The sequence below is a fragment of the Rhamphochromis longiceps genome, linkage group LG14 (genome assembly GCF_057381845.1).
Source record: "Rhamphochromis longiceps isolate RC_006_pf linkage group LG14, R_longiceps_female_GT1.1, whole genome shotgun sequence".
Taxonomy (NCBI): Eukaryota; Metazoa; Chordata; class Actinopteri; order Cichliformes; family Cichlidae; genus Rhamphochromis; species Rhamphochromis longiceps.
The window spans coordinates 27,640,428-27,711,288 of record NC_140570.1 but is presented as its reverse complement, the minus strand read 5'-3'; the positions used below and the strand labels follow the sequence as shown (position 1 = coordinate 27,711,288).

Genomic DNA, 70,861 nt, shown 5'->3' with positions numbered 1-70,861 from the left:
TGTGGTAAAGTCCCAAAAATGGAGCATGTAATAATCCCCGTAACGCAAACCGTAAATTTTATCTGAGCTAAAGATTTAAATCACCCTCAATTTCAGTCTTTTATGTGGGAAATAGATTCAGAGTTTGCCGACATTCCTTATCATACAGAGGTCCGTTGGCTGAGTTGGGGAAAAGTTCTCAAAAGAGTTTTTGAGCTCAGCAAGGAAATCTGTCATGGACATGGCATCTATGATGCGGTGAAGGCATTTCAAGTGAAGCTGTCACAAATGCACCAGTGCAACTTGCCTCACGTTCCCTGTTGCCAAGTAATGTTGAACCAAGTCGGCACACTTTCCTAATAAACTGAGCACACTGCGCACTGAGTTCGCATGACACTTTGGTGATTTTGAAGCACAAAAAGAGAATCTTGAGCTACTTTCCAACCCATTTATGTGGAAACTGCACCTGTGCAGATTCAGATGGAGCTGCAGTGTAATGGGACACTCAAGGCAAAGAACGACATTGAATGGGCTGCACAGTTTATTAGTTCCATTCCTGAAGCAATGCCCCAGCTCTGTCTACATGCGGCTCGAACCTTGTAAATGCTTTCATTTATTTTTTCTGGGGTTTTTGGCAGCATGTTCATATTTCTAACTTGCATAATTTTGACAGGATATATTTTTGTTAAGAGCAAAATATTTAAAGTTAAAGTTTATTTTTTTAAAGTTTATTTATTTTGGAATAATATTCCTGTCTATATTTATTTATATTTATGTTTAAAAAACATGTTTTAGTGTTTTCAAAAAATGTTTACCTTGTTTGGCCCGCGACCTAAAGTGTGTCTTGAGTTTTGGTCCCCTGTGCACGTTAGGTAAAAGCTCTCAGTAAACAATAAAAATGCTTTAGCTTCAAACCCCACTAAATTCTCCACTGAGGCCCTTTTAAATAACTGTTGGGAGAAACCTCTAAACATCCTGTCACCTAGTGAAAAAGAAAATCCTCCACTATCTTCACAGTACCATCAATAAGAATACGCAACACAAATCAGGCAAGATTAAACAGGTCAAGCAAGAAAGAAAATAGCTTCTATGAAATGTATGAATGCGTAATAGTGAAAGCATAATGTCTTGATTGCTTTTAATCCAAAATTATTGCTCAAAAATAAAACATCTTTGTTCTGAAGGTGACCTGAAGGTGACCTTCACTGAAGGTGACCCTCAGTTTTTTGTATCGGTTATACAGTTTAAAATTCTAAAAATCTTGCATAAAATTCAAGAAAATTCAAAGTCATATAAGAGCATTATAAATCCTAGTCAATATATTTCTGAATACATATCAGAGTTAGAATGGCAAGATATGCAAGTATAAACAATATCAGTCTTGTATGAATGAAATTATTTCTATATTCATGATCTAATCATTTAAATGTATTTATTTTCATGCATGTATTTTCATTTATGTGAAAACATTTTTATGATTCAGTGCCATGACCCATTACAGCCTTTTTTGTGTTCAATTCTGGTTTCAGCAGGATTATGTAACATTTGGGTCCAAACAATGTGATCAAGAGGCCAAAGCTTGAGGCCAAGATGGCAAATACCTCCACTGCATCTGCATAATTTCCCGGTGAGCTGATATAGACAGGAACAAAGGCCACCCACACAGCACAGAAGATCAGCATGCTGAATGTGATGAGCTTGGCCTCATTAAAACTTTCAGGGAGATTCCTTACCAGGAATGCAATTAGAAAACTGAGGAAAGCCAGCATGCCAATATAACCCAACAACACTGCAAAACCAACACTAGACCCAACTACACATTCATAAACAATCTTATCATTTTGGTATTGGGTGTTTTTATGTGGAGTTGGGGAAGCAGAAACAAGCCAAGCAGTGCAAATGGCTGCTTGAATAGATGTAAGAAACAGAATTGTTCCTCTCTGCTGCATAGCACCAAACCACTTCAGACTGGTTCCCCCTCCTGGCTTGGAGGCTTTGAACACAGCCAGAACAACCATGGTTTTTACTAGAATGCATGAGACACACAGCACAAAGCTGATCCCAAATACTGCATGTCTGAGTTGGCATGTCCACAGCCTGGGTCGTCCAATGAACAGCAGTGAACACAGGAAACATAACTTGAGTGACAGCAATAGCTGGAAACTAAGTTCTGAATTGTTGGCACGTACTATGGGTGTTCTGCGATGGTAGATAAAGATCCCTAGAACAACAGCACATATACATGTGCCCAGTAATGAGGTTGCTGTCAAACAAATACCCAGAGGCTCAAGGTAAGAGAGGAACTCTGTCTTCTTAGGAACACAGTGGTCACGTTGGGGGTTTGACCAAAAATCCTCTGGACAACTGGTGCATTCCAAGGAGTCTGGCAAAAGGGAGAAAGATGATGAAAGGGGAAGATAATTAAATGCCTACTATATTTAATGAAAATGAAATTCAACATGTCATGCTGACAGATTAAAAAAATCCCTGAAAATACACTTACTGCTCATATTACTGACTTTTCCGTCAGAACAAGGGATGCAGTCAAAACAGCATTTGGGTTCCCCCTTCTTTCTTATCATGTGGGTACCGAGTGGACAGCTTTCACTACATATTGATTGAACTGGCTGTTGGACAAAAAATAAATAAATATTGCCTGCTGCAATTCTATATAATGTAAATGTCATAAAAGGTAACGATCAAATAAAAGCATATTTAACCTTGTTTGATATAGAGTTCCAGAAGATTTTGTTTTCATCAAGTATGAGTTCTTCACCTTTGAAAGCTGACCCCTTAACCTCACCCACACTCTGAACTTTAATGCTTCCATCAGGGAGCAACAACCAGTTCATCACATCATAAATTGGCACAACGTCACCATTTTCATCAAATGACAGTTGATCACTAAATGGAGTGGAGAAGTTTACCCTTTCCAAGTAATAAACAAGCTGTTAAAGGTATAAGTATGCAAGAAATAAATTTCACAGTGCAGACAGTGACATTCTATATCCAATAACCAAATTAAATCTAACAATTATTATACTTTTATATTTAAATGCATTAAAATCTAATTCTAAATTAAGCATGGATATCACTAATTGTGCAATAAATATGCATACTAGTTAATGTGCTCTAATATAAATATACTAAACACTACTTTCGCTCAATATGAAAAACCCATTTAGCTCTCTTCAGCTCATTTCATGGTATTGAATTGTTTTTTTTTATCCGACAGGGTGCATTTTGTTGTACTGAAAGTAATTATAGAACCAATGATTTACTCATAGATGAAGTATAAATTAATATCACACCTGCCAAGGCTCCAGTGATTGCAAAGTGCCACAGCTGTGCCCACTGAAAGGCCCTCTTCCTGGCTTGCATTGCAGAATGTCATCAAGGGAATATGCCAGGGCATAAACAGCTTTGTACACATTGTACTCAGGCCGGAGGTTGGAAATGTCCAAGAACTCAGTATTCACATTTTCTAGATCTTCCTGTCCAGTGCATAATGCTCCTCCAACTTCCAGCCAGCCTGGTGGAGCTGGAGCAAATCTACACTGAAATGTGAATTCCCAAAACTGATTCACCTGAAATATATGATTGAAATATATTATTAATAGCTGTGTTTGTGTGCACCTGCTGTTTGTTTTTTGTTTTTAAAAAGGACAAAATTAAATTTTTGCAGCTAATACAGTAAAGTTTTGAACTCTCACCATTGTCTTTCCATAGCTATTACTGTCAAGCAGATCAGGGCGTATTTGTAACAGGAATTCCCTGAGCCCTGGTATTTCTCCTCGACGAATAGCGATGCCCAGTGTACCACCCAGATATGGCATGAGCTGAGGTGTTTGAAGCACAGCAGCTGTTGCTGTCCAGCCTTCACTGGCCAACCACTGTAGGCCTGTTACATTCTGCCTTTCTATCTGTGCATTGTAAAAAGCAGTATTGTAAATAGCAACGACTGACATCATCATGATATTGAAGTGCTTGCTTGACTTCTACGAATTCTATACCATTATTTTTCTGTACTCATTCAAATAAAAGACATAATACATGTATTAACCAGTTTAGAGAAACAAATTCTTTTAAAACTGCACCTCTTCCATAAGGTTTATCATGTGAGTCTCAAACACAAAGGCAATGACAACATGAGCTGTGGATTTCTTCATCACATCCACAATCCTTCTGAGTTCATCTGTGTCTTTGTCAGTGGGTAAAACCTCAACATAGGCAAGGCAACCTTCTCCAGACACACTCAGCTCAGATTGTAAGGATCTGGCTGCATGAAGTCCATAATCATCATCAGTGATGAGCAGACCTGCCCAAGTCCAGCCAAAATATTTTAGAATCTGAATCATTGCACGTACCTAAGTGAGAACAGATTAAAACATGAGTGCTGCTCATCAGCTGCTGTTGACTTTTTGTATTTGTCCAGATTGATTTTTAACCTGGAAAGCATCACTTGGGATCGTCCTAAAGAAGGATGGATACTTTTGACGGTCACTCAAACAGGAACATGTGGCAAAATAACTCACCTGTGAAAGATACAGACTGTATATTGTACATTGTTTTAAACATTTAATGTACAATTAAGTTAATATAAACAAAAATAATATTAAACTGAAAACTTACCAGAGGTACTCTGTACAAACCTAAGATGCTGGAGATAGCAATAGAAGGAGTAGAGGAAGAATCACCCACAATCCCTACAACTGGAGGATTTCCAACACATGTATTGTGTAATATAATCTGTTCCTCTTGACCACTGATTAATGACAATGCTCCACGGAATCCAATTCCAAGTTCAACGCAATTATCATAAAGGGTGTATCCCAGAGTCACATTAGGTAGCAAGTTGGAGTTGTTGTTGATCTCATCAATTGCAAAAGCCATGGTTTGTGCTTGTCTAAATCCTTGTACATAGAAACTAACAAAAAACATTTTGATTTGAAAAATACATCAGGATACTTAGAAAACAGCTGAGCTTTATTAATCAACACAATATAATTAGATATTACAATTATGTTTATATTAGCATTAGGTTTGTCCTGTTTCTCTATTTTTTTCTGTTGTTTCCTTTTCATATTCACCTATGGCAAGTAGGTTGCTGTGGCTGTGAGGTAAAAGACAGGTCAGGAATGCTTGAGAAAAAGTGGACTGGAAACAGTCCTCCCAGGATGACCTCTCCACTCTTCTGCATTCTGTTTAGATTAAATTGCTCCTGTAGTTGGCACGAGGAGGGAAACAGAGAAGAGGGTATAGTATGAGAAAAATAAGAATACAGCAAAACGAACAAGAACAAATTACTTTGTAAAAATGAGCTCATGACAGCTTTCAGATTTTCTGACCCTAGTCATTTCATTTTATTGCTTTGCCATTCCCTTTTATTGACATGCCGTGTTGATGAATTTTGGATTCCACCCATCTGGGAAAAAGAAGGTGAAAGGGCGGGGCCTGAAATACATTTTGATTAGAGATTGGTTCCTCACAAGAAGTGCACAATGTGTAGATCTGTGACTTGAGATCTACACATTGAGCAGTAAGACAAAGTTAGACTCGGGTGGTCCCATTTGAATGTGATTGACAGGTAAACCTTAAGTTAGACTCTTTTTCTCCAATTGATCTTTCTGAATTAACTTCAATAATTACTTCCTCCAAACCATCTGTCACGGTTCTGGTTCCGGTGGACCCAGTATTTTGAGTTTATTATGTTTTGGTGTAATTTTGCATCAGGGATTGTTTTCTTGTTCTCTTGTTGTGTTAATGATGATGATGATGATGTTTATTATTAGAGTTTCATGTTTGTGTTTAGGATTTGTTCTTCGGTTGGGTCTGCTTAGTATATGTCTAGTTCCATGTGTCATTTTCTGTCTGTCTCTCAAATGTCAAGTCTGTGTCTTAGTGTGATGGTTTCTTGTTCCTGTTTTATTGTGAAGGTCTGCGTCTTATGTTAGTGTGGGCAGCTTGGTTCCCCCCGTCTCGTTAACCCTGATCTCTCCCAGCTGTGTCTCCCTCCTGTTGCCCATTCGCTGATTACCACCCTGTGTATATTAGCCCTGTGTTTTCCTGTGCTCAGTGTCGCGTCGTACCCTCAGATTTATGCCTGTGTGTTCAGTTCTCAGTGTCATTGTTCAGTTCTCAGAGTCATTGTTCAGTTCACGTTGTCGTTTATCACCAGCAATAAAGCTAAGGTTCTCAGTTTCAATTCAGTCTCAGAGTCTCGCATTTGGATCCTCCTCTCCATCCGCCTGCACACAGATCCCTGACACCATCAACGTGTCTTTTAAACCCCATTCCTACAACACTGCTCAAAGAAGTCCTGCCATTAATTAATTCTTCGATCTTAAATATGATCAACCTATCTCTAATAATCGGCTATGTACCACAGGCTTTCAAGGTGGCAGTAGTTAAACCTTTACTCATGAAGCCATTTCTAGACCCAGCAGTCTTAGCTAATTATAGGCCAATCTCCAACCTTCCTTTCATATCAAAAATCCTTGAAAGAGTAGTTGTCAAACAGCTAACAGATCATCTACAGAGGAATGGCTTATATGAAGAGTTTCAGTCAGGTTTCAGAGCTCATCACAGCACAGAAAAAGCTTTAGTGAAGGTTACAAATGATCTTCTTATGGCCTCTGACAGTGGACTCATCTCTGTGCTTGTCCTGCTAGACCTTAGTGCAGTATTTGATACTGTTGACCATAATATCCTATTAGAACATGCTGTAGGTATTACAGGTACTGCAGTGGTTTGTATCATATATATCTAGTAGACTCCAATTTGTACATATAAATGGAGAGTCCTCTTCACCCACTAAGGTCAGTTATGGTGTTCCACAGGGTTCAGTGCTAGGACCAATTCTGTTTACATTATACATGCTTCCCCTAGGCAGTATCATTAGAAGACATAGCATAAATTTTCACTGCTATGCAGATGACACGCAGCTCTATCTATCCATGAAGCCAGATAACACACACCAATTAGTTAAATTGCAGGAATGTCTTAAAGACATAAAGACCTGGATGGCCGCTAACTTTCTGCTTCTTACCGTATTTTCACGACCATAAGGCGCACTTAAAAGTCTTAGATTTTCTTCAAAAAGTACGGCGCGCCCTATAGCGCAGTGCACCCTGTGTGTTGTAATGAGGACGTAGTAGAGAACACAATGAGAACGCTAAAGGGTGAAGTGTGGCCGAGTTGGAGGAAAGACTCGAGCGGTGGATCATCGAGCAAAGAACGAGCGGGAGAAGCGTTTCGACGGTCACCATTCGCTAAAAGCAGTTTCACTTTCACTTTTTATGAAACGGTGCCATTTTTCCATCAGGACCAGGACTACGGTAGCGCAGCAACTTCCAGCGGATTATAAGGAAAAGCTGGCCATCTTCCGCTCCTACTGCAGCAAACACATCGGCGACAAAAACATCCAGCCCAGCCACATCACTAACATGGACGAGGTCCCGCTCACTTTTGACATCCCGGTGAGTCACACTGTGGAGAAGAAGGGGACCAGCACGGTAGCGATACGCACAACGGGGTATGAAAAGTCTTCTTTCACTGTTGTGCTTGGCTGCCATGCTAATGGACAGAAACTGCCGCCTATGGTGATTTTTAAGCGAAAGACTTTGCCTAAAGAGAAGTTTCCAGCAGGAATCATCATTAAGGCAAATGAAAAGGGCTGGATGGATGAGGAAATGATGAAAGAATGGCTGAGGGAGGTGTATGTAAGGAGACCAGGTGGTTTTTTTCCACGCATCACCATCGCTCTTAATCTGTGACTCTATGCGTGCCCATCTCACAGCCGATGTGAAAAAACTAGTGAAACAAATTAACTGTGAGCTTGCTGTCATTCCGGGAGGCCTGACAAAGGAGCTCCAACCGCTGGGCATCGGTGTGAACCGCCCGTTCAAAGTAAGGCTGCGAGCGGCCTGGGAGCGATGGATGACCGATGGAGACCACAGTTTCACCAAGAGTGGAAGGCAGCGCCGGGCGAGTTACGCCACAATTTGCCAATGGATTGTAGATGCTTGGGCTAACATGTCTGCTGGCACTGTTGTTCGAGCTTTCGCAAAAGCCGGCATCATTTCCGAGGAGCCGCACGGCACGGAAAGTGACTCTGACAGTGAAGAAAGTGAACTTGGCATGTTTGATGGAGATTTAGCGCAGCTGTTCAGACACAGAGGATGAGGACTTCGATGGGTTTGATTGATGAGAAAAATGTGAGTACCAAACTCAGTTTTGCTCCTGCTTTATTTTTAAATACGCACACTTGTATGCTTGTGTGTTGTTGATGATGACGATTACCGGTAATAGAAATGTGAGTAAGGTACCGAACTCAGGTTTGCTCCCGCTTTATTTTTAAATACGCATACGGTACTTGTATGCGCCCTATGATCCAGTGCGCCTTATGTGTGTGTTAAATACAGTAATGGCACACATAACTGAGACTGCGCCTTTTAGTACAGTGCGTCTTATGGTCGTGAAAATACGGTAATTCAGATAAGACTGAGGTTATTGTACTTAGCCCTGAAAATCTTAGAAATATGGTATCTAACCAGATTCTTACTCTGGATGGCATTACCTTGGCCTCCAGTAACGCTGTGAGGAACCCTGTAGTGATTTTTGACCAGGATATGTCCTTCAAAGCACATATTAAACAAATATGTAAGACTGCTTTCTTCTATTTGCGCAACATCTCTAAAATTAGAAATACCCTGTCTCAGAGTGGCTGAAAAACTAATATCCTGCTCTCCTTGTGTGTGTACGCTACACAATTCAGCAGTAGCCTAACTCCACTTGAAATATTGCGCGAAGTCAGGATGTAGCGTCCAACTCCTTTTAATTAGTGAGTATTTCCTCATGGAGTAAAACTGAAATACAAATAACAGCTAAAATTAACCTAGCATCATTAGCACAACAAAATTAGATTCCAATACACATCCATTAGCGTTAGCACACAGCTACTAAAGTATTCATCTACAGCAAATATTTCCACAAAATATACATAAAATACAATCCTACAATTCAATACAAATGAAACTTACAGACGGTGGTGTCGATGGCACAAACAAAAGGCAGATGTCGCTGGATCAAATTTCCCCACATGTGATCCGCTAGGAACTAAACAAACATGGCTGACATCCTGTCACTTCCTGAAACTGGTTTTCAAAATAAAACGAATTTCAAAATAAAATTAGCTCATTGCAAAGAGCGCCTATATTGCAATAAATTAAGAGCGGAACAACTAGTTCATGCATTTATTACTTCCAGACTGGACTACTGTAATTCATTATTATCTGGATGTCCTAAAACTCGCTGAAAAGCCTTCAGCTAATCCAAAATGCTGCAGCAAGAGTCCTGACAGGGACTAGAAAGAGAGAGCATATTTCTCCTGTTTAGGCTTCCCTTCATTGGCTTCCTGTTAAGTCCAGAATTGAATTCAAAATCCTGCTCCTCACATACAAGGTCTTAAATAATCAGGCCCCTTCTTATCTTAATGACCTTGTAGTACCATATCACCCTATTAGAGCACTTCGCTCTCGCACTGCAGGCCCACTTGTTGTTCCTAGAGTATTTAAAAGTAGAATGGGAGGGAGAGCCCTCAGTTTTCAGGCCCCTCTTCTGTGGAACCAGCTTCCAGCTTTGATTCAGGAGACAGACACTATCTCTACTTTCAAGATTAGGCTTAAAACTTCCCTTTTTGCTAAAGCATATAGCTAGGGCTGGACCAGGTGACCCTGAATCCTCCCTTAGTTATGCTGCAATAGAGGTAGTGATGGCCAAATGAAGCTTTCTGAAGCATTGAAGCTTGTATTGAAAAACGGTTCATTACTCGAAGCTTTTCATCGCAGTCTTCTCTGGTGACATCTGGTGGCTAAAAATATGAAGAGCAGCTTGAATCCACAAAATAAAACCAACTGCTTCGTAATGATTGCCCACTCTACAGAGTGGAATTCTGTCTGATATTGGGCCACCATTGTGTCACTTTAAACGTGTATTTTTTGGGGGTGACAAAAATGTTGTTTATTTCTTTAATAAATAATTTTGACCAGTAAACTTTCCTTGTTTAAACATGCACCATTGTGTGGTCTTTCTTTGCTTGTGACGGCTTGATGTTGGTAAATACAATAATTGAAAAATACCACGTTACATATAATATACATATAATAATGTACAACACATTATGGAGTATGCTTCTGCATTGAGGTCCCGCCTCCATGTACTTATGCAGTTAATCGCTAGACGGGTATTTTTATAAATAATATTCCATTAGGGAAATTTTCCTATACATATTTTTGACCTGGGGGTAGAATTGATTGTGAACTGGAAAGGGAAAATGCTTTTGAACTTGCAAATTAAAAACATGATGCATTTAAGGTAACCCTTTCCCATTTGTATTTATGAAGAAAATTTGTTCCACTGTGCCATGGCCGAACCTGTTCCTTTTATATTTAGATAATTTCTCCTGCCTTAAGGAAAATCCCTTCACATGGAACAGAAGAGGCTGGAGTGCACAGAAACTGGTAGAGATGCAGTTATACAGTCTAACTGGGCCCCACAAACTATCAGCTAAAGAGAATAAATAAATTAAATTGCTGCACATTTTGCAGACTAACAGTTTAAGATTATTTAAAACATAAAATGTATCTTTTTATAACATTAAATGTAAAAAGTCAAATAGAAGTCTTTCTAAAGTTGTTTAATGATATTTATATTATGAAAAGCAGATTTTTGACATTTTAAGTTTTTCCCATTGTCAGATAAAATAAACATGCACAAAACAAAAGCAAACAACAAGAATACAAAGCTGGAAAACCCACCCGATTGACCAAAATCAACTCGAAATACACAACAGAAACTCCTCTATTCCTCGCTGGCTCCAAATCTCTCAGTAAAAATATCAGTGGTTTGCTATCTGTCACCATCAAAACACTCCACAAATCCCGCGAATGATTCGCTTCCTTATAAACCATTGAGTCAGATACCGAAGCAGTTAGGTTCTAAATGAAGCTTCGGACGTCACTGATCACGTGACTCTGGCTAAACGAATCAAGCTTCGACACAGTGCTTCTGAAGCAGTGTGTTGATTTTTTTGACACACGCACTGGAGCGTCAGCTTCAAGCGGGCCATCACTACAGTCACCTTTCTCACTCAGTATGTGTTAATAGACCTCTCTGCATTGAATCATATCTGTTATTAACCTCTGTCTCTCTTCCACAGCATGTCTTTCATCCCATTCATAAATATTATAGTTCAAATTTGCAAAAAAGCAGCATATGCATCAAAATAAACTATTTCCAGCAGTGCAATATGAGTCCTAAGCATCCCAGAAACGACACAGAAAGTCATAAAGTCAAAGATAACTTTTAAAAACACCAGCATAAGCTCATGAGGCCTTGATGGTAAAAAACTACATTTCTGCGAAAATGACGTCACTTCCGGTTTCGGGCAGGTCATGGCGGACATGCGATAGTTCGTGCTGATGGACGTAGGAAGTGTTATGAACAGCTGATCGGATCGGCAAAGCATGTTTCTGGAATATTATGGTTTTGTTGCTGCAAGTGCTTTTTATGCAGTTTTTGCAAAGCTATATGTGGAAGGAAACTGTGACCTAGGACAAGCTGATGGCATAAGATGTAAGTACAACTCCTCTGGTTTCATATGCAAAAAAAATTATTGTGCTAGCTCACATGGTTGCAGTGCTACCGGGATTTAAAAATAGTTACGCCCAACGGAGCGTGCCCGCTCTGACCGGTTTTAAAGGGTTAAAAGGGAGTTTTTCCTTCCCACTGTCGCCAAAGTGCTTGCTCATAGGGGGTCATATGGTTGTTGGGTTTTTCTCTTTATCTATGAAGTGCCTTGAGGCGACTTTTCTTGTGATTTGGCGCTATATAAATAACATTTAATTGACTTGAATTGAATCCTGTGCCTTTGCACCCTAGTGAATAGGTTGATCATAACTGCACTGACAAGAGAAGATGAGTCTCCTAAATTTCAGTTACCCCTATTGCAGGCTGAAAATAGGGACAGTAATGAGGATAGTGAGAGTGAGGATGAAATTTAAGGTTTGGAATTGTTCTGTGCGTTTGTTTGTTTTTCTTTTTCTGACACTGTAGAATGATGCACATTGGGAAATCTCTTTTGAGTTTGCAATGGTGTTGATGTTAGGTACGGGAGTTGGGAAGGAAATCTCCATGTTTTTTTTAATGTGATTTAATGGGATTGTTTTCACAAGGGGGGAATTGTACTGGAAATTTCTTTATTCTATGTATTAATCACATATTTTAATCATATCACATTGGTAATACTAACATCACTTTCTCACTTTAGTATAGCAAGATCACTCCTGACACCAATTATATACATGCATGTGGAATGTTATCACAAGTGGGCCTCAGGTTTTATTACACCTCACAGAAGGTGCATTGTAGACTTGAAGATCTCCAGACATTCTCTTTCTCGGGACGTGACAGGTGGTCGTAACATTTCTTAGAATGGGAGAGGGGCAAGGATGAGCTGGATTGAAGGTATAGAGATATATGATGTGATGTGGAATGTCTTTGTTTTGAAAGTGTTCTGGGAATGGTTCAGGTTGGTGTCCTTCCTCAGAAAATTGTTTGGTGTTTGATCTGAACATTTTCTCCACTGCAGTGTTTCCTTTTCTTTTCTCTTTTTAATAAACGTCACTTCAAAAGACACACTCACCTGGCGTTTGCAGTTTTATTCAAGATTTTGCATAACATAAGCAAGGCTGAAACCCAACCACCACTGAACAAAACGTACAATCTGAAATGTCAAGACTGGGCTAAGAAATATCTGAAGACAGATTTTCAAGTGCAGAGCTGTGTACATGAAAACTCTGACGTGAGAACATCAGTGTTTTTTCTTTTTTATTAATCTTTGTGTAAGTGCGAGAGCATGTGCTCTCCTCCTTCAAACAAATTTAATATCTTAACAAAAGCAACAACAACTGAATTTCAAGTAGAAAAACCTTACATTTATGGAATTCACATAGTAATATAGAGTTCATGTTTTTTGGTAGGCTTCTAATATTCTGTTTTCGGGAAGGCTGTTCCCGAAGCTCTGCGTATTTTGTCAGCATGTTTTCAGTGGTGCCTCTGTAAAAAGTTGTGAGATGAAGTATGGAGAGTCCTGCATTTCTGAGTCTCCTGAGGGAGTGGAGGTGCTCATGTGCTTTTTTTGATAACTGTTGTCATATTGTTCTCCTGTTCCCAACAGACAACTTAATAATAATGTATACTTTATTGATCCCCATGGGAAAATTGCTCTCTGCTTATTTCTCATTTCCAGTGTAAAATGTCTGAATGGTCAAACTGACTATAAAGTTTGATCCATTTATTTTACATCTTCTAAACATAACTTTAAGTTTTTATATTTTAATTGGTAAAGAGGTTTACAATGAATGTTATCAAAACAATGTGAAATTCAATTTGGTTTTATTTATACAGCACCAAATCAAAACACTGGCTTCAATGTACTTTATATAATAAGGTAACGACCCTACAATAACATTGAGAAAATTATCTATAGCTAATATAAGGTAAGATAAACCTTTATTAGTTCCCCATGAGGGAAATCTTTTGGTCTTTGGTTTAGTCACCATTCTCCTGTCACTCACCACCTCCACCGGGTCCAGAGGGCATTTTAGAACAGATCTGGCCCCCCAGATAAGTCTGTGCAGTCTTTTCCGGTCCCCAGCAGAGATGCTGCGAGATGCTGCCTCCCCAGCAGACCACACCGTAAAAGATGGCTGAGGCCACAACTGAGTCATAGAAGGTCTTCAGGAGTGGGCCCTTCACTCCAAAAGACCTGAGTCTGCACAGGAGGTACAGCCTGCTCTGCCCTTTCCTGTAGAGGACATCTGAATTTTGAGTCCAGTCCAGTTTTGAGGTTTCAAGAAGTTTATTGGAAATTATGTATCAGAATTTCAGGAGCGGGACCACGCCTCCAAACATGATCCTTCCGGTTCTCATCTATATAGGTTCCCACAGTTCTCCAAGATGTTCAATCTCGTTTATATGCCCCACCCTGCCTCCCTTTTTCAATTCTTCAACTTCTTCACTTTTATTTAGTACATGGGGATCTGCCAGACCCAGGAGCCATTGCCAGTCCCCTTCAAGGCCTTCCCCAAACTGGAGCTCAATTCATGTCCAAGGATTCAACTTTGCCTACTAAAATGCTGTCAAACCTAAAATGAAGACGTGGGCCCAGCTAGTGAATTGTCATTTCGTATGGTGTTACAGAAGCTGAAACAAAATGCTGTTTCTCACCAGCCTCTTTAGTGCAATAGTCACTTAAAAAAAAAGTTTTAAAAGAGAGCAGTAAAAAGGCAGTAATAAATCGTAACAATAAATAGGGATAAATAACATAAAATCTAAATTCTAAAACAAACTCAAGTCTAAATAGTCACACTCATCCAGGTAGCAGCAGTCCTTTCACAGAAGGGGAAAATTAAATCAACTAGTGGGTCTATCTGAGGAGTATATTGCATGTGTGTGTGTGTGTGTGTCCATCTGTGTGCAAATAGGGGCCATCAAAGTCCGCTTGTGGATCTCACAGTACAGCTGTGTGAATAGCTGAATGGATGGGGAGGAGGCACAATCCATTTATCACTCTCATGCTTGTGCAAAGAACCCTTCCAGCATCCTGGTTGTTCTGCAGCTGATGCTCCTGTACCTCTTGCCAGACAGCAGGAGGGACAACAGGCTATGAGAGGGGTGGTGGGAGTCTCTGATGATGGAGATAGCTCTGCGTATTTTGTCAGCATGTTTTCAGTGGTGCCTCTGTAAAAAGTTGTGAGATGAAGTATGGAGAGTCCTGCATTTCTGAGTCTCCTGAGGGAGTGGAGGTGCTCATGTGCTTTTTTGATAACTGTTGTCGTATTAACGGAGAAGGACAGATTATAAGTTAGGTGCACCATAGACTTTCTGTCTGACACAAACTGGAAAATTGTCAAATTATTACTCAGAAGGGAAAGCGGTGTTCTAGTCACACTGTGCATAGTGGGGGGGGGGGGGGGTCACTTTTTTTTGTAGAGAAAGCAGAGTCTGGGGACAAGGAGGACAACTTCCCAATCACTAGGAGCAAGGTCGTCATTAATGTATTTACACACATAAATGATGGCTGGGCCCCTGAGTGTTGCCTTGAGGTTCACCCTGACCTCCTGAGCACCAGAGGGTGTGCTAAAACTACAGAGGATCAGCCTACCCTAACCCTCAGCCTACCTGGGAAGGTCTATGTCAAAGTTCAAGGTGAGGAAATTTCATTCTTAGTCAAGTGTCAGGTACACGGTTAGGAAGAACAATGGGGTTTTGTCCTACTCAATAAAGAGCTGGACCAACTCTTTATCCTTTTACTGTCCAAGTTACTGTCCGAAAAGAGAGAGTATCTCAGGGTCTTGTTCATGAGTAAGGAGGAAGGAGCAACGGAAATGAGCTGTCTCTAAAGGGTGGCTGGCCTCTCCCTTAGAGATAGGGTGAGGAGTTCAGCCATTCAAAAGGGATTCAGAATAGAGTGACTACTCCTCCACACTGAAAGCTGCCAGTTGAGGTGGTTTGGGGATCTGGCAATGATGCCTCCTGGGCGCCTCCTAGATGGAGTATTTTGGGCATATCACACTGTCGGAGTGTTAAAAACAGCTTGAAATTCTCATGAGTTGTTTGCAAAAGAAAAATCACCATCATAATGCGGCTACCCCTTCGGCGCCAGCTGTGGGCTCAAGGCTGGAGCCGAACAAAAACTCCCTGATAACGACTGTGTTGAGTCTGTTCCTTCCCATTCCATGCAAGGCCACCTGGGTTGGCTGGAAGACTGTTTACTTAGCCTGGCGGGGCGAAGGACACTGTCTCAGCTGAACTACGGACACGCACACACATATACTGATACTGATAAGCACTCACTGATGCATCACCCTCTCTATCCAACGCCACCTCCAACGCTTACCTCCCCCATCATGTGGACATCGGGTCAGCTGGAGGCGCAGTCGAAGATTGCAGCGGTCCCAGATCAAATGTACACACTGGAACACTTTTCCATGTTGCTTGTCTGTGTTTATTGTGCTATGATGTGTTGATACCTGTGCATTCCTGTATTATCCTTTTGTGTTGCACATTTCAATGTTATTTTTCTCGCTACCTGGCCTGACCTGTCTCCCCAATGTGATGTTTGTATTGTATGTACAGTCGGCAAGGTCTGTCATCTCGGTTGTGAGCAAAAGACCTGCAACTGACAAATAAAGGCTATCTCATCTCATCTCATAGAAGAAGGCCACTTGGTGAGACCGATAGCATACTGGAGAGACTATACTTCTAGCCTATAAAGCGTTCTCCCGCATAAGCTAGAGGAGGTGGCTTTAGGGAGGAAGGTCTGGGCATATTTCCTCATATGACTGCTCCTGCAACCTGATGCAGATAAGTGGAAGAAAATGGATGAATAGATGGATAGACAGATGGATGGACAGAGGGATCATGTGTTTTGGTGTGATTTTGAATCCATCTTTTAACCCTTTAGAGCCGATCGGAGCAGACACGCTCCATTTTGCGTAACTATTTTTAAATCCTGGTAGCTCTGCAACCACGTAAGCTAGCGCAAAAATTTTTTTTGCATATGAAACCGGAGGAGTTGTACTTACATCTTATGCCATCAGCTTGTCTTAAGTCACGGTTTCCTTCCACATAAAGCTTTGCAAAAACTGCATAAAAAGCACTTGCAGGAACAAAAACATAATATTCCAGAAACACGCTTTGCCGATCCGATCAGCTGTTCATAACACTTCCTACGTCCATCAGCACGAACTATCGCATGTCCGCCATGACCTGCCCGAAACCGGAAGTGACGTCATTTTCGCGGAAATGTAGTCTTTTTTTACCATCAGGGCCTGAGGGCCTATACTGGTCTTTTTAAAAGTTATCTTTGACTTTATGACTTTCTGTGTCGTTTCTGGGATGCTTAGGACTCATATTGCACTGCTGGAAATAGTTTATTTTGATGCATATGCTGCTTTTTTGCAAATTTGCACTATAATATTTATTTTCGTTTTTCCTGCATTGTATAAAAATTAGTGTATTTCAAAAATAAAACTATGAAGACACTCAAAATAAATTTCCTGTGGTGGGAAACTATTTTGTGCAACTTTTTTGTATTTACAGTTTTGAGGGATAAGCCTCTTAAATTTCTCTAACTACAAATATATGTTAAAAAAGCAAAAACGATTTTCAATTTTTTTGTAGTTTATTGCACTTTTTTGCAATTTATGTAATTACTATGCACTTAATGAATACATATTATTAAAATCTGGGCTATAATGGTTGTATTGATGTATAGCAACTTGAAATGCTCCCAAAAATGGCTCCACAGCATGTAAAAATATAATATAAGCTCTGGCAGACTTGGTTCTATGGTAGGTCTTTGTTAAGGAATTTTTATTGTTTTATTTGATTATGCTTCAAAAGTTATGTTACACATATTTCACCAGACACAGTTTTCTGTTGAAACAGGAAGCTGGGGCTTGAAAAGGACGCCCGACAGACCGGCAACAGCGAAGCCAGGTGATTATTCCACATTTGACACACCTTGCGTAAAATTATCGGTATTTAGGGTGACACTGTTCCAAGAAAACTCGTCCTACGGGGACTGGCAGTTTTAAGACTCGCTTGTAAGACGAAACTGGTAGTGTAATAGACACTCGTTTTGCAGTTAAAAAAGGCTGGAAGTCTAACTTTACTGGAAAGTAAATAAGTGTACGGAAAGTGTCAACTAACATAGGATAGAAATTGCGCGCATAAACTGTTTTCATTGTTTTGTTGGTGGAGTAAGTTGATTTAACAGCACATTAAGGTGGCTGAACTACTCCACTGAATTGTTTACCGTTGATAGCTCACGTACTGGCTGAATGAGAAAAAAAGTTGTGCGTCATCACGTAAAATCGACAACCGCTTTCAAGAATAGCTTGAAAGTAGAAGCCTGTTGTTGATAACTTATCTCGTCCTTCGTGCCAGTGACAGCTTCACGGGTCTGACTGTATATTTAACTCAATAAAATACATTGTAATCAAACCTTCTACAAAACGAAACCAAATGGTTTGCAGTCCCTCTGCAGTAACTATTTTAAGAGGAACCTTACAAACAGAACTAAATAATGAAATAGTTGGCATGACGATCATGCCCAGATTGTATAAAATAAATAAAAGGAAATCATTCACATGAAAACCTTTTCTATAAAAAAGAGAGATGCATAAGGTAGATTAAGGCTGTCTCATTGTTCAGCCAAGGAAAGTGTGTGGAAAGGTAAATGTCTCCAGCCTGGATGACGGGTGGGACTGCAGCCCACCCAGAGCCCTTGATGGATACAAAATAAAATATAGAAATAAAAATAATAATAAATTACTTGGTTCGACATGCAACAGAGAGAATGAATGTGACTGAAGATTGGATCTGAGATGAGGCAAACAGAAGACCAGTCTAAAAAGTAGGTACAAACCTGTTCAGAGAAAAAGCAAATTTGTACGGATGAATTCTAAATTATCTGTTTGCTGAGTAAGATGATCCTAACTATTAAATTGGCTCAGTAGTAGTATAGTGATTTACACTGATAAAATGTTGTAATATACTGTTGTTATTATATAGTAAGAAAAAGATGATAATATTAATAAAAATATAATATTAATGACAAGAAGTATCCTAGTCAGTATGATGTGAGATGGATAATTGATATGAAGTAGTCTGCATCAAGCTTAAGGTTTGCTCAAACTCAGTATAATGACATATGAGATGAAGAAAATAAAGGCAATATCTAAACCAATTAAGTGCATAGAGGCACTACTTAACCTGCTTGAAAACCTGTCATTTATCCTAGATAAATATTACTGAGATGTAGAGCACATTTATAATGACAACTAATAAGCCAAACCCTGTAGATGACAGCTAAAGCTACAAGATTGAGAAGCTGAATTAAATATGTGGACACTACTAAGCTAATGAGCGAGTTAAACATTTTTATTTATTTGTTTTTAGAACAGAAGCTGCATAAAGGACAGCACAGGGAGCTGTCTGTCAATGAATAGAAAACACACATACACAAATTGTTACATGTGAAATTATTTTTGGAAAGAATCAGAAGTGAGATGGTTTTGAATTAAGAAATCAGTGAAAAGATGCATGAATTACACCTGATTATAACATGCAGAGGCAATGAAGAAAGCAGCTTACACTCACTGAACATTAACATGCATAGGAAAAGTGATGAAGACCTGCTTACACTTATACACATAACATAAGTTGGTATTTCTGACCAGAGAGAGGGAAACGGGTAGTTTAAGTACTCAGGATAATAATGAAAATGTCTTAGTTGTGTTTCTTCAGGAGCAAAACAGACCTGGACAAGCAGAAAATGCATTAACCTTACAAGGACAAGCAAGAACACAAACATGCGCAATGAAGAACAGCTTGCTATTTGTATGAGTGATAGAATGTGAGCTCAGTTTTCCCTCACACTTCTGCTCTGTTTCAGTAGCAGCATTTTTCTTTTTGTGTCCTGACTCATATATGTTTTTTTGTGTTTTTTGTTTTATTTGATTATTTTATTTTGTTGGTTTGGAAACAAATTTGTGGCAATACTTCTGGATCACAGTGACACATAGTGATTAGGCATATGATTTACAAATGCCCAGTTTTAGAGCTGTAAACTGTGAGCAATTCAAAGTTTAAATATATATATATATATATATATATATATATATATATATATATATGTATATATATATATATATATATATATATATATATATATATGTGTGTGTGTAGAGAGAGAGAGATGAAATAAGAAAACTTTAACTTCAAAGTTGAAATATGTAAGATGAGTGAAATGTGTGAATTCTTTGAGAAACAAGAAATTATTTAAACATGCCTTAAGTGAAAATGTAATGTTGCATCTATAGAGAAGAAAAAGCGTGCAGTATTTTAACAACAGGCCTTTTAATAAAAACAACTGAAGCAACATAATACTCCGATTTTCCCAGTAAAAAAAAAAAAAAAAAAAAGCAAACACGGGGAAATATCGGCTAGTACATGACCTTAGAGCAAAGAGGTCACGTACCTTGGCCACAGACTGACAGGACAAGGCAGACAGCTATTAGACAGCAGAAAACTAGCGGTGCAAAATGCTACAAAAAACCGCTCACAAAACAACAAATGATGAGTTATTTAGGTCTCTGCAATTTTTGCAGATGCTGGATACCTGCATATGCTCTGTTGGCTGGTCCATTGCAAAACTTAATTTATGGAAAAAATCAAGCACTGAAAGATAAAATAGAATGGACCCCAGAAGCAGAAAAAACATTTAATGTTCTGAAACTTGCATTGCAGACGCGCACTGCTGTCTAAAGAAGCTAGAAGAGGAAACGAAACAGAGAAGTGATATTTACAGTTTACCACAGTACCACAGTCTACATTCGCAGACGTTTTGTAGATGGCTCTGCATCTAAAAACAGTTATAGAAGTAAAGCCCTAACTTCCTCTTTTTCGGCACAGAGTGCAGAACTAACGGCTATCATACGTGCATGCTGCGCAAAGGTCAAGATATATATATTCACACTGACAGTCAATATGCATTGCACACCACAAAAGGTAATTCAGAGGTTACTAAAGGCAATAACTTCGCAGGCCAAGCCGCAAAGAAGGCCGCACAGCAACCAATATGAACTTTAATGTCTGAAACTTCACAGCTAATACCACTTGATGTACTTAGAGATGAATAGGAAGCCGCTCCTATAGCGGAGCGAAAGAAATGGCTAAAGTGTGGAGCACGGCTACAAAATTGCTACACAAGACAGCAGCATTAGTGACAAATAGCTTAAAGCATTTGTCAAGGGGTGGAATGATGAGTATCCTCCCCAAACACTTCTATACTCAAAATTTTGAAGCTTCAGCACAAGAGTTTATCAGAACATGCATGATTTGCCAGAAACATAATGCACAGGGAAACCTCAGGCCTAAAAGAGGCTTTTCCCCAACACCACCGCACCCATTTCACACAATCCACATGGATTTTATTGAACTGAACGAATGTCAAACATCAAAATACGCTCTAGTAATTGTGGATGTGTTCTCAAAATGGCCAGAAATCTATCCAGTAAAAAGAGCAGATGTAATCTCAGTAGCAAAATGTTTATGCAACCATTTTATTCCTACTCTGATAAAATCAGACAAAGGCCTGAGTGTTTGGGCCTGGTGAAGATGTGGATGCGACTAACCCAGGGTTCGCAAAAGCTCACACCCTTTGAAATCGTTCATGGGAGGCAATTTCCGCTGCCTCTCACTAGTGAGCCTATTAATAAGTCTATAAGAGAAACCACCCTAGCAGAGTGGATGACTAAATTATTTGAGAATAAAGAGATTCTCTCCAGTGTTTTGCAGGTTGCAACCAGGTGATTGGATCCACCGAAGCCACTGCAAAAAAGTGAGTGACAACACAAGCATAGACGCCGGTTCCCCCGACTCCTAGGTGTTCCCTGGTGGAGGAAAGGGCTGTTTGGGTATATCCCGCCCTTTTGTCTTCTCGCCAGTGGTCTACTCACCTGGAGCCCAGGTGTGCCTGGTCATCATGAAGAACCTTGTCCTCATAGTGGCTGGCATTGCGCTCCTAGTGAGCCTACTGATACTCACCTGGACAGACGAGGACCCACAGCACCACCTGCAGAAGAAATGGTCATATGACAACTTACACCTAAAGGATATGGACAAAGAGCACAACCACCCCTGACTGAACAATGCCTGGAACCGGTACGTCTACAACCGAGTACATACAGAAGACAACCACACTGGCTGCTACGTCTGTTCTCACCTCCCAACAACAGCAATGCAAGCCACCCTATATGGAAAATCACCCAGCCTTTCCGAAGCCCTATGTATATTCTACAAAGCCACCAGCGGAACATTTTCCCCCGAAGACATCTTCGCCTTCGAGCTTGAGTTAAAAAGACAAGTCACAAAAATCGACCTGCGACGGTGTAATGGAACACTGATCAACTTTAAACCTAATGAGGTAGTTTCTTGTGCGCCAGAGGTCTCAGACTGGAACTACAGCTGTGATGACCAATACTGGGTACACCTGAATGCGACCAATGACAAGGGAAAATCTTTCAACGTCAGGAGGGAACCAGGAATACAACATCCAATGTGTTTCACCTTCGCATACGGCAACAGAAAGCTGGGGATGAACCAGAACTGCTCCCAGACTTTCCGGATGCCGCAGGACAGAAAGGCACGGATAAGCCTCCTGAATGGCACATATTGGGTGCAGGGTACAGCTTGGGCATGTGGCTCAAAGACATACTTCACCATCTCACCCAACAGCACCGGACTCTGCGCCCCAATTTTAGTGTCAGACCACACATTCAGAATATTCCATCAGGACCAACCAAGACGCAAGAGGAGCACTGATGACGTGCAACCTCATGATCCAATCTGGGGCAGTGATGTGCCAGCGGAGTTCAAGTTGTGGACCACTGGACAGAAAGTCCTGCACTCACTTTTCCCATGGATCGGGAATGGAAAAAACATGCTAAGAATCGAGACTCTTGACTACCGATTTGGACTTTTCCTGAACAGCTCAACATGGATAAAACAAGGCTCAGAATGAGGAAATCGACGCGATCAGAATAGTGGTCATGCAACACAGAGTCGCCCTGGACATGATTCTCGCTGAGAGAGGGGGTCTCTGTGTCTTATTCAACACCACTTGCTGCACCTATATTCCAGATAACGTGCATTCCTTGACCATGACCACCGCCCTGGAGAAGTTACGACAACTGAGTAATGCACAGCAACAAGACTATGTCATGAACACAGAGGACTGGCTGACCTGGCTACTGAGCGGCGGCTGGACGACCCTCGTGATCAAAGGACTTGTCTTGATAGGAGTTCTTCTTTTATTGCTTTGCATGTTCTCTACATGCATTCTACCCTGTATCAGATCAATGATTGGCAAGATGGTACAGGCCACAGTGATCACCTATGTTGGACTGCCACAAGAAGATGAACCGGACGAAGAAGATTTAGTATAGGAATACACACACTCACACATACTGAATGATGCTACAATTGAAAGTGTTGAAAGCAAGTGATTGTTGGCTGATAATAAAGTATGATTAAGTGGTGAAATATTTTAACATCAGGAGGGAATGTTAAGGAATTTTTATTGTTTTATTTGATTATGCTTCAAAAGTTATGTTACACATATTTCACCAGACACAGTTTTCTGTTGAAACAGGAAGCTGTCCCTGCGACACTGACAAGAGACCAGTCCAGAAATACATATCCGCAGAAGTTGACTTGCATTATATTATTCTTAGAAATTGACTTGCAACACACATACTTTGTGACACACACACATACAGCTTACACACACAGCTTTCACACAGACAGCATCAGGACCTGCGTAACAGGAAATGTGATTATATTTGCATATTGACGATGTAACCTATAAAAATAAACGAATACTGCAGTTCGGGGTGATTGCTCTCTGAGTAGTTCACCCATGCAGCACGTTAACTATCTCAAGTGTCTCATTGTTGTTTATTCACCTGACTGTTTGTTAACTGTAAATCTCTGACAGTCTTAAAGGGTTAAAGGATTGATGATTATGGTTTTTACTGAGTGCTTCATTTTGTTCTTAATAAATTACACAATGTATATAAGTAAAGACTGTCAACTTTAGTAATATTTCATTCATCAACATTCATTTGTTCATTCAAGGGTTCTCTTAATTTTCTGAGTAGTTTATTTGTATTCAAGATAAACATGAAGACTTTTAAGATGATTTAAGAAGATTTTAAGTGAAAATGCTCAGTGTGTACAATAAAAAAATACTCACTGAACCTAAGGAGCTTGGAAAGAAAAGCGGCTTCTCGGATGAGAGATGAAACGTCTTCAAGCAACTTAATAAAGTCCAGACACCTTTCTTTCCAAGCTCCTTAAACTACGATGACCTGGATGACTGAGAACCTTCACAGACATACCCACTAAATTACACCTCTTCCAAATCTCTATTTGTTGGCAGAAACTTCTGAAGCCTTTCCCATTTCTATTATACTGTAAAGCTACTTTTCTAACCTGTGAGGAAAAATGTTTATGACTAAGTGCCACGACCCATTATAGCTTTTTTCGTGTTCAGTTCTGGTCTCAACAGGATTATGTAACATTTAGGTCCAAACAGTGTGATCAAGAGTCCAAAACTTGAGGCCAGGATAGCAAATACCTCCACTGCATCTGCATAATTTCCTGGTGAGCTGATATAGACAGGAACAAAGGCCACCCACACAGCACAGAAGATCAGCATGCTGAATGTGATGAGCTTGGCCTCATTAAAACTGTCAGGGAGATTCCTTACCAGGAATGCAATTAAAAAACTGAGGAAAGCCAGTATACCAATATAACCCAATAACACTGCAAAACCCACAGTGGACCCAAATGCACACTCATAAACAATCTTATCATTTTGGTATTGGGTGTTTTTATGTGGAGTTGGAGAGGAAGAAACAAGCCAGGTAGTGCAGATGGCTGCCTGAATAGATGTAAGAAACAGAACTGTTCCTCTCTGCTGCATTGCACCAAACCACTTCAGACTGGTTCCCCCTCCTGGCTTGGAGGCTTTGAACACAGCCAGAACAACCATGGTTTTTACCAGGATGCATGAGACACACAGCACAAAGCTGATGCCAAATGCTGCATGCCTGAGTTGGCATGTCCACAGTCTGGGTCGTCCAATGAACAGCAGTGAACAAAGAAAGCACAACTTGAGTGACAGCAGTACCTGGAAACTAAGTTCTGAATTATTGGCACGTATTATAGGTGTTCTGTGATGGTAGATAAAGATCCCTAGAACAACAGCACATATACATGTGCCCAGCAGTGAGGTAGCTGTCAGACAAATACCCAGAGGCTCATGGTAGGACAGAAACTCTGTCTTCTTGGGAACGCAGTGGTCACGCTGGGGGTTTGACCAAAAATCCTCTGGACAACTGGTGCACTCCAAGGAGTCTGGCAAAAGGAGAAAGATCAAGAAAGCGGAAGATGGTGAAATGCATACTATTTTTAATATGAATGAAAATAAATATATCGTGCTGAAAACAAAACAAAACACCTTACTGGTCTCATTAGTGACTTTTCCCTCAGAACAAGGGATGCAGTCGAAACAGCATTTGGGTTCCCCCTTCTTTCTCACCATGTGGGTACCAGAAAGACAGCTTTCACTGCATACTGATCGAGGTGGCTATTGGATGAAATCAAATATTACATATAAATATACTGTACAACTGACAAAATATAAAAATCAGAAAAACACATAACCTTTTTTGAAATAAAGTTCCAGAAAATCTTGTCTTCATCAAGTATGAGTTCTTCCCCGTATAAAGCTGAACTCTTAACCTCACCCACATTCTGAACTTCAGTGCTTCCATCAGGGAGCCACAACCAGTTCATCACATCATAAATTGGCACCACATCACCATTTTCGTCAAATGACACTTGATCCCCAAATGGAGTGGTGAAATTTACCCTTTCCAAGTAATAAAGAAGCTGTTAAAAAGGGATTCATAAGAAATAAATTATTTTTAACAATCCAAACAGTGGCACCCTCTATTTGATAGCGAAATGGAATATTATACCTATTATACCTATACATATAAACGTAATAAAATCAAATTGTATATTAAAGAGGGCTCCTTAATATGCAATATCTTTAACAATTTCAAGAACTCTAATGATACATTACATGCATACTCGTTAAAGTGCTCTGATCTAAATATATTAAACATTTCTTTTACTCAGAAATATTGAAAACTCATTTAGCTGACTTCAGCTTTTTCATAATTAATTTAATCACCCTGCTTTCAGTCATACAGGGTGAATTTTGTTCTGAAAGTAATTACAGATCAAATAATTTACTCATAGATTGATATCTAATTAACATAGTGTGTAAATTCATATCACACCTGCCATGGCTGCAGTGATTGCAAAGTGGCACAGCTTTGCCTACTGAAAGGCCCTCTTCCTGGTTTGCACTGCAGCATGTCATCAAGGGAATATGCCAGGGCATAAACAGCTTTATACACATTATACTCAGGCCGGAGGTTGGAAATGTCCAAGATCTCAGTGTTCACATTTTCTAGATCTTCCTGTCCAGTGCATAGTGCACCTCCACCTTCCAGCCAGCCTGCTGGAGCTGGTGCAAATCTGCACTGAAATGTAAATTCCCAAAACTGATTCACCTGAAATATATTGTTGACAACTGTTTTTTCTTTTCCATTTAAAAAAACATGGCATAATGAAATTCTTGTCAACATCACGGTAACATTTCAACTCCCACCATGCTATTTCCATTGTTATTGTTGTGATGTAGGTCAGGACGTATTTGTAATAGGAATTCCCTGAGCCCTGGTATTTCTCCTCGACGAATAGCAATGCCCAGTGTACCACCCAGGTATGGCATGAACTGAGGTGTTTGGAGCACACCAGCTGTTGCTGTCCAGCCTTCACTGGCCATCCACTGTAGACTTGTTACATTCTCCTTTACTACCTGTGCATTATATTTTACCAAATGCAAAAAGTGATGTAACTATCCCCTACTTTTGTGACATTAACATCCAACTTAGGTATTTGCTATAAATTGTTATATGTTATAAATTGTTTCTTTACGTTTCTGTAGTCATTCATTTAAAGACATAATACATCTTTTACACAGTGTATAGATACAGATCTTTATAACAAGAAATAATCAAGTTTTCTTTTAAACTTCACCTCTTCCATAAGGTTTATCATGTGACTCTCATGTACAAAGGCAATGACCACACGAGCTGTTGATTTTTTCATCACATTCACAATCCTCCTGAGTTCATCTGTGTCTTTGTCCCAAGGTAAAACTTCAATGTAGTCTAGGCACCCTTCACCAGACAAACTTAGCTCGAATTGTAAGGATCTGGCAGCGTGGCGTCCATAATCATCATCACTGATAAGCAGACCTGCCCAAGTCCAGCCAAAATGTTTTAGAATTTTAATTATAGCACGTACCTAAGTGAAAGCAACATGAGAAACATGAGAAAACATGAGAGCATAGATAATAAGAAAAATTTTAGTGGATTAGCTGCTCATCATCTACTGGCAATTGTAATAATTCTGCTGATTGATTTTCACCTGGAAAGCATCACTTGGAATCGTCCTAAAGAAGGATGGATATTTTCGATGGTCACTCAAACAAGAACATGTGGCAAAATAACTCACCTGTGAAAGATACAGACAATATATTTTAGAAATATTCAAAGTCTTTACTGCCTCCTTTAAACTGGGTATTGCGTACATTGGTCTTGTCATTAAATTTACAATTAAATCAATAACTGTCACTCAAACAGGAAAATGTGGCAAAATAACTCACGTGTGAAAAACAAAGACTGTATATTGTACATTGTTCTTGTCATTAAATTTACAATTAAGTCAGTATATACAAACACTGAAAAATATCTAAAGTCATACAACAATAATATGGTATAGTTAAACTGATAACTTACTATCGGTACTCGGTATAAACCTAAGACACTGGAGATGGCAATAGAAGGTGTAGAGGAAGAATCACCCACAATCCCTAGAACAGGAGGATTTCCAGTACATGTACCATTTGATACAATCTGCTCCTCTTGACCGCCGGCTAATGATAATGCTCCACGGAATCCAATTCCAAGTTCAACACAGTTGTCATAAAGAGTGTATCCCAGAATCACATTAGGTAACAGATTGGCATTTCTGTTGATTTCATCAATAGCAAATGCCATGGTTTGTGCCTGCCTAAATCCTTGTACATAGAAACTAACAAAATAAATTTAAATTAAAAAATATATCAGGAAAAATGTTGCAAAATGACTTATACAAAAAATTAAGAAACCTGAATAATAATTTATGAGATATTTTATTTGAAAAATCAAGAAGATTCCCCATTCAATATACATGACTTATTTATGTATGCACTAATGCATAAAATGTATGCATTAGTATGCATTTTATGCATGCATACACGCATAAAATGTATGCATGCATAAAATTAACCCACATATTGGCATTAAGTTGTTCTGGGGTTTTTTTGTGCTGTTTTCCTGTCATACTTACCCATGGCAAGTAGGCTGTTGTGGCTCTGAGGTAAAAGATGGATGAGGAACACTTGAGAAAAAGTGGACTGGAAACAGTCCACCCAGAATGATATCTCCAACCTTGTTCATTCCATTTAGATGAAATTGTCCCTGCAGCTGACACGAGGAGGGAAACAAAGAAGAGGATACAGTATGAGTGAAGTAGGAATACAATAAAATGACCAGGACTAAATTGGTTTGTAAAAATGAACACATGACAGCTTTCTGGTTTTCTGAGCCTAGTTGTGGCATTTTATTACTTTCCCATTCCCTTTTAATAGCATGCTGTGTTGACTATTCTTTTATAACGCCCATCAGGGAAAAAGATGAAGAAAGGGGTGGGCCTCAAATACATTTGGTCATATACTGTTGTTGTATCCAGGTAGGCTTAGGTAACACCGTGAGCATGTTGTGTGTGTGGAATGTTTTGTAGCACACACAAAACAAAAGAAACAGGTTTTTTTGTGCTCAAGACTAAGACACCAGATATTCTCATTCAAGCGCCTTCCCCCAGGCCTGGCTCCAGAGTGGGGCCCAGGCAGGGTAGACTGATCCCTTGATTCCTATCATAGGGGTCAACTGAATCAGTCTTAATCTGGCATCTCACCCAGGGCTAGGTTGCCTTGGGAAACCCTACCAGTAGGCAATAAAATAGCATAGCCCCTGAGTTCACAGGATCATACAAATCCCTCCATTGCAGCAAGCCGGTGATTTGCGGAGGGTTTTAGTTTTTATTTATAAATTTTTTTGAATGACACACTAAGTAAACTTCACTGTGCAAAGGTATTTGTTTCTATTTCCTGAGCCCATCTGATGGATGAGTTAGACCAGGGGTGTTAAGCGTAAGACTTGGTGGCCATAATCAACCTGGCAAAGATTCCAATCAGCCCACTGGTCAGGGTTGGAAAATATGTCGTCCATAAATGTATACATTTGTGGACTTTTAAAAGAATTTTTTTTGGTTTTACAGCTTTTCCTACTCCCCGGAAGCCATCCATACTATACCAAAGTAATTAAGTAATAGATAGGTTTCTATAGGTTCCTGTTTGTATCTCTCTGATATAGAAATTTTGATTTAAAAAGACATCAATAAAGAAAACTGTTATGTGTCAAAAATACAGGACACTCTGGGCGTTAAGCTACCAGAACATTCTCTGTAATTTTACACATTTATCAATGTAAAATGATTTTCACATCCCTGAGTTAGAGGCTAACAAGGCATGACAGGTGGGTGGTAAACAAGCAAGCAGTTAAGTTACATAGCACTTTCAGACAACTCCCAGCCGAAAACAAAGTGCTGTACACTTGACATGACAAAAAATATGATACAATAACAAATTAAAAATACATAAATAAATAATATTAATTAAAATTAAATTAAAACAATAAAATCAAATTTTTTAATTAAATTTAAGCAGTAAAGTGAAGTGCCAATTGTCCGCTCTGCCACCCTCACCACCCGCTGCAGTTTCCTCGTCCTCCATAGTACAGCAGTTAAACCAGAGTGTGCGGCAGTAGGTCAGTTCTCCCACTTAGAAATCATGGAGGGGTCTGACATTCACATTGTAGGTGCATTGCCACTGTGAGAGACAGCATTTAAAAAACAATTCAGGAAATCTCATTGTGTGAATCTCCTGATGAAGACAGAAGACAGACAGAACAACACTGTGGACGAAGAAGAATTAACAGCAGGCAAAAAAGACAGTGCAACTGATGTAAAATACTGAAGGGTCAAGCAGCATGTATGAATACTATTGTGGATGGAACATGCACTTCAACAGTGACAAGAGTGTGAACGCACTGGACAGCACTGGACACTGAGTTTCATATTTGCCATGCTGGGAGTTAACCTCAAAGAAAAGACTGAAAAGATCAAGAGAGAAGGAATGGAGAGAAGAAACAGCTGATTTTGGCCTGTGTTTGATTTGGGAGGCCACACAGGAAACTGTGAGAACAGGGACGAGGACCAGTGAGAGGTGAACCTAGACGTAATACAGTGAAAGCATATGGGAAATTGGATTGAAGATTGAGACTGAACTCATGGAGGTTTAGAAATGTCCACAGCATAACAACAGAAAGGTAAAAAAAAAAGAGAGAGAGAGAGATAAAGAAATAAATAAACTAACAATTGCATGAATGAATAGAAAAGACACATATACAAATTGTCACATGTAAAATTATTTTTGGAGAGAATCAGAAGTGAGACAGTTTGAATCCACAGCTCAGCACAAAGATGCATGAATTAAATCTGATTATAAAACAAATATGCAATGAAGATCAGCTTACACTCAATATTAATCTGAATACAAATACATACACGCAATAAAGAGACATGCTTACATTCATGAATGTGAATACATGACATAAATGCTAAATGGTGTAGATTTAACACACTTAAAGCTTGAAGTTCAGGAATAACTCAGGGAAGTTCCATGATAATACAGTCACTTTTGTGAAAAAGGAAAAAAGGATAAACCAGTGATTAAAAGCTTAAATTAGTTTTTATAATAGTGCCGATTGACCAAAAGAAGTGATTACTGTAGAAAGTAAAAATAATTCAATAATGTGGTAATGTTTAAACCCTTTAAAGCCGGTCGGAGCGGGCACGCTCCGTTTTGCGTAACTATTTTTAAATCCCGGTAGCACTGCTAAAAATTGGTGTATTTCAAAAATAAAACTATGAAGACACTTAAAATAAATTTCCTGTGGTGGGAAACTATTTTGTGCAACTTTTTTGTACTTACAGTTTTGAGGGATAAGCCTCTTAAATTTCTCTAACAAGAAATATATGTTAAAAAAACAAAAACGATTTTCAATTTTTCTGTAGTTTATTGCACTTTTTTGCAATGTATGTAATTACTATGCACTTAATGCAGACATATTATTAAATTTTGGGCTATAATGGTTGTATTGATGTATATCAACTTGAAACGCTCCCAAAAATGGCACTGCAACATGTAAAAATATAATATAAGCTCTGGCGGACTTGGTTCTATGGTAGGTCTTAAAGGGTTAAATATGCATTTCTCTTGTCAAGGCAACTTTTTCTGAGATGAGTCAGTATGCAAATTAGCTGAATCAGTGGTGACAAAGAAGCTTCCTGTCTGGCAGTGTGTCTGAGGCTTCCACTGAAGGAAACATAGCTGTGACTGAGAAGAATTGCTTGGTAAAATATATAATGGTAAAATACAGGATAAGTAAATAAAGTGGTCAGGTCTGTCCAGTAGTCCAGATTTGGAATAGAAATCTAGAATTTAGTGATGATAGATCGTTATAAAGTGTTTAGAAAGTGCGTAATGGGAATATTAAGGTTGTGCAAAACTGTGTGGCTTTTAACAAGATTTTCTGTGTATTTAGCAGGTGAAATTATGTCAGTTGACCTCAGACTGTGAGGACGCTGGAGCACCTGAGGCCAACCACTGAAATATGATGTGGGGAAAATGAACAGAGGGAGTGATTTTTAAGTCTGATTTCAGACCATGTATTACTTAAGCCAAGAGTAGGGCAAAACTTTTGTGGCCCACAAAGTTCTAATTCCCACAACATATTGTTAGATTAGCAAGCAAAACTTTTCTGGGATTAAGATTTTTGGGGTTGTTATTTTAGTGATGGGTTAATTCTGTCAGTTAGGTTTGGGTTGTTTTCTTATTTTAATAGAGGGAGTTTTACTAGTCATGGACATGTCTGTAACTGGGCCCATTATTTTTGTAACAGTGCACTTAGAGAAAACCTGTCAGGTGACGATGTTTTGTGCTTAGATGAGCTAATAATCAGCTCTCTTTTTCTGATTTTTGTTCTAAGCAGGCCTGCAAGATTGAATTAACAGCGCTGTAAAATTTTCAGGAGAACAAATATAAGGTGAGCTTTTCCAGATTATAATGGGCTGAGGAAAAGCCTAACTGTGGGAACCGATCACCGTTTGAGTTCCCGTCCAAAAGGATTGTAGCAAGTCAATCCAGTTAAAACATAATAAATAACTATTTTTCTAAAAACAAAAACAAAACAAAATAAAACAAAATTAATGAGCTCATGTTGCTGAGGGTGGAGAATCTGATTATTTGCACGGGAGTCTCCACTATCAGCAATATCTTGTGTGGATGTGTGTGAGTGTATGTGTGACTGAATTGTGATGGACTGACGAAGTGGACTGAAGTTTTGAGTAAAGGTTGACAAACAGTTCACCACGCCGGTAAGAGAAGGGTGAATGCTTTGTTTTGCTATGTTTTGCTTTGCCATGAGCAGGAGGAGAAGAGAGACCAGAGGAGAAGAGAGACCAGAGGGGAAGAGTGTAGTTTCACATGAGTGTGGAGCTGGAGACTTAACCCTGGGGTTGCTAATTTTGGGTTGCTGATGTTTGCTTTAAGAAAATTCTGTTTTATTGACTGGATTTAGATTATGGTATTACATTATGTTGTTGGGAAAATGCCAAATGCTAAAGGTGGCCCAAAGCGGCTCCTCCACTGCTTCCCCACTGTCAGGTTACACCGGCGGGGGTGGCGGCGGCGATGCTGACCAGGCTTGAAGCAGTATCGCCAGGTTTGCCATTCTCTCCAGGTGACGCTCGGTCTGGACCCGCAGCTCTTCCCGCTGGCGGCACACCTCCGTGGGCCGCCATCTAGGCCACTCTCTGGGCCAGCTCCTCCCTCTGGCTCAGTTGTAGGTGCGTCCAGACGGCACCGCCGACCACGCCTCACCACAAACATCAAACAGACTAGCTGAGTGACTGAATGGCTGGCTGGCTGAACAGAAAACACAGACACAGAATTAACGATGACAAGACAGACTTAAATACACTGACTGATGATGATTAGAGAGTCCTGAGTCCAGAGTCCCAAAAGAAATAGTTCTGGCAGGTGACCGTGTGGCCAGTGGCTGGGCCAAATCAGTTCTGTTGGGCAACCGCGTGGCCAGCAACTGAGGTGAAACAGGTCAGGAGGGCAGTGGTGTGGGAGCCGCCGGCAGTGGAGCTGCAAACGACGCAAGGCCAGAAGGTGCGGAAACTTCTGGCTGAGACGAGGCAGGGCCAGCAGGTGGGGAAACCTCTGGCTGAGACGAGTCAGGGCCAGCAGGTGTGGAAACTTCTGCCTGGGACGAGGAAGAGCTCACAGCCGGCTCTGGATGCTGTGGCTGCAGGCCAGGTGACTGAGCTAAAGCCTGAACTGGTGACTGAATAGCTGGTGACTGAATAGATGGCTGAGCTGGTAATTGAGCTGGTGCCTGAGCTGGTAGGAGTGATAGAGCCTATGCCTAAGCCGGTAACTGAGTGGGTAACAGAGATGATAACAAGGTTAGTGATTGAGCTAATGACTAAAGTATAGGTTGTAGAGGTGGATTAAGTGGTGGACCAGCAGGTTGCTGAGCTAACTCTTCCCAGCCTCCAGAACATGAGGAAAATGCTGGACAAGCTCACCTGAGCTTTGGCGAGGTCAGGTTGAGGAATTGGTCAAACCCTAGCCTTCCACACCCGAGAAATAGGAACAAGTGCAGGGACGGGTTGGGTCCTGGCTGCCCTCATCCTGGGTTTTGGAATAGGTGCAGGAGTAAACTGAACACTAGCCACCCCCACCCGAGGAACAAGAACGGGTGCAGGAATGGACTGAGTCTTAGCTGCCCTCATCCTGGGAGCTGGCACAGGAACAGGTGATGGCTGGACGTAAGCTGCCCCATCACCCAAGGAACTGGCATGGGTGCGAAGACGTGCTGAGCCCTAGCCGCCCGAAGATCTGGTGTGGGGACAGGCTGAGCCTTAGCCACCCTCACCCGAGTAACTGGAACAGGTGAAGGGAGAGGAAGGGTCTGAGCCACACTGCTAGCAGGAAAAGGCTGATAGATTGATGTGGAAATAATGACAGGATGAGAAATGTTATCAGACTTAGCAGCATGAATGTCCTTAATGGGTTCAGGTCTCAATTAATATTGATTGGATAGCCCAAAATATGATTACAGTACACAGTCTTTGGATTAGGTGGATTATGAACAGCGGCCATTAAAGTCTTGGGAGGATTAACAGTCCCTGGGTTATGGTGATATTGCTGCACCAAACAGTATGAGCGACGGTGAAATGAGCCTCGCTTCCCCTTAGCTGTGACAGCAGGAAGCCTCCATTGAGCCGAGATGGGAGTCAGAGCCACTGTGCCACGGCGAGGTGGAAGCACCGGTGAGAGAAGCGGCTGGTGGGCGGAGTGGAGCTGCGAGACAGTGAGAAGCTGAAGACCACTCTCCCCAGGTAAGGCAGCAGGTGGGGGGCCGTTGCATCTCCAAAGTCCACCGAGAGCCAGACGAGTCCCCACGAAGACGTGCTCATACTCTGAGTAGAGCTGCTGTTTCCGCCTGAGCTTTCCCACCAAAAGAGAAAGCGCTGCTTCCTGCCGCTCAATTAACCCTCTGGGGCCGCTGGACGCGCCGGAGCATCAAAATCACATGACCATTTTAAGACTACCCAGCTACAAGATGCAGCGATTCAGAGTCTCGATTTCAACTTGGGTCAAAAGTGCATACTTCAGACTACATACCAGTTTTTGAATTGTGTCGATGGGTCACATAAAACCAGAGTTATGATACAAAATACACGCAATGTTTTTTTCTGTAAACGGTAAAAACGGCGTTTTCTAGAGACAGCGCTAGCAAACACTCTCCCTTTGCGAGTGAAAAAAGAAGAAGAAAAAACACCCCTTCCCTATTGGTGTTAGAGTTTACCATGTCAGCCAATCAAAAAAATTATATGGCAACATGTGACATTTGGTTGTTTAGGGAGAAGGGGAAGTTTTTAGGAGTGACACCCGCAATGGAAAGCGGGCGAGCGAAAGAAAGAGAAAGAGCGAGTTTACATATGTGAGACATTAGTGACCTTTAGCGTGTTTGGAGGCTATAGCTAGTTTGTTGTGTAGTTATTGTTTTGTATTGTGTGTCAGTTAGACTGCTGAATTTCACATTTGCTCTAAAAAAGCCGTCAAAGGCAGATTCCAGTGTAAACGCTGTTCCCACATGGAAAACTGGACTGATGCACCTCCTGCTGTCAGAACTGCAGGGTTTAGGCCTTTGGTGTTCTCCTCTGTCTTATACTGAACACAAACTACATTTTTTGGACTGGCACAAATAATTTGTGTGCCTTCTTATTTGATGCAGCACACCTGATTGTTCTGTAAATAGATTTTTTTTTTTTGTGTCCCGTTTGGATCTTTAGCCATCAGAATTGTTGTCTTAAGGCTAAGAAAGATGCCAAGCGGATTTATTTTACCAAGTGGATCATCATGGCCTTGCCATATTGGTCCATTTGATTGACCTTTATTATAATTATGAATTTATTTTATTTTCAGTTGCTACAAACGGGACAGACATGACTGGGGGATAGGGCAGGGAGAAAGAATGAAAGAAAGAGAGGGAGAGAAAGAAAACCAAAGGGGAGAAGAGACGGTGAGAAAGGGGGGAAGAAAGAAAAAAAAAAAAAACAAACAAAACACCTGGGTCACCTGTATGGAGAAAAAAAACAGAAGAGAAAGCAAACAACAAAGAGCAACATAATAAAAAAAACAGCACCATCACAATAAACTAGCTAGCAGTAGATATCAGTAGATACTAAATAATAAACGATATTGTGCAGCATGCAAGATAGACAGCGCACAATGTGCTTTGAGGCAGCAGCCAAGAAAGGTGTAGTCCGCGTCTGTGAATACCCGTGTGTACACCTGTGAGCATGGACGCGCTTGTTTTTTTTAAAAGGTTCCTTCATGTAATGATCTGCTAGAGGGTGTGGGGAGGCCACAGCCCCGTCCTCCAGGGCATGAATCAGGTATGGAGGAGATCAAAACTCCAGACATCCAGAGGCCCCCAGAACACAAGAGACCAAGGAAGACCAACAGAGGGGCAGCCGCGCCACTGTCCCAGAAAGAGCTGAGGAGAGTCCCAGATGAGGGCTCACTCAGCAGCCGCGGAGCAGAAGCCAGGGGGAGTTGCAGTGACGCGCCCGTGAGCTCCGCCGGCAGCCAGCCGTGCCTGAGTGACCAAGCCCCAGGCCGAGAGGCCGGGGACACCCCACCTCCGAAGTGGCCCGAGCGAGCCCCAGGCTCCTGGCCCTGATAAGCGGCCGCCAAGGAGTGAGCCGGTGTGTACCTGGACGCCCACCCCCGGACACAAAGAACCACCAACGCACCGATGTCTGAGGGAGTCCGCCACTGGCAGGGGAAGTGGTGGTAGGGGGAGATAGGCCTCCAAACCTTGGAGGGCCTAAGATGTCCCCAGAGAGGTGGCGCCTGACACCCAACCTGACATATAGACACAGACATACAGGCACACACAGATACAAACATCCATTCCCACCCTCATGCTCTCATATGCACTTACTCCACACTCAACCAACGTGGAGACAGACATAAAGAGACGCTGTACACACGATCACACTCCCCAAGCGTACTCTACAAACCGGGTCTAGGTGCCCCCGCCCCTGGAGGGGGGAACTGCACCCAGACCCAGGTGGTGTTACCCTTTTCCCTGCGGTGGGGGGAGGCAGACCGCCCCGACTCCGCAGCAGCAGGGAGGCCCCACACTCCAGACCGCAGTCGGACGGCCAACTCCTCCTCCTAGCCCCCCCGCTCCAGCAGGTCGCAGAGAACGGGGGTGAGAGAAGACTCCAAACCTCCCTCCACCCGCTCATTGTAGTGTTGATGCATGTGTGTTCTAAGGTGCATTTAAAACCCAGGAGGGCATGGAGCTACCTGCCCGAGAGCAGCAGGTAAGCGCATGGTCCCTCCTGCTAGCCCTCAATGTCTACGTGTATTTAACCTTGAGAAGTGGGCAACGACGCCAGGGGTGGGGTGTACACCCTGATGGTACTTTGGATTCCGTGTATCGTGCCCACCCCCAAGATCCTATATGTATGTGTAATGAGAGTGTGAGTAATGTGAATGTCTAAGTTGTGGGATAAAATTGAGGCACAGGCAGCCAGAAGGGGACGGGGGGGGGGGGGGGTAGCCTCCTCTTCTCCCTGGTGACATACCCCTACTCCAAGGCCCTGCATGTGTGGGTGGTTGTGGTGGAGCGGGAAGAGGGAGGCAGCTGGAGATGGGGAGGGAAGGAAGGGAGGGGCAAGTGACCCCTCCCTGGGGCCAGCACCCCCGCTGACCCCAGTAGGCACCCCCATACTCCGCGACCCGCCAGGGAAAGGGGGCCCAGGCCCATCCAGACCGGGGCCCAGTGCAGCAGCGCCCCACCACAGAGAAAACTGCACCCACCCCACCATCCACTCATCTTCCAGACTACATGAGACAACAGACGCCCAGGCTGAGATCTTCCTCCACCTCTCCTGTATCTCCCCCTCCTGCAGAGAGCTCCTGAGGAGAGGAAAGCTCCTGCAAGGTGTGACAATCTCCCCCACTAGTTGAAGAGCCCCACAGGTGGCTCAACGCACCGGCGGCACCCTGCGCCAGGGATGGGCCCCCATGCACCCACCCGCCCACAACCCCGGCAACACACCAACCAGGACCCAAGGCCCCGAGGCCCGGCCAGGGCCCCAGCCCCCAGAACCTCACGCCCATCCCGGACCCACCCAGGGGCAGCCAGGCTACCAGGTCAGTAACCCACGTCCGTCAGCACAGACCCTCCCCTAGCCCCGCTGCACGCAGCCACGAGTAAACAGTCACCCGAGAGCCAAAAGAGCCCCCAAACGGACATGACCGCTACCCTGGGTTGAGCCCCCCAAGGAAGATGCCTCCGGGGAACCCCCCGACGCCCTAAGCCTGTCCCTACCCCCACACCAATCACAACAGTGAAGGTAGGACCAAACTATGACCCCCCACCCCCACTAGGTGATGGAGCTGATCAAAGGAGCCCAGAGCAATTGATCTGATGTGGTGGCAGAGGCTGTATCAAGACTAATGTAATCTAATAGATAATTTCTATATTGGTTAGAATTAAGATTGGTTTTATTTTTCCAGTTCATGAGGACAGTTTTCTTGGCTATGCATAGGGCAATGAAAACCATATGGGCTATATTCTTTTCTGAAGTGACATAATCTAAGCTGCCCAACAAACACACTAAGGGGGAAGTTGGAATGTTACAATAAAAAAAATAATAAAAATAATAAATTAAAAATAAATAAATAAAAAAATATAATTTTTCTACTCGAATTTTGAATTTTTTGTCTGAATTTAGATCAACTGTGCTAATATAGTATGCCAAAATAACTCAAATGTCAGATATTTGAGGTTGTGCTGAAAATAATGATACCAAACAAGGCAAGAAAATCGTATTTTAAAGGTGAAATATAGAGGTAAAATCAAAAGTAGTCAAAAACGGCCAGTTATACCCTGGACCCCAGAGGGTTAAATCAGAGTCCACTGGGTCCATTGCGTGTCTTCGCACCCCACGGGTCTTGTCATTCTGTCAGGCATCGCAGTGTGGAGAGAAGAAAGAGAGAACCCAAATGCAGGACTCACGTGTTAGTGTGGAATGAAGATGATGTTTATTTTAAGGACAGCGAGAACAGAATATGAAACGGACTAGCTGACTGGTTGAATGGTTGGCTGGCTGAACAGAGAACACACTCACGGAATCGAAAATGACAAGACAGTGGACAGGAAGAAACTGAGGGCTTAAATACACTGATGATGATTAGAGACCAATGAGTACACAGCTAAACATAATCTGACTAATAACACATAAACACACACACCCGCCCTCTCACATCATCTATAATTGACTGAGTCAGGACTCTTCCAGACACTAAACCAAGGCACAATGTACATTTCAATTCCTTTAATTTTAAATATGTTTATATTGTCTATCTTGTAAAATAGTCAGATGTCTATTCATATTAATGTACAGAATTCATCTGCTTGCTGCTACTACTGCACATTCACCCAATGTATATACTACATATATATATATATAATGTTCTTCCTCTACACACCCCCCCCCAAATTTTTTTGCACATGTCGAGGAGCATGTCAGGCTACATTTCACTGTGTGTTATACTTGTATAACTATGCATGTGACAAATAAAGAACCTTGAACTTGAACTTGAACCTTGAACTTGAAGTGGAACTAGACATGATGCACATAGATAAAGCTGGCACGGTAAAACAGGAAACATGAACATGTGGAAAATAAACAGAACATGAACAAACATGACCCAGGAACCCTGACAGATATAGCTAAATTATGTCTAAAGTTAAATTTAACAATGTAGTGTCACAGAGTCAATGCTTGCACATTCTAGCATACACAGTAAAGGAGAAATCCAAACTTTCTTTATATGTTCTCACTTTTATATTTTATTTAATATATTTATATAAATGTGTATTCACCATATGTATTTTTCTATTGCATGTGGAAAATGTTTTTTTATGATCGAGTGCCACGGCCCATTATAACTTTTTTTGTGTTCATCTCTGGTCTCAACAGGATGATGTAACATTTGGGCCCAAACAGTGCGACCAACAGGCCAAAGCTTGAGGCCAAGATGGCAAATACCTCCACTGCATCTGCATGGTTTCCAGGTGAGCTGATATAAGCAGGAACGAAGGCCACCCACACAGCACAGAAGATCAGCATGCTGAATGTGATGAGCTTGGCCTCATTAAAACTATCAGGGAGATTCCTTGCCAGGAAAGCAATTAAAAAACTGAGGAAAGCCAGCATGCCAATATAACCCAATAACACTCCAAAACCAACACTAGACCCAACTGAACACTCATAAATGATCTTATCATTGTGGTATTGGGTGTTTTTATTTGGAGTAGGAGAAGCAGAAACAAGCCAGGCAGTGCAGATGACTACTTGAATAGATGTAAGAAACAGAATTGTTCCTCTTTGCTGCATAGCACCAAACCACTTCAGACTGGCTCCCCCTCCTGGCTTGGAGGCTTTGAACACAGCCAGAACAACCATGGTTTTTACCAGGATGCATGAGACACACAGCACAAAGCTGATCCCAAATGCTGCATGCCTGAGTTGGCATGTCCAAAGCCTGGGTCGTCCAATGAACAGCAGTGAACACAGGAAACATAACTTAAGTGACAGCAATAGCTGGAAACTAAGTTCCGAATTGTTGGCAAGTACTATAGGTGTTCTGCGATGGAAGAAAAAGATCCCTATAACAACAGCACATATAATTGTTCCCAGCAAAGAGGTTGCTGTTAAACAAAATCCCAGAGGCTCATCGTAGGAGAGAAACTCTGTCTTCTTGGGAACACAGTGGTCACGCTGATGGTTTGACCAAAAATCCTCTGGACAACTGGTACACTCCAAGGAATCTGACAATAAAAGCTAAGATGGTGAAATGCATTTTACATTTAATATAAATTAAATAAAATATGCAAAGACAAGCACTTACTGCTCTTATTGTTTATTTTTCCCTCAGAGCAAGGGATGCAGTCGAAACAGCATTTGGGTTCTCCCTTCCGTCTCACCATGTGGGTACCAGGAGGACAGCTCTCACTACATACTGATCGACCTGGCTGTTAGACAAAATTAATATTACCTGCTAGAATTACATATATTGTGCACATGAGAAAAATGAAAAATATACATATGGGAAAAGATAAAAGGATAGAAAAACCATTTTAAACCTTTTTGGATTCAAAGTTCCAGAAGATTTTATCTTCATCAAGTATGAGTTCTTCACCTTTGAAAGCTGACCTCTTAACTTCACCAACATTCTGAACTTTAGTGCTTCCATCAGGGAGCCACAACCAGTTCATCACATCATAAATTGGCACCACATCACCATTCTCATCAAATGACACTTGATCACCAAATTCAGTGGTGAAGTTCACCCTTTCCAAGTAATAAACATGCTGTTAAAAACAGATGTATAAGAATTAAATTACTTTTAACAATGTAAACTGTGGCCCTGCTGTTCAGTAGTCAAATATTAGAGCTATTAAATTTGAATATAGGAATTCATTGCTTTTAAACAAGGCCTATAGTAATGCGACATACTTATTCCATTAATGGTTTCTCTGATCTAATTACAGTAACCACTACTTTTGCTCAGGAGAAAATATAATCCTCAATCCAGCTTTTTCATAGTTAATTTTATAGCACTGCATTTTGCCTTACAGGGTAAATTCTTTTCTAAATGTAATTACAGAACAATCAATTTAGACAAAAAGTGTAACCTGATATCACACCTGCCATGGCTCCAGTGTTTGTAATGTGGCACAGCTGTTCCCACTGAAAGGTCCTCTTCCAGGCTTGCATTGCAGCATCTCATCAAGGGAATATGCCAGAGCATAAACAGCTTTGTACACATTATACTCAGGCCGGAGGTCGGAAACGTCCAAGAACTCATTGTTCACATTTTCCAAATCTTCCTGTCCAGTGCATAATATACCACCCCCTTCCACCCAGCCTGCTGGAGCTGGTTCAAATCTGCACTTAAATGTGAATTCCCAAAATTGATTCACCTGAAATATTATGAAAACTATTTTAGATGTTATACATAATAAAATATGCAATTCCTGCAAATACCACTGTAAATAGTTTAACCCTCACCATGCTATTTCCATAGCTATTGTTGTGATGCAAGTCAGGACGTATTTGTAACAGGAATTCCCTGAGCCCTGTTATTTCTCCTCGACGAATAGCGATGCCCAGTGTACCACCCAGGTATGGCATGAGGTGAGGTGTTTGGAGCACAACAGCAGTTGTCCAGGCTTCACTGGCCATCCACTGTAGGCCTGTTACATTTTGCCTCACCACCTGTGCATTATGTTTGACCAAATGTACAAACTCATATTGTAAGTAGCAACTAATTTAGTAACATTATGAATTCTTTATTACTAGTTTTCTCTACTCAATCAATATATAAAGACATAATGCATCTGTTACACAGTGTAGTGATGCAAATCTACATAGCTAGTAAAAATTTAAAACTTTTAAATTCAAACCTCTTCCATAAGGTTTATCATGTGACTCTCATGTGCAAATACAATGACAACTTGAGCTGTGGATTTTTTCATCACATTTACAATCCTCCTGAGTTCATCTGTTTCTTTGTGCAAGGACAACATTTCAGTGTAAGCCAGGCAACCTTCACCAGACTGACTTAACTCAGACTGGAAGGATCTTGCTGCATGGAGTCCATAGTCATCATCACTGACAAGCAGACCTGCCCAAGTCCAGCCAAAATGTTTTAGAATCTGAATCAAAGCATGGACCTAAGTGAATACAGATTAAAACATGAATGCATAGACAAGACAAAACTTAGTTATTCATTAGTTACTGATGACTGTTTATAATTGTGCTGATCAATTTTCACCTGGAAAGCATCACTTGGGATCGTCCTAAAGAAGGATGGATACTTTTTACGGTCACTCAGGCAGGAACATGTGGCAAAATAACTCACCTGTGAAAGATACAGACTGTATATTGTAGAAATATTCAAAGCCTTGACTGCCTCCTTACATTTTTTAAGCTTCAATCTGGTCATTAAATTTACAATTAGGTCTATATATTTATATTAAATATAACCAAAAATAATATTTCATGGTTAAACTGGAAACTTACCATAGGTATGCTGTACAAACCTAAGACAGTGGAGATGGCAATTGAACGTGTAGAGGATGAATCACCCACAATCCCTATGACTGGAGGATTTCCAACACATGTATTATGTAATATTATTTGATCCTCTTGACCACTGGCTAATGACAATGCAGCACGGAATCCAATTCCAAGTTCAACGCAGTTATCATAAAGAGTGAATCCCAGAGTCACATTAGGCAATAGGTTGGAGTTTCTGTTGATTTCATCAATTGCAAAGGCCATGGTTTTTGCCTGCCTAAATCCTAGAACATCAAAACTAACAAAAAAACACAGTCTGCTATTGAAAAATATAGCAGTATACCTGGAAAACATTTTGCAACCATACACGTTTTGCAACTACTCAAATGAAAAGAACAGAAACAACTAAAGTAACATGCTAAATGACAAAAATAAAGAAAGTTCATATTGCAAGATGTGTGTATTTGTTCTTAATGCCACTGTTGGCAGTGATTTCCCAAAGTCTTTTGTGCTGTTTCACTGTCATACTTACCCATGGCAAGTAGGCTGTTGTGGCTCTGAGGTAAATGACAGGTCAGGGAAGATAGAAAAGAAGTGAACTTCAAACAGTCCTCCTAGGATCAGATCTCCACTTTTTTGCATGCTATTTAGATGAAACTGTCCACGTGAGTGGCAGGAGGACGAAGACAGAGAAGAGGCTGCAGTAAAAGAAAAGTAACAATATATCAAAATGAACAAGAGCAAATTGGCGTGTACAAGTGACAACATAACTATTATCTGCTTTTCCCCTTTTCTCAGCCCAGTCAGGTTTCATGGCGTTGCAATTTCTTCTTATTGACATGCAGTACTGTAAATAACCTATCAGAGCAGACAGCAGATGGGCAGGGCCTATAATACATTTCATTTGAGATCAGTTTTTATTGATGCAGATGCTATGACTGAACATACACTCACTTGTGACTATGCAGGTTAGAGAGTTAGAAAGTTAAACATAATTTTTGTGTTTTTTTTTTCATATTTATCAAGTGCAGTAAAAGGGGGGGAGAAATATTCTTGCGGTTAAATCATTGAGACATACAGTGAGCAAATGAATAAATAAATAAATTCAAGACCATAATCTGAATAAATGCACAAGAACCTTCTATATTAACCCTTTAAGACCTACCATAGAACCAAGTCCGCAAGTTGATATACATCAATACAAACATTATATTCCAAATTTTAATAATATGTATGCATTAAGTCCATACTAACTACATAAATTGCAAAAATGTGCAATAAACTACAAAAAATTTGAAAATTGATTTTGTTTTTTAACAACATATATTTCTAGTTAGAGAAATTTCAGAGGTTTATCCCTCAAAACTGTAAATGCAAAGAAGTTGCACAAAATAGTTTCCAACCACAGGAAATTCATTTTGAATGTCTTTATAGTTTCTTTTTTTGAGATACAACAATTTTTATATACTGGAGGAAAAACGAAAATAAATCCTACAATGCGAATATGCAAACCCCCCCCCCCCAAAAAAAAAAAAAAACAAAACAGCATGTGCATCAAAATAAACAATTTCCAACAATGTAATTTGAGTTCTAAGTTTCCCAGAGACTATACAGAAAGGCATAAACTCAAACATTAATTTTAAAAACAGCAGCATAGCTTTGTTTTCCGCGAAAATGACGTCCCTTCCGTTTTCGGGCAGGTAATGGCGAACATCAGATAGATTGTGGTGACGTTTATTCCAACGTAGGAAGTGTTATGAACAGCTGATGTCATGATTCGGCCGTGTGGCAGGCAGGATGAGGACCCAAATTGCAAACTCACAGACACGGGGGATAAACTCAAAATGCAGCTTTATTGCTGACAGGTGATAAACAATAACGATGATACAAAAGCAATGCAAAACTACACTAAACTGGGAAAAGCTAAAGTAACATATACCGGAAGACACGGGGAGAACCACACACGGCATGAGGGAGAACGCGACGCCGAACAGAGGGAGACTCAGACAGAAATACACAGAGGGTAAACGAGGAAAGTGGGCACACACGGGGAACACAGGTGATACTGATAATCATAACGAGACAGGGCGGGGTGAACTGAACATGACATGTACAGGCACAGAGGTTCAGACAGGAGGAGAGAGAGCACGGGGAAAACAGACATAACGGGCTGGGGAAACATGGAATAAAACATAAGGAGAGACGAGGGCTCACAGATACACAGAGGGGCACACAGGGGGTAAAAGCCATGAAGGGAAAACACTTAGGGAACAACACAACAGGGCAACTCAGAAAACATGGCCTAAATAAGGAACGAAATACAAAAATACAAGGAACTAAGAATACTGGGCCCACATGGCCCAGGACCATGACATCACCCCCCCCTAAAGGGCTGGCTCCCGACAGCCCAAACCCGAGAAACAAAACTAAAACAGAAAACAACCCACCCAGGGCGGGAGGCGGGGGACCAGGACGGAGGGACCAGAACGGGAAACAAAACAAACAACAGAAAACACAGGAGCACATGACCGTAGTCCAAATAAGGTTCAGGGGGCCGACCCAGAGCCCACAGGCACAAGAGTTCACGGGTCACACGGTCGGGGGGCCGACCAGGCGGGTGGCACAGGTGGCAGAGCTGGTCCGGAGGCCGGCCGTGCGGAAGGCAATGGCGGCGGCGACGAAGGAGACGACGGAGCAGTTCAGGAGGCCGGCCGCGCGGAAGGCAGCGGCGGCGGCGAGGGAGACGACGGAGCAGTTCAGGAGGCCGGCGGCGAAGGAGACGACGGAGCAGTTCAGGGGGCCGGCCGCGCGGAAGGCAGCGGCGGCGACGAAGGAGACGACGGAGCAGTTCAGGGGGCCGGCCGCGCGGAAGGCAGCGGCGGCTCTCCAGTCTCAGGCGTGCTGGCCATGGCCTGGTGGGCACAGGACTAGTCGAGGCAGGACCAGACGAGGCAGGACCAGACGATGGCGATGCGGGGGCCGGACCAGGCGTCGCTGCAGAGGCTGAGGCTGGACCAGGAGGAGCAGAAGCCAAAGTTGGAGCTGGGCCAGACGAGGACGAAGACTCTGAGGCTGGGCCAGACGAGGACGAAGACTCTGAGGCTGGGCCAGACGAGGACGAAGACTCTGAGGCTGGGCCAGACGAAGCACAGGCTGAGGCTGGGCCAGACGAAGCACAGGCTGAGGCTGGGCCAGGCGAGGCTGAAGACTCGGAGGCTGCGGCAGGCGAGGCTGAAGACTCGGAGGCTGCGGCAGGTGAGGCTGAAGACTCGGAGGCTGGACCAGGCGAGGCTGAAGACTCGGAGACTGCGGCAGGCGAGGCTGAAGACTCGGAGGCTGGACCAGGCGAAGATGAAGCCGGGCCAGGCGAAGATGAAGCCGGGCCAGGCGAAGACGAAGACGCTAGAGCTGCAGCGAACGTGGACGAGGCTGCCGGTGGAGCAGCTGGTGGCTGAACGGGCCCCTCGGACCCTCCAGCGGAGACAGGAGGCTGAACGGGCCCCTCGGACCCTCCAGCGGAGACAGGAGGCTGAACGGGCCCCTCGGACCCTCCAGCGGATGAGGTAGATGGCGGCGTGGGAGCCGCGGAGTCCTGGATGAGCTCATCCGAGCTCCCAGCAGGAGCTGATGCAGAGCCAGGGAGATTTGGGACCCCTGGCTGAATGTTAAGCTGACCAGCGGACCATACTGCTATCGGGGACTGGGCTACAGGAGCTACTGGGGACTGGGCTACAGGAGCTACTGGGGCCTGCGCTACAGGCGGCACTGGAGCTTCTGGGGCCTGCGCTACAGGCGGCACTGGAGCTACTGGGGCCTGCGCTACAGGCGGCACTGGAGCTACTGGGGCCTGCGCTACAGGCGGCACTGGAGCTACTGGAGACTGAACTGGGGGTGACACTGGAGACTGAACTGAGGGTGGCTGCGAGGGAGCTAACTGAACTGAGGGTGGCTGCGAGGGAGCTAACTGAACTGAGGGTGGCTGCGAGGGAGCTAACTGAACTGAGGGTGGCTGCGAGGGAGCTAACTGAGCCGAGGGTGGCTGCGGGGGAGCTAACTGAGCCGGGAGTAGCTGCGGGGGAGCTAACTGAGCTGAGTGTGTCTGCGGGGCGGCTAACTGGGCTGCTGGTGGCTGCACCGGCGATAAGCAGCTCGCGTCGACATCCGCCACACAAAACACAGCCCCTGAGCGAACAGTCACTATGTCTGGAAAAGACACAGAGTCCTCACTCACCACAGCAGGTGAATTGGAAGTCCGAGTGTCCGGCTGTGGGGTGGTGCGTCGCTGTACAGTGTCTCCGGAGTCCAAACAAAAGGGGACAGAATTATCCGAGTCCGGTGTTAAAAAAACAGAGCCACTCACAGTTGTGCACGGGTTAAGAAGTCTGGGATCCGAAAGCTCGGGCTGAGAGTGTGACACACGGTCACTCTCTCCCAGGGGTGAAAACTGCTCCGCTGCTCGGGAACGGCGACGACGTGAACGCCGTTTTCTCCGGGAAGGGGGAGGAGACGAGCCGGGCCGCGAATCCGTCAGCGGGCCGGGCTGAACATCCTCCGGCTCTTCGTACAGGAGCGACCGCTCCGGGAGGACGCCTACAGTGGAGACGAGGAAGTCCTGGATGTGGGGGTGGAGCGCGCCGAATAGCCACGGGAGTCCGGACACCATCCGCTGTAGGCGGACGGCTACGGTCTCCCGGTACTCACCCTCGGGCAGCACCACCCACTCCTGACAGTGATACTCCACTGTATAAATCAGATCCTCCCGGAGGTCAGCGGAGGGGTTGTGAATTGCTGGGTCCATATCGTGGTCGCGTTCTTCTGTCATGATTCGGCCGTGTGGCAGGCAGGATGAGGACCCAAATTGCAAACTCACAGACACGGGGGATAAACTCAAAATGCAGCTTTATTGCTGACAGGTGATAAACAATAACGATGATACAAAAGCAATGCAAAACTACACTAAACTGGGAAAAGCTAAAGTAACATATACCGGAAGACACGGGGAGAACCACACACGGCATGAGGGAGAACGCGACGCCGAACAGAGGGAGACTCAGACAGAAATACATGAACATGAGATGTACAGGCACAGAGGTTCAGACAGGAGGAGAGAGAGCACGGGGAAAACAGACATAACGGGCTGGGGAAACATGGAATAAAACATAAGGAGAGACGAGGGCTCACAGATACACAGAGGGGCACACAGGGGGTAAAAGCCATGAAGGGAAAACACTTAGGGAACAACACAACAGGGCAACTCAGAAAACATGGCCTAAATAAGGAACGAAATACAAAAATACAAGGAACTAAGAATACTGGGCCCACATGGCCCAGGACCATGACAGCTGATCAGTTGGCAAAGCGTGTTTCTGGAATATTGTGGTTTTTTTTGCTGCAAATGCTTTTTACGCAATTTTTGCAAAGACATATTTTGAAGGAAACCGTGACGTAGGAAGAGCTGAATGCATACGATTTAAGTACAATTCCTCTGGTTTCATATATTCATATACTTTTCAGTTAGCTGTGAATAAGACCCAAGATACTTTAAACAAATTTGATAATTGTATTCTTTAAAGGCTATACTCTGTGTAAAAAAAGGGGTGGGGGTGGATCATTTAACTTGTCCGAGTATAATATGATGACATCACTTCCTGTTTTGAGAATTAGCATAGCAGCCATGTTAAGTATGTGCTGAACACAATTTGCTTTCATCTGCACTGAAGCATCATGGAAGTATTGGCTAAAGTTAGTTTATTTTACATGATATGTTAGATATTAAACCTGAAGTATTTTATTGACAGGTTAATTCACGACATAATGGTACCACTTATTGTTAATTTGAGTTAGGAGTGCAGATGCTAACTATTTTTGTATTGTTTTTTTTAATTGTTTATTTGACGTTTTCATCAGAATATCTGTGAAGAATAGATTAAGATTCAGTAGATGTTTAGTCTGTGACTCTGCATTTTTATTGGATCTGGTTTATCTAGGTGTTTAGACAGTGTTCTACACTCCCTGAAACTCCTACTAATTTTGCCCAATAAAGAAAAAAGCATATGTATTATTGCTATTCTAATAGTATCCCTACCTAAATTTGTCAACAGGCACAGACACACACAAACACCCAAGCACAGAAGCTTTAATTAATTGTTAACCTCAATATGAATTTCACCCTTTACATTCATGTTCTCTAGGCAGAAACAGATTTTATCACATCGATTTATTGTGAGAAACAATACACCCATATTAAGATTAAAATACTGAGGACAACCAAAATGTTACAACACATTTAAGGCAAATGGTCAGTTTCTGTTTTCTGTTTGCCCCTGTCTCTGTTTCTGTGTCTGTGTGTGTCTGCCCATTGCTTTCAGGAGCAGGAGCTCAAATTAGGTCAGTTTTTTTTTACAATGGCAGCATTCATTTTTTTGTTTGTTTTTGTTTTTGTTTTGTTTGTTTGTTTTCTCAGGTAGCCTTTAAGGATGAATTCACAAAAAATCATCTTCTCTGAATGGAATATCTTTAGCTTACAGCTGCAACTCCTTTGAATGTTAGAATTTGTAACTTCATTTCTTGTGCATTCTTTTGGTTGAGATCCAAAAGTTTCAACTTGAGGGGAGAAAAGATCTGGTGAGGCGAACAATCCAGCAAGTTACAATTTCTCTAAGATAACATTTTGCCATGATAATGCTCTTAAAAAAAATCTATTAGCCATACTATTGTTTGATAAAAGATTTAAGATTTTAGCGACCCTAAATTATTACTGTTGGAGACAAAATGTGAAATGAATTCAACCGATTAAGTGATTAATTTAAATAACCCAAATTATATTAATTCTATTCATTTATAGTGAGCCGACCCATGATTGCCTTCTTTGTGTTTCTCTCTGGTTTCAGCAGAATTATGTAACATTTGGGTCCAAACAGTGCCACCAATAGCCCGAAACTTGAAGCCAAAATGGCAAATACTTCCACTGCATCTGCATATTTACCTGGAGAGTTGACATAAGCAGGGACAAAGGCCACCCACACGGCACAGAAACTTAGCATGCTGAATGTGATGAGTCGGGCCTCATTGAAATTATCTGGAAGATTCCTGGCTAGAAATGCTAGCAAAAAGCTAAGGACAGCCAGCACACCAATGTAACCCAGTAACACTGCAAAGCCAATTGTAGACCCAACAGCACACTCATACACTATCTTGTCATTTTGGTATTGCATGTTTTTATGTGGAGCTGGAGAGGAAGAGACAAGCCAGGCAGTACAGATTCCTGCCTGAATACAAGTAAGAGCCAGAACTGTCCCTCTCTGTTGCATCGACCCAAACCACTTAAGAATGGTTCCCCCTCCTGGCTTGGAGGCTTTGAACACAGCCAGAACAACCATAGTTTTCACCAGGATACATGAGACGCAAAGCACAAAACTGATGCCAAATGCTGCATGCCTCAGCTGGCATGTCCATACCCTGGGTCTTCCGATGAATAACAGTGAACACAGGAAGCATAGTTTCAGTGATACTAAGAGCAAGAAGCTCAGCTCTGAATTGTTTGCACGTACCATGGGTGTACGTCGATGATAGAAAAAGATCCCTAAAACAACTGCACAGATAAATGTGCCCAACAAAGAGGCAGTTGTCAAACAAATACCAAGAGGCTCATGGTAGGAGAGGAACTCTGTCTTCTTAAGAACACAGTGGTCATTCTGAGGGTTTGACCAAAAATCTTCTGGACAACTGGTGCACTCCAAGGAATCTGACAACAATAGGAAGGCATATAATCGATGATATCAATTGTATATAACTATGTATAATTTCTCAAAATTAAAATAAAAATATCCTTGAATTACAAATACCCACTGTTGTTTTTGCTGATTTTTCCCTTTGAACATGGAATGCAAGTAAAACAGCACTCTGGTTGTCCTTTGTTTCTAGCCATCCGGGTGCCTGGAGGACAGCTCTCACTACACACTGATCGGGGTGGCTAGAGAAAGACAAACTGATTACATACAAGGTTCAATATACACTACTTCACTCAGTATTTTTTTAAAAGAAGTTATTTAGAAAAGTAAAAATAACCTTTCCTGATTCAAAATTCCAGAACATTTTGTCTTCATCAATGGTGAGTTCTTCACTTTTAAAGCCTGACCTTTTAACCTCACCAACATTCTGAACTTTAATTTGTCCATCAGGTAGGTGTAACCAGTTCATGACATCATATATTGGCAATGCATCACCATTTTCATCAAAGGATACTTGATCACCAAATGGAGTGGTGAAGTTGACATTTTGTAAATAATGTATGAGCTAATGAAGGTTAATGGAAAAAAAGAAGGAACAGCATCAAGGTAGACTGTAATTCAGAATGTTGTTTCATCTAATTTTTCTTAATTATTTAAAAAAATACTACTTCTACCATTTCTTTTATTTTGGAAAGAAAATAATGGAAATTCATTGCAAACATATCAGTGCCCTTATAGAATAATGGACCTTTTTCAATAACAAAAACTTCAGTGACACAGTAGCTTTTCAAACAAAAATGTATAAATTGATACCATACCTGCCATGGTTCCATTGTTTGCAAAGTAGCACAGCTGTGCCCTCTGAAGGGTCCTGTTCCTGGCTTGCAATGCAACATGTCATTAAGAGCATATGCGAGAGAATACACGGCCTTGTACACATTGTAGTCAGGCCTGAGATTAGAAAGATCAAAAAACTCAGTGTCCACATTTTCAATATGCTCCTGCCCAGTGCATAGCGCTCCTCCACCTTCCAGCCAGCCTGCAGGAGCTGGTGCAAATCTGCACTGAAATGTGAATTCCCAAAACTGATTTACCTGTAATGGAATAAAAGTATTGAGAGATAATAGAAAATATTTATTTATTTCATGTCTCATTCTCATTCATTTTAGATATACTTTCAAATTATATTTATTTCAGAATTATTACCAAATTATTGTTGTATCTTCCATTGTCACTTTGGTCTGGGTGTATTTTTAACAGGAATTCCCTCAGCCCTGGTAATTCGCCTCTGCGGATGGCAATGCCCAATGTGCCACGCAGGTACGGAGTGAGGTGGGCTGTTTGGAGCACTGATGCTGTTGTCCATGTTTCACTTGCAATCCATTGGCGACCTATCACATTCTGCTTCGCTACCTATGATAATAAATTTAGAATACAAAATTTATGTAGGTTCTCACTATAGCTATTAAGTTATCAAGTTATTGATATGAAGTTAGTTAAATAAACAATGTTTATTTTTCTTGCACATTTGGGGCATTTTGATAACATAAAACTGATTAAGTTTCATTGTGATGTTTCTGCTTTTTAATGTTATCAGTTTAATCTAATTATTAGAATACCCATTTTACCTTCAATGGCAGTCATTTTTGTCTAGACAAATAAAGTACAATGCTGCAATAAAAATTATCTATGTGAACATTTTTTTATTTCCAACCTCTTCCATTAGTTGAATCAAGTGTATCTCATGTGCAAACACTATGACCACACGAGCTGTTGATGTCTTTATCAAATGTACAATCCTCTTCAGTTCACTTGGGTCACTGTCCCAGGGCAAAATCTCTAAGTAGGCCAGACAACCATCACCAGATTTAGCCAGGTCAGATTGGAAGGATTGGGCAACATGGAGTCCGTAATCATCATCACTGACTAGAAGACCTATCCAAGTCCAGCCAAAGTGTTTTAGAATCTGAATCATAGCACGCACCTAAGTGGATATGAGATGAGTGTATTATTTTAAAAAAATTATAAATATACATCTGAAACCAATTAATGCAACCTCTATAATTTATCTTATTCATTAAATACATCAAAGTTATTAGAAATAATTTCAAAGTCCTTTCCTGAAACTATGGTATATTTCATTTAACTTGGTAATTATGTTTTACCTGGAAAGCATCACTTGGGATGGTTCTGAAAAAAGTTGGAAAACGCTGACGATCACTGAGGCAGGAGCATGTGGCAAAATAACTCACCTATTACAAATATACAAGAGACATATTAACACATCATACAAGTAAAAGCCAGTCCAAATGCTATTATAAGTACCGCCAAAATGTACCGCAGGGGATCAATACTACACTTAAATGAAATGCACAGTGCAAGCATAAAAATATGAAACTTAAAACTTACAATAGGTATATTGTATAAACTTAGCACACTGGAAATAGCAATAGAAAATGTTGAGTAGTGATCACCAACAAGCCCAAGGACTGGAGGGATCCCTGAACAGTTCTCCTGAAGCAGAAACTGCTCCTCCTGGCCACTGGCTAGTGATAAGGCACCGCTGAGTGCAACAACAAGGGCACCACAGTTGTCATAAAGACTGTATCCAAGAGTCACATTAGGTAGCAAATTTAAATTCTTGTTGATCTCTTCAATAGCAAATACCATAGTCATTGCATTCCTGAACCCTACAATATCAAAGCTAACAAACAAGCAAACGTTACGTCAGTATTGTTCACTAAAAGAGATCTGCAAACATGAAAACAAGCAGAGATATACAAAATGAACCCTAAAACGAGTGTATGTTAATACAAAATAAGAAGTGTAATTAATATTTTGACATATGTACGCTAAGATAGAGAAGTTATCTTGTATATAATTTAGATCTGTCATGAATATTTTGAATAGTTATTATTTGTACATGTCTCTGCTGATGTCATATTTGTGTGACACTTACCCAGTGCAGTGAGGCTGTTGAGGCTCTGAGGTAAATGTTCTCTCTGGGTAGACAGAAGTGTAATGGACCTCAAACAACCCACCCAGTACCACATCGCCAGGCTTGTGCATTTCATTGAGATGAAACTTTCTTTCTAACTTACAAGATAAAGAAAGTGAAGAAGACACAAAGCATAAAAAGAAAAAAGGGAAAAAAAGTAAGACCAAAGAGACACCTGTGAAAATATATGTGACCTGGAAGCCCCCCATAACTGATCTCCACCTTCAGTATCATTGTTTCTTTTATAAGGTCTCTCTACTTTATATGAGGGGTGTGTTATCCCTTTAACATGCTTTGCGTCATTGTTTAATTTTTTTCAGCACTCTCAAGGGTATGGCTGCAGACATGTCACCACACTGAAATAAATATGAATATATAAACATAGTCTGAATGCTGTGCTGTATTAATAAATGTATAAAAGCACTGAACCATATATTTTGTAAAATGTACTTTAAAGATTTTGTACTTTTGGATTTGGAAAATGAATGTCAATCTTGCTTAATATTCAAATACATTTTTGATGTGTTTAATGACAAATAGCCTAGCAGGGTCTTTTGTTTGAGTATATCCTATTTGTATGAATAAACCTACATATATGTACTGGTGCTATCACTATATTTGACTGTTTGACTATCAGGTATTTGTTTTAGTAGAGCATGTCACTTAGGAGGTAGAGCAGATCACCTACTCATCGGAAGGTTGATTTGATCCCTGTCTGTTTTAGTATGCTTGCAAAATACCCTTGGGCAATATACTAACCCCAAGTTCCTCCCTGATGCATCCACCGGAGTATGAATGAGTATGCATGTGAACTTTAGATGGAAGAGGCATGTTGTGTCTCTGTACCACTCTGAGCTTTGAGTGCTCAGAGTAGGAAAGCACTATTAGAACTATAAGAACCAGCCCATTTTCCTTTATCATTAGACAGATCGATATTTGGTTTAATTATCAGGAAGGGATATGTAACTGGTTCCATTTGCTTGTCTGTTAGTCAGTTTTTAGGGACATTTTCAAACTTAACAATGATATACTAGGCATTGGGGGACATGACTTCACTCTTCATTGTTAGAGTCCGAGGATAGAATTGACCTTGAAAAAACTTTCAAGAAAACAATGAGTTTCTTGAAAATTTTTTCACAGATAAAAAAAACCTTTACAACACACTTTTTTAAATACAACACCCAATGTATCACAATGATGCCACAATGTTTTGCAAAATTACCCACTGCATAAATATATCTTAAAATATCAATATACAAGCCAAATATACCAACAAACCAGTTCTGTGGTAAAGAAATTTAACTATTTAATATGTAATCATTCAAATCATAGGTCAAAGGTCAGACACCAGCAAAATAAAAACAACATAAAACAAAGTTTTAGCATAGACCTTGGCCTTCACGGAGAGTTGTGCTCTCTGAGTGCTCTGACTAACCATATCTTAAGAAAGAAAGGGGTTATTCTAAGTAAATACCATTCCTGTGGCAATGGAATCATTCAAGTTGATATGTCCTCATTTAATATTAACATTTTTCATTGCTGAAAATTTACATTTAAAATGGTGAAAATGAGTCACGTTTTGATATAGTCATCTTTTTCTAAAATCAAAGCATATGTGAATTCTGTGACAATAGGTTCTCTTCTTTGAAAAGCCTATACTGACAGATATATATCTGTCATCTATATCGATATATATAGATGTAGACCATAATAAGTGGGCTTGATAAAAGCTGTGAAGTATTCAACCAGTTAACTATTATAATATCATTAGAGACGTAAAACAAGAGGTCACTGCACTTAAAGAATCATGGGTGGAATTCATTAGAAGAATTCTGACCATGAAGATTGTAGATGTTTACATAACAAGCTAAGGAGCAGCCAAAATTGACACACAGCGCCAATAATGTTGTGCACTGAGAGATATTCAGAGACGTTTTCAATGATGTGGGAGATATGCATGGGTACTTGTTATAGTACAAATAAAGTACAAATAAACAATACTAATGTGTAAAACTGTATAAAAACATTTAAAGGACAAATTATGGCTGCATTAATATGAATATATTTTTGGTCATTATCCTACAGATGTTGGTTTTATGGCTTGGTGGTCTCTCGACCCATGATTGCCTTCTTTGTGTTTCGCTCTGGTTTCAGCAGAATTATGTAACATTTGGGTCCAAACAGTGCCACCAATAGCCCGAAACTTGAGGCCAAGATGGCAAATACTTCTACTGCATCTGCATATTTTCCAGGAGAATTTACATAAGCAGGGACAAAGGCCGCCCACACGGCACAGAAGATCAGCATGCTGAATGTGATGAATTTGGCCTCATTGAAATTATCTGGAAGATTCCTGGCTAGAAATGCTAGCAGAAAGCTAAGGAAAGCCAGCACACCAATGTAACCCAGTAACACTCCAAAGCCAATTGTAGACCCAACAGCACACTCATACACCACTTTGTCATTGTAGTATTGGGTGTTTTTATGTGGAGTTGGAGAGGAAGAGACAAGCCAGGCAGTGCAGATTGCAGCTTGAATGGAAGTAAGAACCAGAACTGTCCCTCTCTGCTGCATAGCACCAAACCACTTAAGATTGGTTCCCCCTCCTGGCTTGGAGGCTTTGAACACAGCCAAAACAACCATAGTTTTCACCAGGATACATGAGACACAAAGCACAAAGCTGATCCCAAATGCTGCATGTCTCAGTTGGCATGTCCAAAGTCTGGGTCTTCCGATGAATAACAGTGAACAAAGGAAACACAGCTTAAGTGACACTAAAAGCAGAAAGCTCAATTCTGAATTGTTTGCACGCACCATAGGTGTGCTGCGATGATATGTGAAAATTCCTAGAACAACAGTACAGATAAATGTGCCCAACAGTGAGGTGGTTGTCAAGCAGATTCCCAGGGGCTCATGGTAGGAGAGGAACTCTGTTCTCTTAAGAACACAGTGATCTCTCTGGGGGCTTGACCAGAAGTCCTCTGGACAACTGGTGCACTCTAAGGAATCTAAAAAAATGGGAAGAATTTAGATTGATTTCTTCATTTGGTTTCACACTGTTTTGTCATATTATGAGTGTCTTGTACAATAAAATGGACAGTCAGTATTTTCATCTAGTAATATTTTCATTGATGTGTAACTGGAAACCACTCTCACAATAATTTTGACTTGGTGTTAATAAAAGCCACCATAGGACCGTACACTGCTAAACACAAAGAAACATCGCACATCTCATGCATTATAATGTCAAATGATACAAACCAGTGTTATTGCTGATCTTTCCCTCAGAGCAAGGGATGCAGTCATAGCAACACACAGGCTTTCCCCGCTTCCTTGCTATATGTGTTCCTGGAGGGCAGTTATTACTGCAAACTGATGTAGTTGGCTTAAGGGTAAAAATTATTATTTTTAAAAAGTTATTTAACACCAATTATACTTGTATTGTGTACTCTACTATCCTTTTGTTTGAAAGCAAATTGTATGAATAGGAGAATTTACCTCTTTTGATTTAAAGTTCCAGAAGATTTTGTTTTCATCAAGTGTGACTTCTTCACCTTTGAAAGCTGACATCTTAACCTCACCCACATTCTGAACTTTAGTGCTTCCATCAGGGAGCCACAGCCAGTTCATGATATCATAGATAGGTAAGGCATCACCATTCTCGTCAAAAAATACTTGATCACCAAATGGAGTTGTGAAATTGACTTTTTCCAAGTAATACATCAACTATAAAAGTGATAGATAAAGGCTTATGAACTTTTTTCTTCTTTTATACACCAATTATTGGAGCAACCTGGAATTAAGTCTATTACTTAGTTCATCAATGTACAATCATACAGTAATTAATAATAAAACTTCTTGCTATTGTCTCTTTAAAGCAGCGAGACATGAAACTATATTATTAGTTGCTACACAATTATCTTTCTTCCATAAAGTTTTGGTAAAATATGAATGGCTGGAGTATAAAATGACATCAAACCTGCCATGGCTCTAATTTTTGCAAAGTGGCACAGCTGTGCCCAATAAAAGGTCCTCTCCCTGGAACACAGTGCAGCATGTCATCAAGGGCATGTGCAAGAGCATACACAGCTTTATAAATATTATACTCAGGCCTGAGTTCAGTCACATCCAAAAGTTCAGTCTCAGCATTCCTAAGCTCTTCTTCTCCAGTGCAAAGTGTCCCACCATCTTCCAACCAGTCTGCTGAAAATCTACAGTGAAATGTATCTTCCCAAAACTGCTTCACCTAAAATGCACAACAACCAGAGAAACAAAAACAGGTCAACAAAAATAACCTACAGAAAATTTGACTTGAAGTTTATTAAGTTACCCTCTCACCATGTTGTTTGCACTATTCTGTTCTGCGGGATTAATTTTTAACAAGTAGTCTCTAAAGCCTGGTATTTCTCCTCGTCGGATGGCAATGCCTAGTGTTCCACCAAGGAATGGCATAAATTCAGGGGTATGGAGTCCACCAACTACTGTCCAAGCTTCACTGGCAATCCACTGCAAGCCTGTCACATTTTGTTTCACCACCTGTGGATTGCATTGCAGTTATGTTTTTACTCTCTTGTAATACATTACCTGCAATGTGTTTTATGATATTTTCCCTAACCTCTGTCATGAGATGAATCAGGTGTATTTGATGTGCAAACACAATGACAACACGAGCTGTGGATCTGGCCATCAGATCCACAATTTTCTTATATTCATTTGGATGATCTTCCCAAGGTAAAATCTCTGAGTAGGCCAAACAACCTCCACTTAATTGAAGAAAGTCAGACTTGAAGGATCTGGAAACATGGAGGCCATAATCATCATCACTGACTAGCAGACCTACCCATGTCCAGCCAAAGTGTTTTAGAATCTGAATCATAGCACGGACCTACATGAAAAGAGATTGAAGTTGTTAGTGTACATGTGTAAATATTCTTTTAGTGAAAATTTGCTTGTTCATGTCTAATATCAAAAAGTTAATTTAATGAAAGTTTAAAAAATAACATTAAATAAAAGTTAACTTCTCATGATAACACTTTTTACCTAAATACATTGTATTTTTATTTAAAGAAATACTTTTTGCAAATATGCAAAATTTTGCAAAAAGTATTTCTTTGACTGGTTTGGCTCATGTCTAAGTTTTCTGTCAGTAATTAACCTCAGATAAAAACTTAATTCTTATTGTGCAACTTTCTACCTGGAAAGCATCACTTGGGATTGTTCTAAAGAAGGATGGAAACCTCTGTCGATCACTCAGACAGGAGCAAGTGGCAAAATAACTCACCTGTCAAGAAGCATATATTATAAAATCCAATTGTGCAAATTGCAAGGGACATTCAGATAATTTTATTTAACAATGTAGATCAATTAAAATGCAGTATATCAGAAGCACACAAAAAAGTAGAATTGGGAAACTCACAATAGGAAGCTTGAATAAACCAAGAACACTTGAGGCAGCAATAGAAAATGTGGAGAAAGGATCACCCACAATCCCCACAACTGAAGGGGTCCCTGAACAGTTCTCCAGAAGCCAAAATTGCTCCTCTTGACCGCTGGCTAATGACAATGCTGCACTGAACCCAATCTCAAGTGTAGCACAATTGTCATAAAGGCTGTATCCCAGAGTCACATTAGGAAGTATCTTTGAATTCTTGTTTATCTCATCAATAGCAAAGGCCATGGTCATGGCATGTCTGAATCCAGGGGTGTCAAATCTAAAATACACAAAAAATGAAAAAGAGTAACTAAATTCTAAGCAATAATAGTAATGAGAGAATTTTGTCAGCTACATGGATGAGACTTACCCACGGCAGTTAGGCTGATCTGGCTCTGAGGTGAACGTCCGCTCAGGGAATACAGAACTGTAATGGACTTCAAATAACCCTCCCAGAATTACATCCCCAGGCCTGTGTATGCCATTGAGATTAAATTTATTTTGCAATTTACAGGATGAAGGTGGAAAGGAAGACTCCAGAAAGGAAGACAATAAAATCATTAACAGACAGATAAACATAAGCAAATATCTGACAAGAAAGCCCCCCATAACTGCCTCATTCTTTTTTATTTGTATTCATGGCTCCTTGATTTTATATAGAAGCCTATGTCAACCCCTTTCATCACTTTTTGATCCACACCCACCAGGGCATGGACAGTAATGTGGGATGGGCATAATAGAAATTTCATAATAACTGTGCTACATCAGCAGGTATTGTGAAAAATCCAAGCTCTTAGCAATATTACACATTTTATAAATAAGGTTAATTTTTAAAAACTGTTGCTTTGAAAATCAGAAGACTATTCTTAATCTACCTGTATTTCTTTGAAAATACATGCCAGTCACTGGTTATATAAATCCTATGATTTACAGTTCACAAGAAAATATAAGGCTCTCACCTTAGGTGGCACTTAGGTGGAAAGAGATCTTTAGAAAAAATTTTCTTGCATTGCCAAGGAAATGCACACTACATTGAATTTTGAAAATGATGACATACTTATTTTCAGTAAATTAAAAAAAATACTTTATTTACTACTACATTTACTGCAATTCCCCTATGCAAGGGCGTAGATTTGATTTTGGCATTGGTGGGGACAGATGATTCAACCATCGAACAGTGCCTTGTTTCTTTTTTTTTTCCCTTTTTCTCTTTGCTTCTTGATAAAAAAAAGGAGAAATATACTTGCCTACATATCCTATTCTACATGCTTTTAAACCATTTAAAATTACAATTCATGGTTTTATATGTGAATTAGATAATGTTAAATTACTATTAAACAAATGGCTGACTAAGTATTTTAGACTTTAGTTTACTTCAGTCATATTCCATATAAATCAGGTATCATACAAAAATAAAAATGGCTTCAAATACAGTCATGACAATAAAAGAATATGACTTTGAGGACTTAACAACATTACTTCAGTTATACTGCACCAACATCTCTGATACATTAGCACTAAGGGAACACTGAATGACCTGGTGGTTTTTGTCCTTAAAACTACTCATCTAAGATTACCACAAAGTAAAAGATCTCTCAGCAAAATTATGCAACATTTTAGGCACCATTGCCCCGATCAGATCAGTGAGCTGAGATGTTTTATTCTAAACATGAACTACTGTTACAGCAACAGACATGGACTACTGGTGTCCCACACCACAACTCAATGTCCGCTATGTGAAGGAGCCAAACACATGCCTTCTCCTCTTGTTAACTGAGATAAACTGCTGGCATATTGGTTTTACATCTATACTGTCCAGTGTCTCCTGGTGGACATAGAGCAGCATTGTTTAATCTCATTTGAGTCATTGTTGACCTTACCCATCTTTTTAGTCTTCTGAGAGCACTGAAGCTTCTTTTAGCCTCAGTACATGCGTTTTATCCTCAGATTAAAATTATTACTATGTGCTTGATGTAATAATAATAATAATGGATTGGATTTATATAGCGCTTTTCAAGGCACCCAAAGTGCTTTACAATACCACTATTCATTCACTCTCACATTCATACACTGGTGGAGGCAGCTACAGTTGTAGCCACAGCTGCCCTGGGGCAGACTGACAGAAGTGAGGCTGCCATATCGCGCCATCGGCCCCTCTGGCCAACACCAGTAGGTAAGTAGGGTAAAGTGTCTTGCCCAAGGACACAACGACCAGGACAGAGAGCCCAGGGATCGAACCGGCGACCTTCCGGTCACAGATGCGATTTCCAACCCCCTGAGCCACGGTCGCCCAACATGTACCTCACCTTTGGCCCTGGCTCTTCCCCTCTGACTGCACTAGGACATATTGCCACCTGATAAAATAACACATTGATTCGTGCCATATAAAAAGTGAGACATGTCAATTCAGATTCTTTGTCAAATATACACTAATAAATCAATTTACTTCAGCAGCCTAACAATTGTCATGATAATAAATACTAGTTAATCTATAGCACCAAATCATCAGTCAGTCGCCTGTGACCTCGCATCTTCACCTCTGTCTGAGCTACAACATGGCAGAGCTGCCTCTGTCACCTGATAAATAACAGTGAGACATTCCAAATACATGCAGTCACATATGTGCTTCAAATACAGTAATGAACCAATAAGTCATCATCCAATTTCACCTGTGATCTTGTATCACCATTATTTTCTATCACCTGACAAATAGGACATACCTGACAATAAGAATAAAATGTGGAGCTGCTTCAGTGTTTCTGTCAATTTGTGCAGATCTTGACTCATCAGTAATGTTTGTAGGGTGAGTGCATTTTTAAAACAATTTGTGTAAACTGCACTACAAGATGAAATATTTGCAAAATCATGACTACCTCATGATATTTTGTCTCAAAAATTAACCCTATGAATATGTCAGTACCATTAGGATGAAATTATTGTCTCACCAACATTTTAACGTTAGACATACAATTTTAACAGCCTCTGTAAACTAATATCCTGGCTTGCTCGAGGCTGCCGTTTTCTCTGACAGTTTCAATCAAAATTAGAAATGCTGCTCTGAGACTGAGAGAACTAATGCATGTTGTGCAGTTACTTTCCAAAACACGTTATTCATGGTTACATTTTTAGACTGATGTGGGCCAAAGCCTAGCACAGCCTGTAACATTATTATGACGGACACATTTTATGAGTGAACTTGGCTTTAAGTGACTTACAGGTTTCTTTGAAAAATACTTTCTTATATCCAGGTTCTTCCTTTTTGCTGCCATCCTCCTCTCCTCCTCGCGGCGCAGGCTTGCCGCTGCTAAAACTAAACAGAGCTCCTTGAAAGGCACAACCAGTCACATTGGCCATATTTGTCACATGAGGTAGGACTCCAATAGAGAACGTAATTTAACTCTATCTGCACCGCTGGGTGAATGAGACGTTGACAGATCGTTTTTTCTTTCTATCAGGTTTGTTTTTCTTTACTCGAAGAGATCAAATTATTGGTGGGGACAATTCAATAATCGCTGGATATTGGTGGGGACATGTCCCTTCCGTCCATGCCAAATCTATGCCCTTGCCCCTTTGCAAAATAATCTAATCAAACTATAAAAATTCACCTCTCGCTCCTGGAGGCGGAATATCCTTCAAGCTTAGGACCTCTACCGGAGGCCTAGGAGCTTGAGGGTCTTGTGCAGTATCTTAGCTGTTTCTAAAACGACGCTCTTTTACCCAGCAATCTCAGATGTTTTTCCTGGGATCTGCTGGAGCCACTCACCAAGCTTGGGAGTCACTGCACCTAGTGCTCCGATTATCACTGGGACCACTGTTACTCTGACCCTCCAAATCTTCTCGAGTTTGACACTTCTTCAGCTTCTTGTTCTTTCTTCTATGTTGCTTTCATTTTGGATCACTATGTCTGTCTTTACAGCGGTCTTCTTCTGCTTGTCTACCACTACTATGTCCAGTTGGTTAGCCACCACCATTTTGTTTTTTGTTTTTTTGGGGGGGGTTTTGGTTTTTGGTTTGTTTGGGGGCTTTTTGCCTTTCCCCGTGAAGCGGGGAGCCAGTTAGCAGGAGATAGCGCTGAATGGAAGTTTCTGTATACTCTTGGGGCACTTTTTCATAGTTGACACTATATGTGTTGAGATTGATATTTGTGTAATACTGTGTTGCACTTTACACTTTGATGACAACTTTGTGGTCCTACTAAGCGTTACTTGCATTTTGTGCATATGTGTTTTAAAAAGGACAAATGTGTAATGTGTTTGACCAAAAGCTGTGTTGGTTGCCATAAAGGTAATACTTTATTACATTTATACAATAAAGCATTAAAAAAAAAAACATTGGATTTTGAATTTTTGAAAAATATTTTCAGCCAACTTAAAAATTTGATTTAAGCTTTATTAAACAAACTAAAATTTCATTTTAGAGTCACTACAAAAAGTAATTTACACTAAACCACATTATTAGGTTAGCAAAGAGCAATATTTTACTTTTGGGTTATGCAAATTATTGGGTTGGAAAAACTGAAAACTTTAAGTTGAAATGTCTTAATTTTAAGTTGGATTAATGCAAAATGTTTATTTGACAACAATTAATTTATTAAGTACATGTAACTTAAATCAGTTGTGTTAATCTAATGTATTAACTTCATTTCAAAGAACTTAATTAAATTTGGTGTTACCAATTGAAATAATTCAATTAAGTTGGTTCAACTATTTTCTTTTTTCAGTGTAGCCAGTGACACAACAAAAAGTAGTCTCGAGTTCTTGCTGTTCTGTCTGCCTGTAGTTTGGGGGTGGTAACCGGAGCTTAAACAGGCTTTGGCTCCTAAGGCAGTACAGAACATTTGCCGCAAGTGGGAGGTAAATGCACTGTAAAAAATCAAACTTGCAGTTGTTGAGCTTACAGTCATTTCTTTCACAATTCAACAATAAAAGTTCAGTTGGCCCATAAACTCAAATACATTAAGGGTTTCAACTAATCATTTAACGTTTTGGAGCAAAAGTTGGTCTCAGATGAAATTTATTGCTGGCAAAATGAATGAATTCAAGTTTTACATGAGTTGAAGCTGTTGGCGCCTTTCTGTGCCTGAGTACGCATGCGCATCTCATATTTTTGGATGCTACGGGGTCTACTTTGCGCTTTTGCAAGGACTGAAAGCCACCTGCCCGTCTGCCTTAATGAGAACGTGAGGCTTTTTATACCAGGAGCTGGATAGATCGTTCATCTCAAGTTTCTAAAGGCAAGTAATGTTTCTTTTATTATATCAGACAGTATATGTTTGAACAGTCTCAATTTGTCTTTTAGAAATATCACAACTGAAGTTCTTCGTATTTTTCCGAAACTTAGCATAGCGTTACTTTCTTGGCTAAGAAGCCTTGTGGCTAATGGGTATGTGTTTACTATATCATTTAAGATTCCATGTCACAAACTACGTGCCATGTCACAAAGCAATGAAAATCCGACAAACTTCGCTACTAAAGAGGCGCGCTCATATCTGACAAGCCTCCGCGACACCCCCTATGCGTATTTCATGAAGTGCAGTCTGTGGCCGCCATACCACCGAACGAAACAAAATAGGCTGGCTCACTCATGACCAACGGCAGCAACCCCCCGCCGCTATTTAAATAAAATAAAATAAAGTTCGGGGGCGCCTGCTGCCATGTCATTTAATTTGTTCGAATCACATTTAGCCAATAAAATGTGTGCTTTAGTTTCTGTGTCAACGGGGTGGTGGAGTCCTCATGGCCAGCGAGCTCCACTAAATGAACTAAATGAAATATGAGATGTGACAATATCGTTTATATCGATATAGTCTATGTTACATTATAATTATACTCGTGGAGCCGCAAGTTTGCCTCTCTTTCGTCCACTTTTGTCTCTACGCTGTGTTACTCCGCCTCTCTCCTTCACTGAACACAACTCCCCCTCCCCCATCGCTTCACCTGCAGGCAACGACAAGATGGACACGGCAGCTATCAAAGAGGAGCTGGTCGGTAAAAAGAAAACATTTGAAGATTACTATTTTAGTGCTGTCAGCGTAAAGTTAATGCCATAACTGCATTAACGGGGCAAATCTCCGTTAACTAGTCACCGCGGATCACCCCGTGCGTGGGGCTGGGTGGCGTTAGTGAGCTAACCGGGCTAACGCGTTGACGCACGGCCTAAAATCCTTTCATCTCAAAAATCGACAGTCTGCCTTATGTATGAATTCTGGTTGTGCTTACTGACCTCGAACCAATTTTATGTGGTACACAGCTTAAAAAAATATGTCAAAAAATGTTTTGGTACGACTTTGGTAAGCTATGAAGCTGCACTGCTTGATGGATTGTTGGAGCATTACGGCTACCGAGGAGCCTCGCAGAGTGATACTACTCTGCTTCAACGTAATATTACCATATTATGTGTGTAAGGACCATAAATGGCACCTGTAAGAGACACGGTTACAAAGAGGATTTCAAACTCCAGGCTGTCAGTTGCGCAGTAGAACTTGGAAACAGAGCAGCTGCGAAATCTGTCTTTGTTATTATGCTCAGCATCTTTTATTTTACATTTTGACTGCACAATTGTGAGCTTTTTGTTATGCACAAAACAACATTGTTTTGGTTTATTTATGGAGCACCATTAATAAATGCACTGATAATTTAAACAGATGCTTCAGGAGTTTTATCCCACTCATACTCTCAATCCAATGTTTGTCATTCTAAGTTGTAAAACCAATCACACAAAATTATCCTTGGCTTACATAATACATCCCAGTATACTGTTGGTGCATTCCATGTAGAATACAATTTGTTAATAATAAATTAAACATTTGATGTAATGTATGTTTTGTAAATTATTTGTTTTACTGTGTTTCACATGGCATTTTACAAGGCAGAATCAGCTCACTTTAGTGAGCCAAAAAAATTAGGACAGGAGAAAAAAAATTCCTAAGTAATGTCAGGAAGCTGGTATTTTATTTTAAAACTAATTGCTATTTTTATTTATTTAGAGAATTAAAAGCCAACTCCAGACCACTGCTTGTCCTGATTTTATGAGGGACTGATGAGGAGTTGGTAAGGAGAGGAATCAGAACAGGAGTGCCTGCCCCCTGCCCCAAACACATTATCAGGTAATGTAACTTTGGTAATTTGAGATTAATTCAGGTTTCTTTTGAATTGTTGACACTGTCCTCTCCTCTCTTCTCATTATAGCTTTTGTATGCAGTGCCAGTTCTGCTCTTTTGTCTGTTCAAGCCAAGAAGTACTCTTAAGACATCACCAGCTACGACATAGAAGAGGATTTCATTTGCCCTGTGTTTACAGTGACTGCGTCTGTTCGTTTAGGACACGAGGGGCATTGAAGTCTCACCTCAGCAGATCACACAACAGGGCTAAGAAAAGGCAGGAGATCTCAACATTTTTTTGTGATTTTTGTGAATTTAAGGAAAACTGCTCACAGCATACATTTATTTCACATATTTTAAGGCACTTAAAAAAAATCAGACTGTATCCTGTCCTTTCCAAAAATGTGACTATGCTACCAACAATTTATCAACCTTTACGTCACACACAAGCAGAAAGCACAAAAACTCAAAAGATATAAAAAACTGTATTAGACTGATTTCTCATGCAAATGCATGTCCTAGTGAAAGTAGCTCCCCTGATAAATCCTTAAATACCTCTCAGGAGCCAGAGACATTACCAAGTGGTTCAGGTGTAGCATCAAGTGATAAAGAGGACAATGAGTTTGTAGATTACCAATGTCTTGAACATAAAATAGCTAGACTTTTTCTATGCATGCAAACATTGTTACATGTTTCTAAAAGTGCTTTGCAGAGAATTATTGAGGAAATTAGTGACATTTTAAAATTTTCTCAGGTTCATTCATTTCAAAGAATCAAAGAGGTGCTTGCTGAACAGAACATTGAGGCAGATGATGATGTAATTAAAAATATAAATGATGCACTTTTCAAAACCAACCCATTAATTATCTCAACAGAACCAAAAGGTGCATTATCTACTGATTACAAGAGAAATATTTATTTCAAGAATAATTTTCATGTAATTGAGCCTACAGAGTACATCTACAAAGCGAGAACTAGAAATACATTTTGAAGGAAACTGTTTCCAGGGCCTACTCCGTGGATCGGCTTCCTCCGAGGCGTGGACGTCTATCAGCAGAGAATGTACCTTCACCTATCAGCAGAGAATGTCCCTTAGTCTGTAACACAGTCAAATATATTCTCAAGTAATATTCAAGCATGCCATTCAGCGTGTTAGTACGAGCAGCTCGGGAGCAGCTTGGGAGAACAAGAAAACAGAGACTGCTTTAGATTGTCTTCCCAAAGTGACTCAACTTTATTCACAAGTACAACAGTTTATATAGAGGGTAAAATTCATGAGACAGCAGATTTATCAGTTTAAACCAGTACAGACCAAGATAAGGCAGCGTCTTCCTGCCCTTGGGTGAAGAAGCATCCTTTGTGTAGTTTATTAGTTCAGCTACAATTGTGATTATCTCAGCGACATATTTTCAAGGCACAAAACAAAGAGTTCTTACATTAGTGAAATCTGAAACAAACCATTTGGCCTCAACAGGCGTCTCCTAAAAGATTAAGAAACTAATGTAGCTGAGGGAGTGATCTCTGTGGTATTTCAACCTTGTACCAGCCTGTGATTCTCACACATCAATTCTTGGGTCAAAGAGAAAAATAACTAAAACAAAGGGGCCTTATTGAATGACAGAGTTTTCCTGTATAATGTCACTATAAAACAATATCCAGTAAATGCTACCATGGTACTAAAATACCTAACAGTTCCCCTCTTTTATTATTTTTTAAAATAATAACTCAAATAGAAAGGAAAAATCACAAATGTAATAACATAATATAAAAAGCAAATCATAAAATGTAATAGTTCACAACCTAATGGTCAATATACACATCAGGAACATCATTGGTAACATCTGGCACATCCTCAGGATCAATTTGTGCTAATTGCAAATACATTGAAGTAGCTGTACTGGTAGCTATATGGGTTATCATTGAAAATGTGGCTTTGCAGAAATGTGAACAGGGTTGCAGTTTACAATACGAAATAGTAAATAAAAATCCTAAGGTTAATGCAGTAGATATGATTAATAACCTAAATATATAAAAAAGACAGTTCTTTAGTCGTCTCCTGGCCTGGTCCCAGGTTCGAGAGACACCGTATAAGCGTCGTGTGATGACAATGGGCATTTCATTTTCTCCATTATCAGGATGAAACGAGTCTATCTTTATCAGGTTAGACATTGTGTGGTACTCTAGGCTTTCTGTTCCTGCTGGATGTTCGAGTACCTTGTTGTTGTTCAGGTGGGGGATCAAAGGGCTTTCTGAGTCTTGGCTCTTTCCGGCGTTGTGTGTTAATCAGTGATTGTGTGTGTGTAGGTGGATTGAATCCGGGCGCTGGCTCGCCTGAGTCGTCATCTATAGGTGTATTGAATCCGGGCGCTGGCTCGCCGGAGACGTCATCTACTTGATCCGACGCCTTAGGTGGTTTGGTGGGGCTGGTCTTAACCCTGCTGGCATGAATCCACTGAGGTTGTCCGTCTGTTAGGATGCTGGTTCTCGTCACTGCAAGTACAGTCTGGGGGCTGGAACACGCGGCCTCCCCGAGTGCCCTTGGTTTTAGCGACTTTACCAATACCGCATCTCCTGGTTTCCACGGATGGGTTGGATCTATGGAAGGGAGAGGCTGAGAGAGACAAACTTTCTGATAGTTATTATTCAGTGTTTCTACCAGGTTATGAACATAGTCAGACAATGCAGTGTCTATGTCCCCTTCCAATAGCGGTGCCCCTCTGGAGGCTGACCATGGTGTTGGAAACGGTCTTCCCATGATTATTTCAAATGGAGATAATTTGGTTGCTGCGGATGGAGTCATTCTAATCTCACAGAGGACTTGAGGAAGTAATTTGATCCAGGTCATTCCTGTTTCTATCATTGCTTTAGTCAGGCGATTTTTTTATGGTCCTATTCATTCTTTCTACAACTCCTGAACTCTGAGGATGGTATGGCACATGATATTTCCAGTCTATTGCTAGAGTTTTAGCACACTTTTGAATTACTTCTGATGTGAATGAAGGTCCTCTATCACTGTTAATTTGGTGAGGTATTCCAAATCTGGGTATTATTTCATTGCACAACTTTTGACAGACTACTTCTGCAGTTTCTTTTGATGTTGGGTAAGCTTCTACCCATTTACTAAATTGGTCCACTATTACCAGTAAGTACTTGATGCTTCCTTGTGCTGGCATGTGTGTAAAATCAATTTGTAATGTATGAAATGGGAAATCTGGTTGTGGTAAATGCTGATGTTTTGCTTTTGGTTTTCCTACGTTAGTTCGTGCACATGTTAGACAGGTTGCTAATATGCGTTTTACTGCGTGTGATGTTTTCTTGATTACAAATCTTGATTTTATTGCTCCTATTACCCCTCTTTGTCCGACATGACTCACACCGTGAAAATGGCGGACAAGGATTGGCAGTAGTGAAGATGGGAGGGCAATCAAACCCTCAAGGTTTTTGTATAAGCCGTCTCTGTTATCTAAGGTACAATCATTCCTATTTTTCCACAATAAAAACATACGTCTCCACTCCTATCTCTCCTTCTAAAATCTCCCTGCTGCGCTTGTTGAGGGGGCGGGGCCCCTGCATACATCATTTTTTCACTTTCCTCTGAGCCTTCAACATCAAAATTCAACATCATCTTAACAGTTTTAGCCTTCGTGCTGTTGGGGAAAAGATCTGCACCAGCTTTTGTTTTGACAAGTGTGATAAAGTTCTTTATTTTCATGTCATAGAGATTATCAGTGGCAGTCAGCTTCAATAGTTGTGAACATTCTGGATGAATATTGTTTAAGAATGTTGTTATGAAAATCTGATCATTTCCTCCTTCAGGCATGCATGCCTCATTAGTCCAGCAGTGTGTGAAACGTTTCATAAACACTAGAATGGATTCATCTGGCTTTTGCTTACACATGGTTACTGCATTTAAATCAATTTTATCTCTAGACATTGTGAGCAGAAATTTCTTTAGATTTTGAAAAAAGGCTGTGATTTTGTCATCGTTTATCCACAAAAACGAGGTGGTGTTGGCTGCTTGGTCATTTTTAGGGTCTAGTTCCTCTACTTCTTCAATAAGCTGAGATTCAGTCACACCTGGGATTCGTTGACATAATATATATCTATAGTCAGGCCCACCCAAGTGGTGGTATCTGGTACTTCTCTGTAATGCAGAAACAAAGGCTGTAGGATTTTGTAGAGGATCGGGAAGTTCTTTAATGGTTGCTGCTAACTCTGAAATTTTAGGGGGTTGAATGCAACACATGTCCCCTATTATCATGAACGGGAGGGAGGTGCTGACGTCATTAAATTGTGATCCCTGCTTTTCTTTATAACGGGTGTTTTTGTGGGGGCCCTCTTGAGTTTTTTCCTCTTTTTTCTGCTTTAAGTAGTTCCTTATTAAATTTCTGGTGTTAGTTATTGCTTTTGGCACAGTCAAACCATTCGCTACTCTAGTGTGGCGCTGAACATGATTATCTATGACGGAAACTGCTTGCTGCAGTTCAGCTTCCGTACGTTCAGTTAAAGGATCTTTCATGATTTCCTCACACTCTGCCATTAACTGTTTTGTTTGCTTTTTATGTTCCTGTAACTCTCTTTCTCGTTCAGTGTATTCTCGTTCCTGTCTTTGATCTAGGTTAAACCAGTCATCTTCTTCTGATTTAGGTGTCATTTCAGTGCCTTCCTCACTCTTTTGGGATTCTGCTGTTAAATCAGGATATACGCGCTGATGACGTGCAGCCGCCGCAGCAGCTATTAATTCTGTTTTTTCATCATATGGCGGCGGAGCCGTAGGTTGAACGGATGGGCATATAAGGCTAGTTTTTTCTGCAGTGGATTTACTAGAGCCTACACTGGCTTGATTTAAAGCATTTACGTCTGGCTCGGGTCCTTTTTTCCATAGTGGTAGCATGCGATTGGTCACATCACGACATTCTATCATATATTTTTTA

General features: G+C 40.8%; 5 protein-coding genes, 1 long non-coding RNA gene and 1 pseudogene across 6 annotated transcripts; 2 read left to right on the top strand and 5 right to left on the bottom strand.

Moving 5' to 3' along the window:
- Window positions 1–266: 266 nt before the first annotated feature.
- LOC146654275 (extracellular calcium-sensing receptor-like) lies at window positions 267–9,102 on the bottom strand. Its single transcript, XM_085380081.1, has 6 exons — window positions 9,021–9,102; window positions 4,077–5,200; window positions 3,693–3,902; window positions 3,291–3,566; window positions 2,483–2,606; window positions 267–2,362 (listed from the first exon to the last, which is right to left on the bottom strand). The coding sequence occupies exons 2-6, from the start codon at window positions 4,335–4,337 to the stop codon at window positions 1,452–1,454; spliced, it is 1,782 nt and encodes a 593-aa protein (XP_085236207.1). The 5' UTR covers window positions 4,338–5,200; window positions 9,021–9,102; the 3' UTR covers window positions 267–1,451.
- Window positions 9,103–21,595: 12,493 nt separating this feature from the next.
- LOC146654274 (uncharacterized) lies at window positions 21,596–23,029 on the top strand (annotated as a pseudogene).
- A 1,098-nt stretch (window positions 23,030–24,127) lies between these two features.
- On the bottom strand, window positions 24,128–28,286 carry LOC146654273 (extracellular calcium-sensing receptor-like). The gene is made up of 9 exons (XM_085380561.1): window positions 28,147–28,286; window positions 27,555–27,849; window positions 27,184–27,270; window positions 26,791–27,060; window positions 26,360–26,569; window positions 25,986–26,261; window positions 25,342–25,569; window positions 25,141–25,264; window positions 24,128–25,032 (listed from the first exon to the last, which is right to left on the bottom strand). Exons 1-9 carry the CDS (start codon window positions 28,254–28,256, stop codon window positions 24,128–24,130), a joined length of 2,505 nt encoding a protein of 834 aa, XP_085236687.1. The 5' UTR covers window positions 28,257–28,286.
- Window positions 28,287–39,504: 11,218 nt separating this feature from the next.
- On the bottom strand, window positions 39,505–43,311 carry LOC146654272 (extracellular calcium-sensing receptor-like). Its single transcript, XM_085380560.1, has 9 exons — window positions 43,202–43,311; window positions 42,673–42,967; window positions 42,425–42,511; window positions 42,054–42,323; window positions 41,659–41,865; window positions 41,295–41,570; window positions 40,731–40,958; window positions 40,496–40,619; window positions 39,505–40,415 (listed from the first exon to the last, which is right to left on the bottom strand). Exons 1-9 carry the CDS (start codon window positions 43,309–43,311, stop codon window positions 39,505–39,507), a joined length of 2,508 nt encoding a protein of 835 aa, XP_085236686.1.
- A 6,188-nt stretch (window positions 43,312–49,499) lies between these two features.
- LOC146654271 (extracellular calcium-sensing receptor-like) lies at window positions 49,500–53,468 on the bottom strand. Its single transcript, XM_085380266.1, has 9 exons — window positions 53,359–53,468; window positions 52,809–53,103; window positions 52,565–52,651; window positions 52,114–52,383; window positions 51,606–51,812; window positions 51,218–51,493; window positions 50,737–50,964; window positions 50,518–50,641; window positions 49,500–50,413 (listed from the first exon to the last, which is right to left on the bottom strand). The coding sequence occupies exons 1-9, from the start codon at window positions 53,466–53,468 to the stop codon at window positions 49,500–49,502; spliced, it is 2,511 nt and encodes an 836-aa protein (XP_085236392.1).
- Window positions 53,469–55,491: 2,023 nt separating this feature from the next.
- Window positions 55,492–59,341, bottom strand: LOC146654270 (extracellular calcium-sensing receptor-like). The gene is made up of 9 exons (XM_085380558.1): window positions 59,199–59,341; window positions 58,814–59,108; window positions 58,592–58,678; window positions 58,013–58,282; window positions 57,736–57,933; window positions 57,377–57,643; window positions 56,896–57,123; window positions 56,659–56,782; window positions 55,492–56,405 (listed from the first exon to the last, which is right to left on the bottom strand). The coding sequence occupies exons 2-9, from the start codon at window positions 59,078–59,080 to the stop codon at window positions 55,492–55,494; spliced, it is 2,355 nt and encodes a 784-aa protein (XP_085236684.1). The 5' UTR covers window positions 59,081–59,108; window positions 59,199–59,341.
- A 5,300-nt stretch (window positions 59,342–64,641) lies between these two features.
- LOC146654269 (uncharacterized) lies at window positions 64,642–66,893 on the top strand. Its single transcript, XR_014907156.1, has 3 exons — window positions 64,642–64,811; window positions 65,814–65,933; window positions 66,016–66,893. It is a non-coding gene; the product is annotated as an uncharacterized LOC146654269 (long non-coding RNA).
- Window positions 66,894–70,861: the final 3,968 nt, after the last annotated feature.

What these genes read in the sequence shown, in the direction of transcription:
- LOC146654275 (XM_085380081.1), bottom strand. Translation starts at nt 4,337, where the DNA reads ATGATTCAGATTCTAAAATATTTTGGCTGGACTTGGGCAGGTCTGCTC. An exon ending in AATCACTGGAGCCTTGGCAG is followed by an intron (nt 2,607 to 3,290) that starts GTGTGATATTAA and finishes TTTGTCCAACAG; the next exon opens with CCAGTTCAATCAATATGTAG. An exon ending in AAAAGTCAGTAATATGAGCA is followed by an intron (nt 2,363 to 2,482) that starts GTAAGTGTATTT and finishes CCCTTTTGCCAG; the next exon opens with ACTCCTTGGAATGCACCAGT.
- LOC146654273 (XM_085380561.1), bottom strand. Translation starts at nt 28,256, where the DNA reads ATGAACAAGGTTGGAGATATCATTCTGGGTGGACTGTTTCCAGTCCAC. An exon ending in CAACAGCCTACTTGCCATGG is followed by an intron (nt 27,850 to 28,146) that starts GTAAGTATGACA and finishes TTATTTTGTTAG; the next exon opens with TTTCTATGTACAAGGATTTA. An exon ending in AATCACTGCAGCCATGGCAG is followed by an intron (nt 25,570 to 25,985) that starts GTGTGATATGAA and finishes CCTTTTTAACAG; the next exon opens with CTTCTTTATTACTTGGAAAG.
- LOC146654270 (XM_085380558.1), bottom strand. Translation starts at nt 59,080, where the DNA reads ATGACCATGGCCTTTGCTATTGATGAGATAAACAAGAATTCAAAGATA. An exon ending in GTTTATTCAAGCTTCCTATT is followed by an intron (nt 58,679 to 58,813) that starts GTGAGTTTCCCA and finishes GCTTCTTGACAG; the next exon opens with GTGAGTTATTTTGCCACTTG. An exon ending in AAAAATTAGAGCCATGGCAG is followed by an intron (nt 57,124 to 57,376) that starts GTTTGATGTCAT and finishes TCACTTTTATAG; the next exon opens with TTGATGTATTACTTGGAAAA.
- LOC146654272 (XM_085380560.1), bottom strand. Translation starts at nt 43,311, where the DNA reads ATGCAAAAAAGTGGAGATCTGATCCTAGGAGGACTGTTTGAAGTTCAC. An exon ending in GTTTGTACAGCATACCTATG is followed by an intron (nt 42,512 to 42,672) that starts GTAAGTTTCCAG and finishes TATCTTTCACAG; the next exon opens with GTGAGTTATTTTGCCACATG. An exon ending in AAACACTGGAGCCATGGCAG is followed by an intron (nt 40,959 to 41,294) that starts GTGTGATATCAG and finishes TGTTTTTAACAG; the next exon opens with CATGTTTATTACTTGGAAAG.
- LOC146654271 (XM_085380266.1), bottom strand. Translation starts at nt 53,468, where the DNA reads ATGCACAAGCCTGGCGATGTGGTACTGGGTGGGTTGTTTGAGGTCCAT. An exon ending in CAACAGCCTCACTGCACTGG is followed by an intron (nt 53,104 to 53,358) that starts GTAAGTGTCACA and finishes CTTGTTTGTTAG; the next exon opens with CTTTGATATTGTAGGGTTCA. An exon ending in AAACAATGGAACCATGGCAG is followed by an intron (nt 50,965 to 51,217) that starts GTATGGTATCAA and finishes AACCTTCATTAG; the next exon opens with CTCATACATTATTTACAAAA.